General features: G+C 41.1%; 1 pseudogene; it reads right to left on the bottom strand.

The window, feature by feature from the left end:
* Window positions 1-23211: 23211 nt before the first annotated feature.
* Window positions 23212-31846, bottom strand: LOC143640412 (polyunsaturated fatty acid lipoxygenase ALOX15-like; annotated as a pseudogene).
* Between the last annotated feature and the right edge of the window lie 40243 nt (window positions 31847-72089).

Here is a 72089-nt window from a genome sequence, read left to right as displayed (position 1 = left end):
TGTCTCCAGTCTTTCACAAACATACTCACATACTTCAAAACATCTCCTTATAATCTGAACCCTTGTATTCAAAGGCAATATAACGATCTCTCTGATCATCCTAACACTCTACAGTTTCCATAGTGCAGTCACGCACCCTGTTGCTTGTGGTTCTCAAACCCATAAGAAAGCATAATGGGTGCAAATAGGCAGCTCAGAGAGATTGTGTAACCCCTCAAAATCACCCCAGAGGCAGAGAATGCACTGTGGGTGAGGCATCCTGGATCCTTGGCCACCTGCCCACTAACTTGGAGTCTCCTGGAGGAAATGGAGAGATTGGCTTTGAAGGCAGAGATATGTGACAGATTGGTTATTTGCAAGCACATCAGGTGCAGCATGGATGACGTGCACCTTGAATGTCTTGCTTACATTTTCATAGTGACACGCAGGGCAGGTATCATCAGCAACACACAAGGGCAAGCTGCATGTTTTCCTATTGTGTGTATGTGTGTGTGTGTGTGTGTGTGTGTGTGTGTGTAAGAGTAATCTGGAGTTTTAACATAACAGTTATTGTGACCACCTTTCCATACACACAAGTGAAAAAATTTACATAATCATTTATGATAGTTCCAGAGTGTTCCGTTGACTTATTCGATTATGTAATGCTAAAACAGTCCTATACAAACATAAGTAATAACATAAAATTTACTGATATAAGGCTATGAGTCAAAGGTCTTAACATATAATTTTTGCAACTATCATTCAGAATCTCTTTTTTGAGAATTTTCATCATTCCCAAAAGAAACTCTCCTCCCACAGCAATCACTCCCCTCCCCTCCCCCCAGCTGCTGGCAGACATTAGTTTCTGACTCTATGAATTGGACTTTCATAATCTTTTTAACCAGATCAATTATGTTAAATGTTTATGCTATTTCTACATATTCACTATTATTCACAAGGCTCTAATAATCATCAAATACATACATGTCTTACATATTATGATAAATGTCTGGAACTAGAATATGCTTGATCAAAAACATGTCCCTTTTCTGTTTATTTACAAAGTCACAGAATGACATTGCTGAGCATACATTTTTCTCATTTGTATGTGTGGAAAAATACTCAACAATTGATACTGGAAAAAATATTTTTCAAGGATAACTGTGTGTTTGTGTGTGTGTGTGTCTGCGCGTGCACATGTTTCTAAGTGAATTTTTAGCATACTTCTTTTCTTTTTTTTTTGATTAGGGATTGAACTCAGGGGCACTCGACCACTGAGCTTCATCCCCAGCCCTGTTTTGTATTTATTTAGAGACAAGGTCTCACTGAGTTGCTTAGCACCTCACTTTTGCTGAAGCTGATTTTGAATTTGTGATTCTCCTGCCTCAGCGAGACCCTGAGACGGGGATGGGAAGATTTGAGTGAATGTACTTGAAAAGTTTCAACCTCATGATTCCTATAACCCTCTGGCTAGCATAAGTAGCCCCTTTCAGCTAGCTAGAGGGCAGAGCCTCCTGTGATCTGGAGAGCATGCAATGACCTCTACCTGTCCCCTTTGTTTTTAGACATCTTTAGGGTTTATTCTTAGTATGCTGCAGTGAGGAAACTTACCTATTCACCAAAAGAACAGCAAGCTATGGGAAGTACATATTAAAGAATGAAGAAAATATACTTCATGAGTGTATAGTGTGGGTCATGAGGGTGCAGTGGTGCAGGCCTGCCATACCAGCTATTAGGAAGGCTAAGGCAGAAGGATTGCAAGTTCAAAGCCAGCCTGGGCAACTTAGCAAAATATCATTTCAAAATAAAAAGGGTTGGGGGTGTGGCTCAATGTTAGAGTGCTTACCTAGCATGGATGAGGCTCTGGGTTCAATTCCCAGTACTGAAGAAAATAAATAACATTGCCAGAATTTCTTCTTGGAATTTAGAAAAACAGTGGTCTCCACTAAATGAAATGAAAGATCTCTGGGAAGAGAACTAAGGAAGAGAATAAGTTCAGAGAAGTGGGCATGTTGTAATTAATTTATTATGTTAAATTAGAGAAGCCCTCAGCTGACTCTGTTTCCTGGGGAAGCCTAGAAGATACTTCCTTCACGGTGTGGAATATTTGAGAGGCACCAGCACCTTTAACAAGCTCAAGAGCAGCTGTCCTTTGTAGGCCAGGAATGGCATTGGAAGATGCTATGAAAGTAGGCCTGATTGGTTGCCACACTGATTTGTTTTCCCCTAAATGTTTGCAAGCCATATTATGCTTCATTCAGCAAAAATACGCAAAGAACCAGGTATTTCTTTTCCCTTAGAGTTTATAGGTACCAATTAATAATAATCTGGCTTTGCTTATTTTTCTATCATTCTTGTATTTTCATTTTTTAAATTTTGTACAAGCCTCCTTACCTAAGATTTTTCATTACTAAGAGTACTTATTTCCAAAACAGAATATGAACCTGTATAGCCAATATTTTTTAGTGTTTAGTTTTATGGACAAAAGAGAAGAATCAAGGAAAGTTTTAAGATTTTTCAGCCCAAACTATGGGAAGGATGGAGTTGCCGTTAGCCTTGACCGGGAGATTGAGGGAAGAAAAGTTTTCAGCAGAAAGATCAGAAGCACAGCTCCGTTTTGCTTAAGCCACTTAAGGTGTTGCAAATGAATAATCTAAAAGTGGCAGAATTTGTGCCAGTAATTAGGGTACTTCAAATAAGGATGGTAAACTGTGAGAACTCTGCTTTTCTGCATTAAACTTTACAAACTAAGAACCTATGCCTGAAGATGCTCTCACATTATAGAATTTGGTAGGAAAAAAAAATCATGGTGTCAGAGTATGTTGGTTACCTCACACAATCTTTGATAAAGGCCTAAAAGAAAGAGACTAGCCTAGGATGAAGGCCTTGATTTCAAATGAGAGGAGGAAAGAATAGGAATGGAAGTACCATATGTTTTAGTCAGCTTTTTCACTATGGTGACTAAATGACCTGACCAGCACAACTGTAGAGGAGGAAGAATTTATTTGAGGACTCACGGTTTCAGAGGTCTCAATCCATTGAAGGCTAGCTCCATTCTTCAGGGCTTGAATGAAGGAGAACATCATGGCGGAAGAGTGTGGCAGAGGGAAACAGCTCACCTGATGACCTGGAAGCAGAGAAAGAGAGAGACCCCTCTCCAAATTCAATGTATACCCCATAGCCATGGCCCCAATTAACCACTTCCTCCACCACACCCCACCTGCCTCCAATTACCACTCAGTTAATCCCAGCAGGGATTAATTCACTGATTAGGTTTCCCCTCTGAACCTTCTTGCATTGTCTCACACGTGAGCTTTTGGGGGACACCTCACATCCAAACCATAACACCATATGACCCAGCTATCCCACTCCTTTGTATTTATCCAAAAGATATAAAATCAGCATACTATAATGATACAGGCAAATCAATCTTCATGTTCATGGAAGCGTAATTCAAAATAATCTAGTTTATGAAACCAGCCCAGATGCCCATCAACAGATGAATGAATAAAGAAAACATGATACATATACACAATGGAGTGTATATGCATATACACTCAGCCATCAAGAAGAAATGGCATTTGCCCATAAATGCATGGAACTGGATAGCAGCATGCTAAGAGAAATAAGCCAAACTCAAAAAGTCAGGAGTCAAATATTTTCTCTCACATGCAGAAACTAGAGCCAAGTAAGCATGGGGGATGGGGAGCAGATCTCACCAAAATAAAGAGGTGATCAATATTGTAGAGGAGAGAGATTGAGGGGCAGGAAGGAGGGATAAGGGAGGAAATGTGAAATAAATTTGACAAAATTATACTATGCATATATAGAAACATACCAAAAATGAACTCTACTTTTATTTATATCAATAAAGCACCAATTTAAAAATAAATGATCAGTAAAGAAGGTAAAACATGGATAAGAAGGAAGAGAAGGAGGGAGGAAGCATTGGGGACTGAGTAAATTCAATTCTGTGTATGTATGATTATGTCAAAATGAACTCCGGTATTTTGTATAATTATAATGCACTAATGAAAGCACTTAACATAAAATTAGAGGGGGCATGGTTTTGTTAAGAGCAGCTCTTTTCAGCGATAGGCTGCCACCTAAAAACAACAACGACCGGTCCCCACTAGCAAAGGCAGGAAAGTCAGGACTCAACAGGAAGACAGACTGGGACACAGCAAGGTTTCTCAAGTCTCTCCCATAGAGCATTCTGCAGGACAGAAGAGCCCCAGACTCACTGTGAAGATGCTACTGGAATTGGCAACACTGGCTACAGGGCCTTTGTGAGGCTTGGAAATAGGTGTCCAGGCCCGGGTAACCCCACAGTTGCCCCCCTGACAAGTGATCAGTGTTGATTTGCATATCACTAAATGTGCATGACAGCAGTGCTTGCTGTGGACCCCTGTTAGGCCTCTTGAATGAGCATGTAGTGATCGCTGAGGATCTAAAGAAACATCCTCATTGAAAAACTCTGTCCTGGTTTTCCCAGATCCTTCTTTTCCCTTCCTGGCCTTTCTAGCCCACAGGCCTATCAGGTCTTATGTGCGGTGCCTCAGCACCCTCTGCTGGCTCAAGACTTCTCGCCAACAATAGCCTTTGTACCACAAACTTTCTCACTTTTCCTTCCAATTTAGACACTTAAAGTTTAGTTGCTGGAAGTACTCCCTCTTTTTCTATTTCCTGAAGTAGACCCTCATCATTATACAAAATACATGTATGAAGATGTGAATTTGGTATCAACATGCCTTATATACAAATAGAGATATGATAAATTGTGGTATAAAGGTGTATTAGGAATTGTAATGCAGCAGAGTCCACCCATCACTTTCAAAATGCCAGCTGTGTGCACTGCAGGGTGCAGCCACAGGCCTGCCTGGGAAGTGAGCCTCCCTCCAGGCAGCAGGGAAGGACCTGGAGAGGGTCTTCACACCTCTAGTGAAACAACTGCCAAAGATAGCCACCTCACCCTGCCACGCTGCAGGACCCGGGGCGGGCCGTTTGGGTCATCTGTTGATGAAAATGGGTAGCTGGGGCCTGGTGTTGGGCCCAGGTATCTGCATCTCTGGGTAGATATGATCCAAGTACCACCTGAACGACTGATAGCCCAGCCTCTTCCTCAGCTCAACCCGCTCACTGATATTTCCATAGCTTTTGGTCTTCAAAAACAGGCCTTAAGGAGAAATACTGCTCCTGAATTAGAAAAAGAGAAAAAGAATGGAAATTTTTTTGTTAAAATAAGTATCAGACAATTATATTTGAGGTTTGAAGAATGACTAAAAACAATGGTATTTTTCATTCCACTGTTTCCTTCATGTTGCCAAAATGTTACCAATGGAAATTTTCACACCATTTGAAAAATAGGACATACCTTAAACTGTAAGATATGCTGTCCCAATTTCAGAAATGGCAAAACGTGTAAATGGTACATTTCTGCATCAATGAAACAGGCTATGCATGAGAGGAGTAGTTCTCAAGTTCTATAGTCTTAGGACTCAATATTTTTAAAAGGTACTGAAGACCCTCAAGGAAGTTGTTTGCATGGGCTATACTATTGATATTTACTATATTAAAGATTAAAGCAAATATAAAAATATTTATTCATTAAAATAAACCATTTTCAAATAAAAAAAAGAATTGTAATGCAAAAAAATACATATAAGAGAGCTCATGTATAATGGCATAATTTGGCATGAACATATTTTATATACAGAGTTATGAAAAAATTGTGCTGTGAATGGATAATTATGATTGTAATGCATTCCACTATTGTCATGTATGTAAGAAATAAAAATAAATAAATAAATAAGTTTACTTGCTGAACATTCACCTGTGAAGGGTAGAGTTCCAAGATCCTATTGATGTGTCACATTTCAGAAGACATTAGCTCTCTCACACTAGGGAGAATTATCAGACCAATTAGACATCTGAATATTATTGCTCTTCCCTTAGTGGTCGTTAACTCTTTGTTTAATAGCCTAATTCTCATACTAGTCTGGGTGACTATATATTCATTGTGTGTGGTATAGAGGAGGGGGAATTGCCTGGAACTTGTCACCCTCCTGCCTTAGCTTCCCAAGTAGCTGGGATTAATGTGTCCAGTTTATATTGACAAATGCTCGCGGTAAATTCAATCTGTAGAAGGATCAAACATAGCTACAAAATAAATCAAATAAGACTTACTTATCTCAAGGATGCTCATCAGAGACCACTACAGATAATAAAAACAGAGTGAGTGATATTACTCTTTCTGAAAACCCACTTGTCCACCTCCACCTCCAGAGTGACACATGTATTCATTGTTTTGGTTCAGATATGGAATGTCCCCCAAAGGCTCATGTGTCGAAGGCATGGTCCCCGATGCGGCAACATTCAGAACTGGAGTTTTGGGGACGTGATGGGATCATGAAGGCACTAACCTTATCAAAGGATTATGCCATAATGGCTGAATGGACTATGGAGAGGGGGTGGAAATCACAGGAGGTGGGGCCTTGTTGGAAAACACAGGTCTCAAGGAGCATGGCCTAGAAATAAATATGTATATATTTTGTTGTTGTTGTTGTTTGTTTGTTCTTCTTAGTTATACATGACAGTAGAGTGTATTTTGACATATCATACACACATGGAGCATAACTTCCCATTTTTGTGTTTGTACATGATATGGAGTTACCCAGTTGTATATTCATGTATAAACATAGGAAGTTATTTCGATTCATTCTACTATCTTTCCCATTCCCATCCCTCTTCCCTTCCCCCCATTTTCCCCTGTCTAATCCAATGAACCTCCACTCCTACCTCCCCCTCCCCTCTTATTGTAAGTCATCATCCACATATCAAAGAGAACATTTGGCCTTTGGTTTTGGGGGGATTGGTTTATTTCACTTAGCATGAGAGTATTCAGTTCTATCCGTTTACTGGAAACTGCCATAATTTCCTCCTCCTCCTCCTCCTCCTCCTCCTCCTCTTCCTCCTCCTCCTGTGTGTGTTTATGGTGCTGAGGATTGAACCCAGGACCTTGTGCATGTGAGGCAAGTACTCTACCATCTGAGCTATATCCCCAGCCCTCATTCTTCTCTATGGCTGAGTAATTTTCCATTGTGTACATGTACCATATTTTTTTTATCCATTCATCTGTGAAAGAGCACTTAGGTTGGTTCCATAGCTTAGCTATTGTGAGTTGAGCTGCTATAAACATTGATGTGGCTGCATCACTATAGTACGCTGATTTTAAGTTCTTTGGGTATAAACCGAGGAGTGGGGTAACTGGGTCAAATGATGGTGAAACTGTGAGCCTAAAGAAATCCCTCTTCCTTTAAGTTGTTTATGTCAAGTATTTTGCTCATACAGAAAAAAAAAAAAGTTGACTAATGCATTTATCTAAGGCCAGGTTTGGTCAGGTTCTCACCTTGCCTGGATACGTAACAGAAGCTCCTCACCCTGGCCAGAGGCACCTCATTGAGCTCCAGATCATACCATGGACAACATGATCACAAGAAGATGGTATGCAGGACACTTTGGCCTCTACCATCATTACTCCCTCTAGGGCCAACAGAGTTTGGGCTGAGTCCCTGTCAGAACTGAGAGCTGTGTGGACCAAATATTGGTTAAGTCAGCAATGCCAGGGATCATGATAACTAGACCAGCTATAGGGCCTGCCTATGAAGTCTTAAACACGTCTCAGTGGGAGACCCAGCGCTGTGTCCTGGTCACCATATGGCTAAAGCTAAAGCTCTAAGTCACAGTCAGTGCAGGCTATGGCATTCTCACACCTCACCAGATCCTCCTTTGGCTTCATTTTTGAACTTTAAATTTCTCCTTTTTTTTTGTTGCTAAATAAACAGTGCATTTAAGTTTTAACTATTTAATACAGCCATGTTGGCTGCTTTGCATTGCATGGGTTTTCTAGGGCATCTAGTCCACAATAACTGCTGGAAACCCCTGAAGTCAATTATTTATTGTGTCAGCATAGAGATCTGTTTTGTCCTTTGTTGTTGTTTTGTTTTGATTTGCATTTTGTGTTTTGTTTTGTTTTTTGTTATACTGGGGATTGAACTCAGGAGGAGCTCTACCATGAGCCATATTCCCAGTCTTTTTTTACTTTTTATTTTGAGACAGGGTCTCACTAAATTGTGATCCTGCTATGTCAGCCCCCCAAATAGCTGGGATTATAGGTGTGAATAACCATGCCTGGCCCAGATAGAAATCTTAATGATATGAGTGCGTGTACATATATGAGAGACAGAGACTCTTGAGAGGGAAGTGGTGTTGTAAAAAGGGACATTATCAGTATTTCCTGGCAGTCAAAGTGGTATCTTTCTTCACTGAAGAATTTTCTCAAAAAGAATTCCTCTCCAGGTTTGTAATGAAAGGAAACTGAAAATTAGGTTTCATATATATAAATTCTTGCTAGCAATCAAGCCTTTCCAGGAACATGTCCACTCAAGTGAAGTTACCCTTATTCCAAATAGTATGTAGTGGTGGGAGGATTAGGAGTTAAATAAGGAGCAGAAAGAAATTAATGTGACCAGCGTAAACTTTCAGGGTTGGAGAAGGGTGGTTATTCTGTTTTAGTCTTGTGGTTTTTTGTTTTTGTTTTTGTTTTTTGTTTTTTGGCGGGGGTGTTTGTTTTGGTACAAGGGATCAATGATGGGGGGGGGCTTTATCCCTGAACCACATACCCAATTTGTTTGTTTTTTTCTTTTGATATAGGCTCTCAGTAAGTTGCTGAGGCTGGCCTCACAGTTGTAATCCTCCTGCCTCAGCCTTCCAAGTTGCTGGGATTGTAGGCATGTGCCACCACACCTGGCACCAAGGGGAACATTTTGGCTTTGAGCTGGCTCTGCAAGCAGAGCAGGGCAAAGATTTGGGAAGATTTGCAGAGAAAGCGTTTCAGGTGGACAAAGTTTTCAGGAACTCTAAACATCTGTTCTGGGTTTAACACTGTTCAGTGTCCCCAAGTACATGTTTATGAGCATGCTCACTCAGTGTCCTTGAATCAAGAGATAATTGATTGCACCCAAATTTTATGAAGATTTGTGACTTGGGCAACCACCAGCATCAGAGACAAGATATTGAGATAATGTTTGGGGAGACCTTGAGCAACAGACAAACTAGAGGGAGAGAAAAGACAAATTAACTCGTTCAACCCTCCCTTTTATCATAGCACAGATGAGCACAGTTGTGACAGATCTTTACGCAGAGAAGTGTCTTCTCCGAATAGTGTCAAGTATCCACTTTCTTGGTTCTCTTTATGTTCCAGTTCATGGTTCAGAAGCATATGTGAATTAGTCCAATACTCATAAAAGGTGCACATGGCAACCAAGAACCATGTTTTAATATTAAATAACTTGCATTACCTTTAAAATTGTAACACAAATAGAACTTCTATGATACTTTAGAGATGTCAAACCAGTCACTGTGGCACGTGCCTATAATTCCAACTAATTGGGAGGCTGAAGTAGGAGGATCACAAGTTTGAGGGCAGCCTCAACAAAAGAAGTTGAAAAAAGGATGGGACCAAGGGGTGTAGGTCAGAGGCAGAATGCTCCTGTGTTCAATTCCCAGTACCACAAAAAATAAAGAATAAAATTAAAATCAATTAAAAGAGATTAGGAAAATATCACAATTTTATTGAAACGAGGATTTGTAAGTTTTTCTGTAGTAATCATTGCTATTTGTAATATATACATATTAAGCTCATAGTTTATTTTCTAAACTTATCCCTTTAAGAATTGGCAATTTCAACAAGGATGTCCACTCTCACCACTACTATTTAATGTAGTACTAGAAATTCTAGGCAGAGCAATTAAGCAAGAAATGAAATAAAGGGGTTAAAAATAGGAAAGGAAGAAGTCAAATTAGCACTGTTTGAAGATAATATGATCCTATCTTAGAAAGTCCAAAGATAGGATCATATTATCTTAACAACAACAAAAATATTATCTTAACAACATTATCTTAACATATTATCTTAACAACAAAAAAACCAAAAAACCGTTAGAGCTAATAAACAAATTTAGCAAAGTAGCAGGTTACAAAATCAACACACAAAAATCCATAGCTGTCCTATATACCAACAAAGAATCTGCTGAGAAAGAAATCAAGAAAACAATCCCATTCATAATACCCTCAAAAAAATTAAATACCTAGGAATAAACATAACCAAGGAGATGAAAGGCCTCTATAATGAAACTATAGAATATTTTTTAAATTTGTTTTAATTAGTTATATATGACAGTAGAATACACTTATGCACTTTGATGTATCATACATAGATGGGATATAATTTCTCATTTTTCTGAGTGTACATGTTGCAGAATCGTATTGGTCATATAGTCACATATATACATACAGGAATAATGTCTGTTTCACTCTACTATCTTTCCTATCCCCACATCCCCTCCCCTCTCCTCCCATCACTTCCCTCTACATAATCTATGGTAATGCTATTCTTCCCTAGGGCCTCCCACCTTATCAAGAATTAACATCCATATATTGAAACTATAGATTATTGAAGAAAGAAATTGAAGAAGACACAAGATGGAAAGACCTCCCATGTTCGTGGGCAGGCAGAATTTATATTGTTTAAATAGCTTTACTACCAAAAGTAATATGCAGATTAAATGCCATCCCCATCAAAATACCAATGGCATTCTTCACAGAACTAGATAAAATAGTCCTAAAATTCATTAGGAAGAATAAACGACCCAAAATAGTCAAAGCATTCCTAAGCCAAAAGTAATACTGGAGCCATCACAATATCTGGCTTCAAATTAGACTACAGAGCTATAGTGACAAAAGCTGCATGGTACTGGCATAAAAACAGACACACAGAACAATGGTACAGAATAGAAGACACAGAGACAAACCCACACATCTATAGTCATCTGATCCTTGATAAAAACATACATTGGAGAAAAGACAGTCTTTTGAACAAATGGTGCAAAGAAAAGTGGTTATCCACAGGTAAAAGAATAAGACTAGACCGTTATCTCTCAGTCTGCACGAAAATTAATTCAAAATGGATTAAAGACATAGGAATTAGACCAGAAACAATGTGACTGCTAGAAGAAAACTTGGAGTCAGCACTCCAGCATATAAGACAGGCAACAACTTTCTCAATAGGATTTCCAAAGCTCATGAAGTAATGCCAAGAGTTAATATGTGGGATGACATCAAATTAAATAGCTTTTGCAAAGGAAACGAGTTGGAATGTGAAGAGAGAGCCTACAAAACGGGAGAAAATCTTTGCTAGCTACTCTTCTGACAGAGGATTAATATCTAGAATATATTTTTAAAAACTTCAAAAACTTAACAACAAAAAATCAAACTACCCAATTAATAAATGGGAAGATGAACTAAACAGAAAATTCTCAAAAGAAGAAATTATAATGGGCAACCAATATATGAAAACTTTTCAAAATCATTAGCAATGAGAGAAATGCAAATCAAAACCACACTTTGATTTCACCTCATACCAGTCAAAATGGCAGTCATCAAGAATACAAATAATAATGAATGCTGCAGAGAGGGTGAGAAAAAAGGAACACACTTTTACACTGTTGGTGGGATTATAAATTAGTACAACCTCATGAAAGTCAGTATGGAGGTTTCTCAAAAGATCAGACATGGAACCACTATATAATCACATGGAACCACTATATAATCTAGCTATACCACTCCTCAGTAGTGTATAAAAAAATTTCAGTCATCATATTACAGTGACACATACAGACCCATGTTTATAATAATACAATTCACAATAGTCAAACTGAAACCAAACTAGGTATCCACCAAAAAATGAAGGGATAAAGAAAATGTGGTATATATACACAATAGATTCTCATTTGGCCATAAAGAAAAGTAAAAATGATGGAACTTGAAGACAGTATGTTAAGCAAAAGAAGCCAAACTCAGAAGGTCAAGGGTCATGTTTTCTCTCATTTGTGGAAGATAGGAAAAGGGAAAAGAAAGTGGGGTGAATCTCATGAAAAAGGAGATCAGTAGAAGAGTAGAAAGAAAGGAACAGGACACTTATCCAAACCATAACCCTGCTGTCTGCTGTCTGTTCTTTCTTTCTTTCTTTCTTTCTTTCTTTCTTTCTTTCTTTCTTTCTTTCTTTCTGTCATATTATTTCTTGATTTTTCTCAATTATTTTACATAGCTTCTTAAGTAACATAGGGATTTCATTCCTTTACACTATATACACACACAAACACCAACTTCCCCCATTCTTTCTCGCCTACGTTCTTCTTTAAGGATCACAAGTTCAAGGCCAGCCTTAGCAACTTGGTAAGACTCTGTCTCAAAATAAAAAATAAGGGGTTGAAAATATAGCTCAGTTGGTACAGTGGTTGCCTCACATTCACAAGGCCCTGGGTTCAATCCCCAGCACCACAAAAATAAATAAATAAATAACCAAAGGGCTGGGGGTGCCACTCATTGGTTAAGCACCCTGGGTTAACCCTGGTACCCCCGCCCCCAAAAAATGTATAGATTTGCTTAAGTTGGCAAGTTAGTATCTTTGTTTAAAAACACAGAATGCTACTAGTATAGATATTAATAACAAAGAGCTTGTTGTAAATAACAGACTCTCGGGGAAATCCAGAATATCTAGAGTTGAGATCTAATTCTGGCGTGCAACACTAGAAGTTCTTGGTATCTAGTGACAAAATGACTCAGTCACCTGGAAGCAAGCATTGTGGAGGCCGGGACTCTATTGAGCAAGGGATTTCTTTTCTAAAACAACGTAAGATGTATTAGGAATTCCAGGACTCTGATGCACATGCTAGTTCTTCTCATAATAAACTTAAAAACAAAAAAATAAAGGAGGGCTGGGGTTGTGGCTCAGCGGTAGAGTACTAGCCTAGCATGTGCGAGGCCCTGGGTTCAATCCTCAGCACCACATAGATACATAGATAGATAGATAGATAGATAGAATAAAGGTATTGTGTCCAAGTACAACTAAAAAATAAATATAAAAAAAATAAAGGAAGTCATTTCAAACTCCTCATTTACTGTTTCAAGTATCAAAGCTCAAGAGAATTTCTTTGGCCACATGAAAGAATCTCTTATCCATTATGGACACCTGAAAAGTGTTGCAAAAGAAAGAAGGAAGGAGGGAAAAAAAGGAAGGAAGAAAAGAAACTGAACTTGATTCTGTGAATTGAAGAAAGCCATAAATGAGGACAGACTTGAATGCCGATCACTGTAATGGGATTTCAGGGAATATTGGGCAAGTGGTTTTCCCTTCTGAAATGTTCCATATTGCGCTTTCTGATGGTAGATACAATAAGGGGCATATATTCTGCTTGGATATGTAAGCACTGAGACAAAAGATCAAGTGATCATTTCCCGAGTCACAGAAACAAACATATATACATTTGACAACAAGGTAACCAATGAAATATTAGCAAAGACATTCACCAGTAAACTTATTCAGTGGATCTTAATAACAGCAGCTTGCACAAAAATGGAAGTATTAGTCAACTTTTCACCTCTGTGACCAAAATACTTGATGAGAACAACTTAGAGGAAGAAAATTTATTTTGGCTCATAGTTTCAGAGATTTAGCCCACGGTCAGCCAACTCCGTTGCTCTGGGATCTGGGTGAGGCAGAATAATATAATAGAAGGGGGAGGCAGAGGAGTGCAGCTCCATTCATAGCAATCAGAAAACAGAAAGAGGGACAGAAGAATGAGCCCAGGAAAGAAGAATTCTTCAAGGGCATATTCCCAGTGACCCACCTCGTCCAGTTCTGCTCCATCTGCCTATAGTTATGATCTTCATCTTGTTACTCCATTCAAACTAGGATGAACTAAGGAGGTTAAAGCTCTCATAATCCAATCATTCACCTTCAAGCATTCCTGAATTAATACAGGAGATTTAGGGGGATACCTCACACCCAAGCCATCACAATGGGTCTGGACCGCCAAGTGTGAGAAGCCATTATTGTCATTCTATGGCACTTTTAGAGTTGACCTCTGCCTAAACCACGCTGCAGTCCAGGCTTCAAATGTTTTGCCTTTCTCAGTCACTAAAAACAGTTATATATCATGGCTTATTTAGACAGTTGGGATGTTGCCTGAAAAGAAAATTCAGAGAAACTTCTGATTAATCACATTAAGTGAAATTCCACAGTTGTGTGGACATCCAAGAGTAGGAGTCATGTTCTCACCATTCCATTAGGAATGAGCCCCTCACACCCTCTTCCCGAAGAGGCTGTGTTGACAAGCTGTTACTGCCTGCCTAGAGGGAGACTAACCCTGTGCAAGAAAAAAAAATTAAAAGCAGTTAACTCCACTTCAGCCCTGCTCCTCAGATTCTGGAAAACAAAATTTATATGAGGAGAGAATTTCAGAATTTGCTCATCTATTTGTCATTAAAAATCCGAGGACTTTTTTTTTGGCAATGGAATTTTGAGGTACGTAATCAAGATGAAAGAAACATTGTTTTACATTAGGTTAAATTTTTTTATGTGTATGGTCTGACAGAGAGTGTGTGTTCTGAGAGTCACTCTGTTCATTAGAGAGTTTTGGCCTGTGCACACCTTGGGGGGTAGAATCTCACACCTGGCTGGGATGGCCAATAAGAAGTCAGAAGCAGCTCTGGATGATGCAAAAGAAGCTTAGATGTTATAACAACCCCTGACATATTGAAGAAGGAGAGACTTCAGGACATAAGAATATTAAATGTGTTCCATCACATCTGTGCTACTCATCCTGCTGCATGCAATGTGCTCTGAGGAGTCCCAGAAGATTCTTCCTCACCAGAACAGAAGCAGCAATATTTTAAGTGAACTAGAAATTTGAGTTCACCAGTTTTCTTCTTATAGACTTTGCAATCTCAAAACAGGAAGATCTGCTTGTCTCAACTCTGATAAAATTCTAATCTGATCAATGTTGAAAGCTGGAAATACTCATTCCAAGGTCAGCACCTCCCCTGAACCAAATGCTGATAAATCACAGATGAGACTTACCTGTGACCCTGAATACATACTCAATGCCACTTGGCAAAAAGTTTCTAGATAAAAATGACAGAAACAATCATAAATTTTCTTCTTTTCCAATGTATGACAGAGACTGCTTCAAAATCCAATTTCTCCTTCTTTGACATTACTGTAATTATAGCATGTCACATTGCAGCCCAGTTACCCCACACTTCCCAGACTCCATTGGTATTAGATTTTATCATGACTTAGTTTTCTGAAGGATATAAGCAATACTCTCCTATTCCTGCTGACCACTGCTCAGCTTCAACTGTGAATTTAAAAACAACCTCCTCTTTATCAGCATAAAAAAGTGGAAGAAACATTGGCACTTGAATTGTGCAGTAGAGCTTCCAAATCTGCGTAAATACCTTCCCTGAAGCATTATTTAGAAAGAAATAAATTTTATGTTCCCCTTTTTTGAAATTGCTATACTTGGGTTCTCTTTGTTAAGCAGTGTACCCTGCACTAGCTAAAACATAATACAACTTTTCTCAGCAAATCAACTCTCCATCAGCATTGTTCCCAGTGGGTTAGAAGCAGCTATTAAAGGCTGACAGGCTCCTGCCTTTACCCAACATTTCTTTTATTTTCCTTTAGTTGTCCTATATTTTGCAACAGCGTGGTATCTCTGTTCTCGGTGCACCATTTTCTGCTCAATGCAGACAACCCATATCACAACCCAATCTATTCAGTAACTGAGGCACACACTTTGCTTAAAGAGAAAATTTAGATTTATCTTTTTTTCCTCGTTACTTCATACATGGAGGTCAAAAAGGATGCGCCAAAGATCTCCTCTGGAACTAACAAAGGAAATTCACAAGAAATCATAATTTCTGGAAATCAAAAATACGATTTAAATGTGAACACCAAATCAACACATTATTAAGATAACCAATCATAATTATAGACTTTTAGAGGTTCAAGGTTATTTTCACAGGATATGGCAAAAAGACATGTCATAGGACACTTTCACAGGATTTTCATGTGACAGCACGAGACAGCTTACAAGATGAAACACTTCTGGAGGAAGAGAACAGCACTCCAGCTTTTCCGAAACAAATTACACAGAATGTCCCAAATTTGTTCAAAAATTACTAAAAATGCTAAGAGACATATGACCAAAATTCCAAAGAGAAAAAAAAACACAGATCTACAAAATGAACTAGAGATCAGAGTTATCAAATAATTATTTAAAATAACAATGGTTGTGTGCTTAAAGTAACAGACTTGAAAAAACAATAAAATATGAAGAAAACAAATGAAAAATAGAGGATTTAGCAGCAGATTTGAACATATAAAAGAAAATTTTAATTATAAACTACAATTACTGAAATCAGGAATTTAAATGTGGGTTGACTTACATATTAATATAGCAAAAAAATTATTACTTGATTGGAAGACAAACCAATAACATGTATACAAGATGAAACACATTCACAAAAAGGAAACACAAAAAGGGAAAGAATATAATTCTTATGAATAAATATACATATGGAATACAGTTAAAACTCCATTTTATTTTTAATTGGATTTCCAATTACAATGAGAGGAGATGGAAATTGAACACATCAATTTTGAATAGACAATGGCTGAGAATTTTTTTTAATATACTGGGGATTGAACTCGGAGGAATTTTACCACTGAACCCCATCCCCCCTTTTTTTTATTTGTTATTCTGAGACAGGATCTCACTAAGTTGCTTAGTGCCTCACTAAGTTGCTGAAGCTGGCCTTGAACTTTTGATTCTCCTGCCTCAGCCTCCCCAGTTCCTGGTATTGTAGGCATGATTCACCACACCCAGCTGCCATTTTTTAAGCCAATGAAAAGCATAAATCCAAATACTCAAAATTCTCTGATAATTCAATCAGGATAAATATAAAGAAAAACACTGGGGCTGGGGTTGTGGCTCAGCAGAATGGCACTTGCCTAGCACATGAGAGGCAATGGGTCCAATCCTAAGCACCACATAAAAATAAATAAATAAAGTAAAAAAAAAAAGAAAGAAAGATAAAGAAAAGCATTAATGAATTGAAGGACAAAAAGAAAACCATAAAAGCAGTAAGGGAGGGTGGAAGAAATTTCTTTAAAAGGAAAAAAATAACAGTAAGACATACCTTGATTTTTCAACAGTATCTAGGAAACCAGAAGATGACTGAATGGCAACTATTAAGTGCTGAAAGAATATATAACTGGCAAACTTAAATTCTTATGCCCAGTGAAAAATACATTTAAAATAAAAGAAATAGGGATAGAAAGAAGCTACTTCAACATCATAAAGGCGATATACAACAAACCCAAAGCTAACCTCATAGTAAATAGGGAAAAGCTAAAAGTATTTCCTTTAAAATCTAGAACAAGAGGGGCTGGGGTTGCAGCTCAGTGGTAGAGTGCTCACCTAGCATGTGTGAGACCCTGGGTTCGATCCTCTGCACCACATAAAAATAAATAAAATAATGGTATTGTGTCCAACTACAACTAAAAAATAAAATATTTTTTTAAAAATAAAAATAAAATAAAATCTAGAACAAGATAAGGATGTCCAGTCCCACCATTTCTGTTTAATATAGTACTAGAAATTCTAGGCAGAGCAACTAGGCAAGAGAAGGAACTAGAAGGAATAAAAATAGGAGAGGAAGAAGTCATATCAGCACTGTTTGCAGATAATATGATCCTATACTTAGAAAATCCAAAATATTGTGGGAGAGAAATGAAGAAAAGGATGAAGAGCATACAAATCCTTCAATAAATTTATTGGCTTGACCCAAAACCAGGAAGAATAAACTTGATAAAGCCTGTGGACCTCAAGAGTTTCATACTATTTTAATTTGGTTCTTTGTTACAAAAGGAACTGGGGGGAAAAAAAGGTGTCTGATTTCATTCCACTGTCAGGTAAGTTTGAAATAGTCCTCTTTAATAAAAATATGTTTTCAGAGTTGACACCATTCTTTTGCCAACAAATACTGTTATTGTATATTAAAAAACAACACTAACTCAAATTTATATATATATTTTTATCTCTTCAAATCATGTATTCAAATAAATTGTCTCCACATGCCCAGAAAGAAAAAATCAACTTTCTTTTATAGAATTTACTAGAGTGGTCAAAATGATGATTTCATTATCCTATGTCTACATGTATATATGGTTTAATAGCTTCATTTATTAATAAATACTTCATTGTTTTTCTAAAATGCGTTCCCCAATATTGAAGGAGGTGTATTTCAATAGCATCAATGCTTCCTTTTCATAAGGCATAATGCATTAGCTTGAATGTACCTTCATTTCTCTTCATTTTATTATGCAGTCTCCAGCTAAATTGTCATTTTAAAAATTTTATCGTTGTCCATGAGGTAGACTCAAATTTATATTTTTAAATGGAGAAACTTAATGATGATCAACTTTCTTCCTTTTAATTTTCCTTTCATCAGGCAAAAATTTGGTTAATTTTCAAATATTTAAGTCTAATACTTTCCTGGTTATAAATAAAACAACTCATTTATATAATAAACATTTTGATTAAAATCTAATTCATTAAACCTAATGCTATATCTTTTTATGGAAAAGAATATAACTTGGGCTGTATAATAGAAGAAAAAACAGATTAATTTAAATAAATGATAAAAATTATTTTAACTTGTTTCCCCAAGGATTATCATTTTTGCTGAATATATAAGTACATGTGTACATATATGTATGTATAGGTAAATATATATACATATATTTCTAACCTATATTAAATATTGAAGTTAAAATTTTTAACACATACTTTTGTGTGTGTATGTGGTGCTGAGGATTGAACTCAGGGCCTTATGTATGCGAGGCAAGCACTCTCCCAATTGGGCTATATCCCTAGCTCTTAACATTTACTTTTAAGGAATAATCTGTATATATCGAAGCAGATTAAACTGAATTTCCCCATCCAAACTTTCATGATATCTCCCCAAAGAAACAAACAGTGGCCACAGATTCACATATGAAATTTTCATTTCACTGAAAATGCTCAGCTGTGGTGCTGAAATTTTTTTAACTCTATTAATTTAGGGATTTAAGCACAATTTACGAGCTATGAACAATATAAGGACATGTATTTTCAATAACTCCTACCAAGTCATTAGTTCATCACAGGATCAAATCAATATTCTTTTTTTAATATTTATTTTTTGGTTGTAACTGGACACAATATCTTTATTTTATTTATTTATTATTTATTTATTTTTAATGTGGTGCTGAGGATCAAACCCAGGGCCTTCCACGTGCTAGGAGAGCACTCTACCACTGAGCTACAATCCCAGCCCCCAAATCAATATTCTTAACAAAGGAAAATACTTATAGAACATAAAAGAATGAAAGTGCCATTATTATCAGAATATAAAATTATTGGTCTCATTGCTGCCTAGAATACAGAAAGCCTGGCTATGCAGTGCTCCATCCTACCAAAATAAACCATTACAAACACAATCATAATTTTTCCTGAAAGCATCAGTCAACCATGGTTGAAAGGCAACCAAGTAGCCTGAAGTCTGAATAAAGAGTAGCCCCTCTGGGCTGGGGCTATAGCTCAGTGGTAGAGCACCTGTCTTGCATGTGTGAGGCACTGGGTTTGATCCCTCAGTACCACATAAAAATAAATAAATAAAGGTATTGTGTCCATCTACAACTAAAAAAAAAAAAAAAAAAAGAGTTGCTCTTCCAAGTTCTGAAAGGCAGGCCCCTGTATCAGATCAGAAGCTCTGGCAGGACTACCATACCAGCAAATGATAATAGCTAAATTTTTTAACTTACTGCTAAAGGCAAGTGTGAGTGTGTGAAAGCATAGAATTCCTGGGAGCTACAGACTAAGGGAAACAATTCATGCCCGTGGGCTCTTCTCTGCCGACTTTCCTCCAGGTGCTCAGGAGAAAGACTGGGGACATGACCAAAGATGAGAGAGAGGCTCCCTCCCTGGTGTAGACCTGCATGAGGATCAACCACCACTGCAGGAAATTCTGAAGGTCCTGCCTGGAACATTCTTCCTTACAGAACACAATACCCAAGCTGCCAGAGGGGGGGAATGCAAACCCAGTCACCCCAGAGCATGGGAGAAGACCAATGGAAGAGGAGCACAAACAGCACTCTAGATCCCTGGAAGAAGGACCGGCAACCTCCCTCAGCTGACAGTTCCATATCAACATCAATAGGGGTCTCCTGAGAGAGAGCCAGGAACTCTCTCCCACACAAGACCCCAAACTTTGGCTGCCACACATAGGAGTTGCAGATTCAGAGAGAACCCCAGACACAGGCATACTGAGGGCTTCCTGAAACTGAGGTTGGACCACAGCCAAAGAGAAAGTCCCTTGCCCTTGTCCCACCCCACCACCAAGCAGCCACTGTAAGAAAATGGAGAGAGACTCCCTCCACTGTTCAGAAACAGAAAAGTCTAGAAGCTGATGATAGCATAGGAACCCTCTGGTGCCCTGGCCCCACCCTAAGCACAAAGATAACACCAGAGGAACTTGAAGGTGGTATTGTGCTGAAGCAAACAAACCCAACAACAAAACCCAACCCAGCTTCTCTCTTGACAAGATTGACTCAATACCCCACCATCATTGCCTCATAAAGGAAGAGCAAGCCCATTTATAAGCATGAGTGCTATTTATTTCAGTTTATGCTGCTCTAGACACAACATCTTCTATACTATTAAAAATTATGGAGGGCTGGGGTTGTGGTTCAGTGGTAGAGCGCTTGCCTAACAAGTACAAGGCCCTGGGTTTGATCCTCAGCACCACATAAATAAAATAAATACAATAAAGGTATGGTGTCCAATGACAACTAAAAAATAAATATTATTTTTTTAAATTGTGGACTGCAAGGATAAGCAACAGAAAACAAACCTTTGTCAAGAGACAGCTAATCATGGTGTCGCACACCTGGAATGATTTGTTGCCTGGAATCCCATATACTCTGCAGGCTGAGGCAGGAGGATCTCAAGTTCCAGCCAGCCTCAGCAACTTGGTAAGAACGTTGCCTTAAAATAAAAATCTGAAAAAGGGTCAGAGATGTAGCTTGATGACAGAGCACTTGCCTAACATGTGGGATGCCCTGCATTCAATCTCCGGTACTGGGAAAAAATGAGTTTTTTTCAATCAAAAGTAATACTGGTAGGTGGTTGGGTCCTTCTGGGATGCTGGGAAAGTTTTCTTTCTTGCTCCAGGCTGTGGCTACATGATTGTCCTCTTGGTGATGACCCATCAAGCAGGACTTTACATTTCATGCACTTTTTTTTGCATGGGTATTATATAGCAATCGTAAAAATTTAAGATTGCTATAAAATTTAAGATAAAAATTATTTTGCCCCCCCAACCAGCCTTAAGTCCTTGGATTCAACCTCTCCCCTTTCTCCATACCTAGTCTTATGGCTGTGTAAAACATCATCACCTCCCGTCAATTGTCTTTGCAGTACTTCCCATATTTTTTTCTCTAGCTTCTCACAGACATCACACCGTCATGTCCCACACTTGATCACCCATGAAAGAGATTGGCATGGAAAGGAGCAAGATAGAGAAGGAGGAGAGCTCCATGGCATGGTCTGGTTAGGGTTAAGGAAGGTTCCCGGAAAGTCAGATTTTCTCTGGATCTTATGGCCGCTGCTACTGAGCATTGAACCCAGGGGCATCCTTTTTATTTTTTATTTTGTGACCAGGTCTAAGTTGCCCAGGTTGACCTAGAACTTTCAATCCTCCTGCCTCAGCCTCCCAACTAGCTGGGACAACAGGTATGTGCCACTGTGCATGGCCGATCTCAAGACTGTTCCAGCTATGCCCTCTCCAGGGCAGTTCCCTTCTGCCCAGTTGCTGGGTTACATCTTTCTGTTCCGATGAATATATTATATAAGAACAACCTGCAGTATGACCTAAACTGTATTTGCCAATATTCTGCTCTCCTGCCTTTTGCAGATTTTCCCTATACTCTAGCATTATATTCTCCACCCCCGACATCTCAACTAATTTTTTTCTAATTCTGCCTTAAGAATCAGGCCAAACTGGGCATGGTGGTACCCACTTGTAATCCCAGCAGCTCAGGAGGCTGAGGCAGGAAGATCTCAAGTTCAAAGCCAGCCTTGGCATCTTAACAAGACCTTGTCTCAGAATACAAAATAAAAAGGGCCGGAGATGTAGCTCAGTGGTAAAATGCCCCTGGATTCAATCCCAGAACCTCCCCCCCAAAAAATCAGACCAACTATCATCCATTACTTCTATAAAATCAAATAGAATCAGGGCAAGAAGCAACTTTGTTCATATTGTAAAGGAAATGTTTTTGGTTTGTGTATACTATTAGTTTATGCTTTTAAATGGATGGTTACAGATTATTATTATATGAAGAAACAAAACTCCCAAGTTTGTTTTTCTTAATTTTACCCACATACAGAGTTGAATTTCACTGAATCCTTTTGGTGGGGGCAGCCGCATGGTGCAGGGTGCACTAGGGATCCAAGAGAACCAATCCAACTAAATAGGAGCAGGAATCTAGAATCAAGGCCTGCTAAGCATGAAAACCCTTTGGCTCGATAAGACAATCAATAGATTTTTAGTATTCTTCCCGTGAAGTATGTTAATTTTGAACTTTCCAACCGATAAACTGCAATAGGTTAGAGAGATGAATCCCTCAGGCTGAAACCTGAGGCTAAATCTCTCCAGAACATCTTCTTAAATTTGACCAACTTACCTGCACTTATTATTTTCTAAGTGAACCATAAAATGAAAATCCTGAGTGTCGACATTTTTTTTTTTTTTTTTTTTAGAATCTCTGTGTTACTGGTTTGCATTATAGTATGTGTCTGACTTCAGGACACATGCTAAATCCTATCCAGTTAAAAAAAGAAAAAAAAACATTTTTGATGCTTCATATTCTTTTGGCAATGCTTTATTTAAAATAGCTGGGTGTAAGCTCTTTTCTATCACTATTTTAAAATGTAGGTTCAAAATCAAATTCAATTCATAAAAGGTGTGATGCAATATATACTATCACTCTATCATGTTCTTGAAGTAGTTTGTATAAGGTGGCTATTATTGGCCCTAGAGAAGATCTGAATGCTAAGCAAAGAAGAGAGGGAGGGAGGAAAAGAGGAAAGGATAGAGGCACCTAGATGATGCATCTAAAATGAAATGTGTTCCAAGGGGCAGAGAAAAGGGAAAGGTCACATTTGGGAAGGGTGGCTGTGGTTTGGGCGGAGGAGAGCTAAAACAACCAAAAGCTTGGGACACTCATATGGCCACACTATATTCCACCAGGGTGGGTCGCAGGTACTCATAGGGTATGTCTAGGTTTTCATTCCGGACTTCGATTTCCTTGTCCAGGACAGCCAGCTCCTCCCTGAACCTCTTCAGCACAGCCTTGGGCCCAGGGCTTGAAAAATACTCCTCCTCATGCTGGCCCAGAGGCACCTGGGATGGAGAGGAAAACACAGCTTAGAACCTATGAGCCCCATTCAAGGCACCACACCTCCCCCTTTGCCTCCTTCCCCAGGCCCTCGGGGCATCTGGTTCTCACCATAATGGGCTGGCGTCTGCCAAGCTGCCAAATGATGGACATCTGGAGAGTAGCCTGATTAACAGTGGGCCGTGTGGCCATCACTGTCTCCATAGTGGCATCCTTGGTAGTTGGTGGGGGCAGCCACATGGTGCAGGGTGCATTAGGGATCCAAGAGAACCAATCCAACTAAATAGGAGCAGGAATCTAGAATCAAGGCCTGCTAAGCACGAAAACCCTTTGGCTCACCTGTATTCAGCTCCCTCCCCCCAGTGAAGTCCACAAATTCCCAGTTGCCCAGGTTAACAGTCAAGGTTAAGTACCTGGCCCAGGTGGATGGAAGAATGCTGCCCAGTGCAGGTGAAGATGCACATGGTGACAAAGTGGCAAGCCTGGGCCCGAGACTGGAGAGAGGTGGGAAACCCTACAAGAAGTGGGGAGAGTTAAAGTTGTGGGGTCAGGCATAGGAGCAGATCTGAGAGAGATAAGGCAAAGAGAGGAGAAAAAGGGTGGTAAAGAGGGATGCCAGCAACTCTCAGTGACCTGTGGAAATTGACCTGAGAGCCGGTGGGGGCAGGGGATGGAGGACCTCTGCTGGGAGGATCCCAATCAGTCAGGTGCTGGGGCTGGCTCACAAAGATGTCAACTTCTCAACTGTTCAGCATGCTGGTAGCCACAGTGGGGATATTTATGTCACAGAAATGGGCAAATGCTACCAGGCAGGGCTCTTTTTTCTGGGGAGCCAGTTGTTAAACATTTTTTAGCACTACTCCTACTGTGTCTAGGAGGCTTTTGGATTTTATATGGGTTGGATATGCTTTTGGAAGATTCTATATAAGAAGAGAGGATTCTGGAGAGGTCTCTTATAACTTTTGTCTTAGTTCTGAGGACAGGAACTCTGATTACCTCGATCCTGGGCCCCTAGCAGCCCAATTTCAGTGATCTCTCGACACCAGTTCTGCAGCTCAGGGTCATCTCTCACAGCCACATCTGTCTTATAGTACAGATCCATAATTCCTTCCGCATACCTGCCAGACAAGAGGTCAGGACAAGAAGAGCTGAAGCTCTCGGCTCCTTGTTCACGTGGCCCATTCAGGGCATCCAGCTCCCCAACCAAGACACAGCCCTCCTGTTCTCCTAGCCTTCTTCTCCACCCTCACCGTCACCCCACCTGCCCTGCCTCCCTGCTTGCCTTACCGACGGATGATTTCCCAGAGCCGCAGTGCATCTTGAGCATAGTAGGAAGACTTGACTTCCAGGAGCCCCCGGTCAGCTAAGTCGTCAGGGGGACATAATGAGCTATAGGTCAGAAGGCCTCCAGCACGCCTCAGCAGATCCAGATGGCCTCCCCCACCTACGCTCACCACCTGAGGATTGAGGAGAGACAGTCAGGCAAGTCAAGCTGTCTGAGGCTAGAGCCAGCAAGGACAGTGAACCCAGAATCTGGATCCCCCCCTTCTTTCCCCATACCTGGTCAAAAACTCCACAGTCTGAGACCAGCCCATTCCTGGCCCGAAGGTTAATTTCATGGTGTATCGCAAGTGAGGAACTATAAGCTAAAAGAAGAAAAGCAGGCAAGGGCAAAGTCAAAAGAGATCTGTAGCAGGACCCTGCAGAAACCAGCGTGGAAAGGGGAGGAAAGAACAGGTCTTCAGGAAAAGCACAGACCTGGGGCTCAGTGGCCCCTCAACACCAAGAGTTTGCTACTAATCTGCACTGCCTAATGCCCTCCACAAATCACTGCCTTAGTGCTTTATAACTGAAAGAAATCACTCTCCTTTTCTTTCCATATTCTTTTCATAAGTCTAGGTGAATATTCTTCAAATAATTTTTTTATCAAAAGTCCCATAAGAATCTTTTTGAGACTTTTTTTCCTAATCTCACATTCATCCAAGAAATGTTAATGCTACAAACATTGTACCTGTTTCTGTGCTATAATATCTATGCTTTATACATGAAGATAATATTTTCACACACACACACACACACACACACACACACAGTGATTGTCACACACACACCCTTGAGGGGAATAACAGTCCCCTTCGAGAAGGTCTGGTGAGACCTACACCTGCCTCCAGAACCTTCTGATTCCCTCTCCCCTTGTCCACCACACTCCCCTTCTTTCTGTTCTTCAGACAAGTCAAGATCATTCTATGTCAGGGTCCCTGCACAGGCTGTCCCACTAGCCTGGAACACCGAGGGCCCTTGACCAGTTCATTGGCTGGCTTCTTGTTTTCTCACCCTTTATGTCACCTCCTTGAGGGAACCTTTCCTGACACCCAATCTAAACTCACCATCACACCACCCTGCTCTGATTCCCTATATCATACTGGTCACAGCCCCTATATTGCAACACAGTCTTTATAGTCTGCCCTTATTGGAGATGAAAATCCCAAAAGATCAGGACATTGTCTGATCCAGATGTTACCACTGGCATCTAGAATGATTCTTGCACCCAATAACCATTTTGAATGAGTGAATGTGTTGCCCTAATTGCTGGCTTGAGCCCCTTTAACTGGCCTATGTTACTACTTTAGAACTTTTCAAATCTTTTATGTGAAAGTCTTTTATGTTATTTGCATGGTCCCCTATGGATGGAATCTTTAGTCATTAGCCTGTTCGTATGAATATCTGTGCTTTATAGATTAAAAAAAATAATATTTTTTGCTCCTCTCCCCAAGAAACATGTTCGCCCCCTTGGGGAGGTGACAAAAGCAATTGAAAATGCAGGACAGGCCCTCTCCCACTCCCTAGCTCTCTTGTTTTCCGTTGCTGGTTCTCACAAAGCACTGAGATGTCACACAGGGACCCCTCCAGAGGTGGGAATATGCAGTGAAAGAGAAGCAGGCAAGAGAGTCGAGTTGGGAATAAGGTATTACCTTGAAGACAGGATGTACTGATGGAAGGCACCTCATGGTGGCCACAGCAAAGACCTCAGCCATCAAGTGTCCTCTCAGAAGATGAGACTGCAGCTCATGAAGCTGGAATTCAGAGCTACGGACCCAGCATTTGGCCAAGAGCCAGACCACTGGGGGATCTGTGGGCAGGAAAAGGGGTGGCGGAATAGATCCGATCTTTGGCAGTTGGAGCTGGAGCAAAGACAAGAGTGGGAAGGAAAAGTTGGAAGAGGGGCTGAGTGTCAGGTGCCCAACCATTTCCCCTCTCTTGCATGTTACCTGTCCCTTCTTCCTCCACATTTGCCTGTCTTTCTCCATCTTCCCACTCCAGCTACCATTTCTCCCCCCACCACCCTTCTCTTATCCATTCAGAGCAGTGCATTGATGTTGGACAAGCCTCAATGCGCTCAGCCTTCAGCAGAAACCGAGCCTTCTCCAGCCTCCACTTCCCCTTTCAGTTCCCACAGTGTGGACAGGAATCAAACCCTTCATCCCACAGTCTTGTTCAGAAACCTCAGCCTCTCTCTGATCTTCCTACACCACCTCTGCACAGAGGACTGAGTCTTCAGTTCTCAGCTGCCTGCTAGACAATTTGAATGTTTCCCCATTGCCTCAAAATTGACAAGTCAAAACCCTACCCAGGCATTTTTTTCTTCTTTACTGGTATGGACTGACACCCCCTTTTCCCCTCTTTTGGAATCCAGTTGAATCTCCCTCTGCACTCCTATCCATCTTTCCTCTCCGTCTCTATCCCCAGGGGAGTCCTTCACCTCCCAGAGCTATAGCATGAAACCCCAAACCTGGCACTAAACACAACTTCCCCTCTAGTGTGCCCACAACATCTTTCACAACAGCCATCCCCAGCTTCCCTTATCCCTACTCCTTAGCTTGCCTTAGGTTTTATCCTCTCACCTCATATTATTCGCCCACTCCAATCACAGAGAATCTCCTGACTTCTCTACCTCCGCTTCTCTGCCCAACACATCTTGCCCCTGGGGATAGGTCCTTCCTCTCCTCCCGTTTGTCTAAGTCCTGGCCCTCTTGCAGGGATTCCTTTCAGACTGTCTCTGACTTTAGTATTGTCTACATTTCCAATGAGGCTGAAAAACCCTTAAAATCAAAGACTTCACCCATTTCTTCCTTTAATGACTCCTCCAGTGTCTCAGAGAGTGAGTTCTCAGTGAACCTGAATGAGGGGCTGATTTGAGACGGCCAACCAACAAGGAACAGAAATCCCAAGTCCTCTCACCTGAATGGCCATGGGTAAGAGTTGCCCCTCAGGCTGCAGTTTCAGCATGACCAGAGGGGCAGCCAGGTGCTGTTGGTGATTACAGATGACATTGGCCTTGATCCCATCCAGTAGGTAAAAATCAGCTTCAAACAAGGTGCCTCCCTGGGTGGGGGCGAGGGCAAGGGCTTCTCTCAGCATAAGGTGTCTTCTTCCCACCCTGATTCCCCAAATGGAGAAGAAAGAGAAGGAAACTGACTTGTCTTCATCACCTACTTTGTACCAGTAGTGGATTATGTGCATATTATCTCATGAAATTTGTATACATTCTACTTGAATCATTCCCAGTTTTACAGAAAATGAAATAGATAATCAGAGAAGTTGGGTATTTTGTCTGAGTTCACACAGCTTACAAATAGAAGAGCCAGGATTCAAATCTAAGTTTGCCTGACCCTGTAATCCTCTGAATTTTCTCTATCGATTGTCCCACATTGTCCCAGATTAACAATCCTCTGGCCCTGATTGTTCTGCACACTCCCTGAATCCATAGCACCAAGGCTCAGTCCCATTTCCTCATTTTGACTCAGTTTATCAACCATCCCACCTCATACACCCCACCCTTCACAATTGCACCATTCTCATGTGGGAAGAAAAGCCATGGAGCTGTACTTTTCAGGATTGCTCAGGATTTCTGTAGGAGTCCTTCTTGCCAATCAGCCATAAGCCAGGCCCATGGTGAACCCTACTGCAGCACAGTTGATGCTAACACCACTCCCATTTCACTGTTCGATCTCCTTAGGGTTCATACCTTGAGCTCCTTCTGCAACTGAGCCTGCAGTTCCTCCATCCCTGGAGGAAACACTAGGCGTTCAGGAAGCTGAATGGAGCGCCTCAGCAGCATGGGGTTGGCGCCATTGAGAAACTGATACCCAAAGAAGGCATCCTCCTTCCAGGACTGCCGCACTCGCTCTGGGGAGTGGCAGTAGAGCATGCTATGAGACCTGAGATCCTGGTCCTCCTGACCCCCACCAAACCATCCTCATTTGACCCCAGCTTATCAGGGGATCTAAACCTCTGGTCTCCCAACCCTGGTTCTTTCATTAACCCAGACTGGGTGGGATCTAGGTGATAAAAGGTCCAGGGAGAAGTACTGGGGTAGGTGGGACTAACCAGCCAGCTTGCTGTAGCCACACCAAAAAATCCGGTTATAGTCATCCACATCATTCCAGTTACTCAGAATATTCACAGATCTTTTGACAGCCAGGTCAGCCAGCCTTCAGGGAAGAATAGGGCAAACAGACACTGAGTCGTAGATGCAAACACTACAGCCACGGGCACCTATCTTGGACTGGTCAGTCCAGTGCAGTACATAGGCCTATTGGCCTCCACTAGATCAAGATTCTCACCAGGGCCTCCTTGGTCTCACCCTACAGCCAGTGAAGCTTCAAAGTCAACTCTCTTGTTTTCCAGAAATCGCTCATCTTCAGGGAGGTCAGATAAACTAGTCCCAGCCACATTCAGAACTAAGCCAGCCTTCCAGTTACCCCACCTGCAGGGGCAGAAATAAAATCAGGCATTGGTATTCCAGAGAATTAACCACTCATCATGAGTCAGGGGATGGGCGACTGTTGGGGTTTTTAGCCCTCATTCCCTCCCAACCTACGACCTGCGGGAGAGGTGGGGAGAGCTCGCCCCACTGGACGAGCCAAGAAAGGAGAGGGTCCCTCGCCGGAGGACAATCAGATGCATCAGGGAGACCAGTCAAAGCAGGAGCTGGTTTATTGAGAAAACACACACAGCTAATATAATGTACAGGAGCCAATCAGGATAAAGGTCAGCAGGGTGGGGAGAGTTCATGTGTATACCCATCCTACAGGGTATATGACAATGGGTGACACGAGCTGTCCACCAGGGCAGAAGGGTTCTGAGCCTATCCTACAGGTGGTCCGATTTTTTGTCACAACCCACGGTAATGCCTTCTGGCTGATTGCCAGGCACCATCCCAGCCATGTACGGCCCCAGGACCAGGAAGCGGGTAGCAGCCAGCAAGTTAGGTTTCCTCTTTTCTGATGCAACATGCCCCACATGTTACATCATGCCCTACAGGGGACTAACTTGTACAACTTTCTTCTCTCTTCCAGTTCCTCTTCCCTGTGCTTCTTGAAAAGGCCTTGAGAGTCTTCAACCACTGTGCAGCCTGAAAGTAAAGAGGGCATGGTATGACTTCACTGAGGGCCTGACCCTATCCCTATCTTCTTGGTCCTTCTAGCTGGCCCCTACAGCTTCATGTCCCTCTCCTGTCTCCTTGACACCTGTGCCAGTAACCTTCTGTTTTGACAATTCCCAAACAACTCCTGCCCTCCAGGTTCTAGCTTCCACATCTGCGCACGCGCACACACACACACACACACACACACACACACACGCAGACCTTCAGCCTCTCTTGTGTCTTCTCACACACTTGTCCCTGGTGCTTACCAGTGCCCTCAGCAAGGCTCAAGATGTGGTTGCCCTGCACCCAACGATAACAAGGGAACCTGTACTCAGGCCCTCCACCTCCAGGGCCCTGCACAGAGATCCAGTTGCAGAACCAGTGAGGTGCCTTTTGCGCACTTTCACAAACAGCAGGGACCCCAAGTACTCTGAGACTTCCACCTTGAACTCCTGTTCTGTAGGCGACAATTCAGCATCCATGCTGAGAGGTTCAGAATCAGTGGGACCCACAGGATTGTGTACTTGGGCTGGGTCTTGCTTCCCCTGGACTGCTTTCCCTGGACTTCAGGGAAAGGGGAGCGAGATAAAGGGAGTCCACATTGAGCAGGGGTCCCCAAACCCACAGTGAGAAGGTAAAGGACAAGAGATGGAAAGGTGCTCTCTTTCCTTCCTAATTTCCTCCCTATTTCATTGATTGGGTCAAGCGCTGGCAAGGATCAGGCACTGGGAACCCTGCGCTGCAGGCTGGAGAGCACACTGTCAACGCTGGCAGAGGAGCTGGATCCCGCAGTTACAGCGGTGAGACCCCAGCCAAGGCTGAGGGCGGCCAGGCACCCCGCCCCTCCTGGAGGCAGGTTTCCCAGAAGACTTTATATCCAAGCGGAAGCCTGGAGGTGGAGAGGGCTTAGGCAGCTAGGAGTGAGAGCGAGACAAAAGCAAGGAAAAGGCGTTCCAGCTAGAGTCCACGGAGACAGCAGGCGGAAAAAGGCACCAGCTCCGTGGAACTGGAGCACAGAGCGCCAGACGCGCAAGATCCGATGGTGAGTCTTAAAAGTTAAGCCAATGTTTTGGATTTGGTCCTGAAAACAAGCGGGAGCCATTCAAATGTTTTCAGCAGGGGAATTTTGTTTTAAGGTCGGGAATATACTGGGGGAGAAATTGACTGGCTTCAGAAGGGTTAGAAACAGAGGCGGGGAAGCCAGCTAAGAAGGTGAAGGTAACACAAGGTCAAGGGGACACTGGTGATCAGGGTGAGGCAGTTATCAGAACAGTGATGGGGGAGATGCCCAAGAGAGAAAAGACAGGGGAGGGTTAATAGTGGGAAAGAGGGGCATCTCCTTTCTACACATTCCTCTGAAACATCCTTGGGACCATCATCCGGATCTGGAAGGCTGGGAGACAGCTGGACTGATGATGGGAATTTGGGAGTCATCAGGTGAAAAAAAGTAACAGAAACGGCAAGAACACCGAGTAAAGGTCGGGAAATTGAGAGTTCACAGGTCTTGCCTCCTTTCCCCCACCCTTCCCCCATCCCAAGTCCCCAAGATCAGAGATCTAGCACCAGTAGAGAAAATTTGAGAGAGCAGCTTTTAAAAATAGGAAAACCGGAAAGACGGCTGCTCCGGTGACCGCAGTGTTTGGTGACAATAGAACTCTGTGGAATGAGGGGTGCGGGGGAGCCAAGTCAATTCCAAGGAAGCCAGGAGCGAGGACAGTTACTGAAGCCCTCTAAGAAACCCTCTAGGGCGCTGCACGTGGCAGACCCCCTGGAGCCGTAGGCTCGCACGCTCAGTTGGGATAAAGAGCAGGTGGGCTGGGACTCGCCAGGTCACCGAGACTTGACGCATCTCAGGCCGAGGGCGCAGCCCACCCACCCGACTCCCTGCAGCGCACCTGGTCTCTGGCTGGCCTTAGCAGCATGCGGAGCGCCGCCTCCCCGTGCTGGCCGACCAACCACAGTTGCACCTGGTTAGCGGAGCCCGCGTAGAGAGAGGTACCAGTGGATACGCGGACGCGATAGACACCCATCTTGCTCAAAGCCGCTTAATGGGTTCTGAGAACGAAGAAGGGTGGAAGCATTAAATAACAGAGCCCGAGACCCCGCCCTCTCGGAAGTCGGGTCGTCAGTGGCACGTCTCCAGCCGACCTCGCCAGATTATGATCAGAGGCCCCCAGTTCTATCAGTCTAGAGCTCAGCCCCAGTCCCCAAAAGGCGGGGCCCTATTGGGAGGGCGTACAAACCATTATCTTGATGGGAGGAGGAAGCAGAAGAGGATTTGAGCAGAAAGTCTACAAGAAGGAATCAACAACACCTAATCCGGGAAAACCCAGTGAGAAGAGTGAGCCTTGGGCGGACTTTGGGGCAAATCCGGACGACTGGGAAGTCCTCCTCCACCTAAACAAACATGAGCTCCTTGCAAATTGCTTCTCCCAGGCCATAGGGCGCGCTTAAGGTTGCAGTGGAGAGGTAGTGGGCGAGGAGACATGGTCTTCCGCAGCGTTTGAAGGATTTGATCAATTTTTGTACACTTTACTTTCTTTGTGCTCATTACTTTGGAGCTTAAAAACGACTGCCTTCCTTGTTATCTGCAGATATGAACCTTCTTGATATTCAACACCTATGTTATCCCCATCTGCCCTCCTTCTCCTCATCCCACAGCATTCCTTCCTCATTGCCTGGTCCTCCACATTGGACTGAAGCCATGTGTTCCCCAGAATGCCCCATGCTCTTCTCTCCAAGAACCTACTCCTAGAACATTCTGTGTATCCCTCCAAACTCTGATAAACTCCAGTTTTTCAGCAAAGTCTTCCCTGGCAATTCTACCCCTCTCACTGAGCCAGAGCAAATCAACTTTCCCCTCTATGACTTTCCCTCTTGTACATATTCCTATTATTGCACACTTCATAATGCATAGTGGTAATTTATATGTCTATAACTCCCACTAATGTGAGCTCCTCTTAGGCAGGAACCACATTCTCCACACAATTCAATTTTGTCTCCCCTGGCATTAGCACACTGTCTGGGCTTGAGGATGTCAATGAGCATTTTCTGAAACACACTGAGCTGAAAAAATCAATTATAAATAAATTCTTCCTTTTGGGGAGATAAGGTAAACAAATAACTATTAGGCAATGTAAATAATACACAAATATTAAAATAAACTGGTGCCACCATGCCATGGAATACTGCACACCTAGTAACACTAAAGAAGTTGATGGAAATATGTTAGTAACGCATATTTTCTGATTCATTTACTTTTTGGCAAAAGTACATTTGCATGATTCAAAATTCAGAATGTACAAAGTGATATTCACTAGGTTCTTCCTCTCTCCTAGTTCCAATCCACCCTGTTCACACTGTTGCTAGTGTCTTCTGTGCACATTCCCAAGCAAATGTATACCTATAATTTTTGTTCTTTTCCTGCATATGGTAGCACATTTTATACACTGTTCTGCACCTTGTTTTTTCCATAGTGCAACGTAAATCAGGAAATCATTTCATATTAGCATTAAAACATTAAAAACTTCCTTGTATTTGTGAAGGTAGCTACAGTTTTGCTGTATATACTCTGCCAATCCCTTATTGGTAGACTTTAAGTTATCAACAATCTTTTATAACTTTTGTTGTTGTTGAAAGGAATAAATCTGGTGCATACATCATTTCTTTTGTGTAACCATATCTGTAACACAAAAATCCTAGAAATAGAATTTATAAGCCAAAAGCAAGTGTAATTTTGGCAGAAATTGATAAATTTCCTGCCATAGAAAGTTGTACAAATTTACACTTCCACCAGTAGCCAAGATATGAGAATGCCTATGTCAATGGTGTAATAATAACCACTTCTATTGATAGGTAAAAATTGCACCCCCATTTTAATTTAATTTGCATTTTTATGATGGCTACAGTTGAGCATCTTTTCATATTATAGGAGCTATTTATGTTTCCTTTTTTGTGAACTGGCTATTTCATTTTTCTATTGGTTTTTGGTCTTTTTCTTATTTACTTGTAGCAACTATTTATATAAGGAAAATTAACCTTTCCAACTCTATCACTACTAACAGGGTCCAAAAAGACATGATGGTCATTTTTTTACCTACATCAGCTTCTCTTTTTTTTTTTTTTAATATTTTTAGACATTGATGAACCTTTATTTTATTCATTTATTTATATATGGTGCTGAGAATCGAACCCAGTGCCTCACACATGCTAGGCAAATGCTCTACCACTGAGCCACCACCCCAGCCCACCTACATCAGCTTCTTAAAGCCCTGATTTTGTTCTACAATATTATTCTCCACTAAAAGAAACTTGGACCCTTGGAGGATAGCTGATTCCATATCTTTGGGCAGGTATAAACAACATAGAATAAGCCCGGAACATACTGCTGTGGTTAAAAGGTAAGGGTTCTCTCAAAAAAGTCACAGACAGTATTAAGAGGTCTTAATGTTCAATTATAAGGGCTCCCACTAGGCACATTGTTATATTTTGAGTAGCAAAAACAAAACAATAAATAGGGTTCATTAAAATAGATATGTGGGGCTGTGGTTGTGGCTCAGCGATACAGCACTAGCCTAGCGTGTGTGAGGCCCTGGGTTCAATCCTCAGCACCACATAAAAATAAATTTTAAAAAAAAGGTACAGGGGCTGGGGTTGTAGCTCAGTGGGAGAGCACACGCCTAGCATGTTCAAGGCCCTGGGTTCGATCCTCAGCACCACATAAAAATAAATAAATAAAGGTATTGTGTCCAACTACAACTAAAAAATAAATATTAAAAAAAATTTTTAAAAGATACAAATATTTTTTAAATATCTTTAAAAAATAGATATGTGTGTCAGAATACTTCTGATTGCAACTAACATAAAAATTCAAAATAATTCAAACAATTGGGAAAAATTAGGAAATAAGAAGTTCATAAGGTAGGTTGGCTGTAGGGTTGTTTGGGTCACTGGTTCAACAATATCACCAAGCAACCCAAGGTATTTTAGGGGGCTTTCTTTTGGGTTTACCCTGATCTTTCCATACTGTCATTCTTCATCGGTTAGTTCCTCAATAGGTTACCTCTTTAATTATGTTATGGTGGCACCATGTAATAACTGCTATTGTTCCAATAATCCCATATAGACACAATATCTAGTGGGAAAAGAAGAACCATTTTGTGCTTTCGTTTTAAGAACCGAGAAAGTTTTCTCAGAAACCATCCAGCTTTTTTCCATCAATCCAAAATGAGCCACAACAAACAAACAAACAAACAAAAAACAGCTCTCTAAAACACAGTGTTGATTCAGGAACAGCAGGGGACTGTTCCTGAATCCTGGATATGCAAGTCATAACAATTCATAGACATAGCCAGGTGGGCATAGAAAGACAAAGACTGTAATCCCAGAGACTTGGGAGGCTGAGGGAGGAGGACCACAATTTGGAGGCCAGACTGGGCAATTTAGCAAGACCCTGTCTCAAAAAATAAATATAAAGTGCTGACACTATAGCTCAATGGCAGAGTGCCCCTGTGTTCAGTTACCACAAAGAAAGAAAGAGAAGGAGGGTGGGAGACAAAGTTTTTTAAAGGCAAATGAGGATGATTACATAAAGCTTTTTGAAACAATAATCCTTGGCTACAAAAATTAATTTTAAAAAAAGTAGTATCAGTCCAAGACTGAATAGGCTACTACTGGACAGACATTTTTTTTAATGGCTTCAGCAAGAAAGTTGCAGTTCCAGAGTCTCTTGAGATATTCCCTGTTATTAGGCAAATGTGCTCATGGCTTCCTGACTCTCTTTGGTTAGGATCTGACATAAATGACTCCATTTTGAATCTGAAAACATCACATTCCCCTTATCTCTTTTCCCAAAACTGAGTGTCAAGCCTGAAACCATTAAATGGGCAAAGGAGATGGAACCACTGTGATTCTCTTGACTTAGTTAGAACTTAGCCCTGACTTAATTGAGCAATTATGGACACCCAAACATATTTGGGGCTCCTCCAATAAGCGAGAAGTTTGGATTAATGATTGGGAGGTAGGTGCCAAAGAGTGTCTGCTATAGTTTATAAAAGGCTTGAATTCATAATATTCAAAAGAAAAAAGTTGTTATAAACTGTTACCAAAAAATAGCATAATGCAAAAGAGTGAATAATTAGGACTTTTGACATTTTACAGGTTTTTTTTTTAAAGAAATTGCCAAGGTTCCTTTTTTTTTTTTTTAAAGAGAGAGTGAGAGAGAATTTTTTAATATTTATTTTTTAGTTTTTGGCAGACACAACATCTTTGTATGTGGTGCTGAGGATCGAACCCAGGCTGCACGCATGCCAGGCGAGCACGCTACCACTTGAGCCACATCCCCAGCCCATTTTACAGGTTTTAATGAAAAAAAAAAAAAAAGAATGGTGTGTTTCTTCAAAGTTCCTCCATTGTAATTAAGAGATGTATGTTTATTTCCATTAGTAAATAGAAAAATATAAAAACAGATAATTGTATGTGAGCCAAATAGATCTGGAAAAAATTGGAACTGTTCCCCAAAGAGGAAAGACTGATCAGCACATGTGGTTACTCATGATAACCAGATGGGAAGGAGGTTCAAACAGTTAACGAGTGCTGGTGCCTATACTTCATGACCAAGGAGAAGGGGGTCCTGAGTTGACAGGTAGTCAAATTTCCTAAAGAGAAAGTTATGAGTAAATGCAATCCATCTCTCCCAGGAGAAGAATCTATTAGATAGATGCCCCATTAGTCATGAGAATACATTAGCAATGCATGCATATGTTTATTGTTGTTGTTGTTGTTGTTGTTTCTGGTACTGGGGATGAACTCAAGGGTGCTCTACCACTGAGCCACATCCTCAGCCCTTTTTATTTTTTATTTTGAGACAGGATCTCACTAAGTTGCTTAGAGCCTCACTAAGTTGCTTAGAGCCTCAGTAAGTTGCTGAGGCAGGTCTTGAACTTACGATCCTCCTACCTCAACCTGGATCACTGGGATAACAGATGTGTGCCACTGTACCTGGCTAGATATGCTTTTAATACTAATAACAAAACAGGACAATGTGGGCTGGGGTTGTGGCTCAGGGGTAGAGCACTCGAGATCCTGGGTTCAATCCTTAGCACTACATAAAAATAAATAAAATAAAGGTATTGTGTCCAACTACAACTAAAAAATAAATACTTAAAAAAGAGCACATAGATATTTTAAAAAAACAGTACAATGAGAATGAGGGGTTCCACAACTCTGGCCAAGTGAATAAAAGAGTGCATCATTTCAAGGTAAAAGGCAGATTGCAGAAACAAAGACTTCTGTGAAAGATACAAACACTGAAAGGTTTATTGAGGTAGCTGGAAAAGACAGTTCCTTGGGAGAAACAAGCTTCAGTACCCCAACCATGAATTAATCTGTTAGGAAGTGTGATTTTACAGCTTTAGCAGATCTGAGGATTGAGGATATTAGAGGTCTAACAAGTAACGAGATTTAAGTATCAAGAAGAAAACAATAAAAGAAATATTTTAGCAACCTAAAGGAAGTATCTAAGCCATGTGTAAAGGCATACCCCTGGAGTCTCCAGCTATTCAGGAGACTGAGGCAAGAGGATCATTTGAGCCTAGAAGTTCAGGGCCAACCTGGGAAACATACCAAGAAACCATCAGGAAAGGAAAGGGAAGGGAAGAAGGAAACCTTATTCCTAGGGAAAAATAAAAACAAGTAAAAACCAATAAAGTCATGAGTTAAATCCATAGGGTTGATGTTTTAAAATAGATTTAAAAACAGTTGTAGTAAGTCTTATAATCATTGTATTGGTGTTTATTTTGTGTACCATTTAAAGTGTACTCAAAAGAATCATCAAATTAAATTTGCAATTGCAGTTTAAACTGTTTAACACAATGCAATGAATGCAACGTTTAAATATTTTTTTGAAGTTTAGGTTTCCAACTTCTATTTAGAGATGTTTAATAAACTGAGCATTAAATAAGATGAATATTGTAGGATGGACAAAATATTCTCAAACATTAAAAACTTTATCAATGTTGAACATAAACTGTCATCAATAAGCACAAATAAATACCTGAAAGGGTGTTCATCAAAAACTAGCAATGGTTAGCTTTAGAGAATGGGGATAAGGTGGGGAAAGGACTCTCATTTCTTACATAATTTGGAATGAATTTGTAAAGCTTTAAAGAAGCATGAAAGGTTTTTCCCAAAAATTTAATCTTGGGCAAAATGTAAGACTATAAAAACTATCATAGAGGCATTAACTATAATCAAACATGGCTGTCAGGAAAGCCCCAAAAGCAAAGTTCAAATTTTCTCTTTCAAATTAAATTCAGAAAAATCAAAATGTCACAAAATTTATCATCCATAGTTATGACACAAACCCAGTAATTTTCTTACAGATTAAAAGTGTAATTGAAGAGTTGGGAAAACATCCAAAAGCCACTCAGTGACTTGTGGGTAACCTCAGTGAGTTTCAATAATGATGCAGTTGTGACCCAGAGAGGTAAAACCTGAGCCAATTCTCCCTTTTTGGCCAGGAATATCTATCAAAGTCATCCTATGTCTGTTCCACCATTGCATGTTAGGGAGAGGAGGGCAGATGACTCCCCTTTAATTTACAGGTCTTTAGGAGGAGAGGAATTATACTTGAGATGCTGCACTTAATGAAACACACTGGGAAATCTTAGCCATACCTGAAGCTGACGTGAATGGTGAAATGCTGGGCTTCTGTAATGATTCTATAATGGGATCAGACTTTGGTGCATCTTGAAAGGGATTGAGCCTGTTTTGCACAAGGGAGGAACATAAGTCGAGAGTCAGAGGGCATTCAGTCTTCAAAATGGCCCCCAGGGATCTCTACCACATAACATCCATAGTATTAGAGATATTATTTTTCTTGTTTTATAGATAGTCTCCTCTAAAATTCTATCAGGGTTGGTCTGAATATGGCAAAAGTGATGGAAGTCACTTCCAAGGCTAGGTCTTTAAAACATTGTTTTCCTTCTCCCTACCTCCCCTCTCATGAGGAAGAACTCAGTTGCCATGTCATGAGGACACTCCAGAAATTCTGTGGAGCCAGGCACAGTGGCACACACATGAAATCTCAACAACTTGGGAGGCTGAGGCAGGAGGATTGCAAGTAAAAAGAGCTGGGGATGTAGCTGAGTGGCAGAATGCCCTTGGGTTAAATCCCCAGTACCCAAAGAAGGAAAGGAAGGAAAAAAGGAAAGAAGGAAGAAAATAAGGAATAGGAAGAGAGGCAGAGAAAGAAAGAAAGGAAAAGAAACTCTGTGGAGACGTCTATATGGTAAGCAAATGAACATTTCTGCCACGAGACAGCCAAGAACTGAGGCCTCCACCAACAACCTTGTGAGCATGTTATCTTGGAAGAAGATCCTCCAGCCTTTTTCAGACCTCCAGATAACTGCAGTTCCAGCCAGCATCTTAACTGAAACCTCACCAGAGACCTGATCTACAACCACTTGACTCTTCAAACTGTGGGAGGTGATGTTTGTTGTCTAATGCCTCTGAGTTTTTAGGTAATGGTAATTCAGCAACAGATAATTAATAGGGACCATGTACTTATTTTCTGAATTCCCAAACTCACAAGCTTCTGTAAAGCCAAAAATATTCACAATGAACTGACCACTTTCAAAATTAATCCTCATATAGATATTCCTCCCCAATTAATAGCAGCTACCAACTACATGATCATTTACTTGACTGTAAAGTAAAATTTCAAGTTTTGAAAAAGATGATTTCTTGGAGCTGGAAATGTGGCTTCGCTTGCCTAGCATGCACAAAGCCCTGTGTATAATCCCCAGTTAGTGCTAACTAACTTCTTAAGTATCTCACTTCTTATGAGACTAGAATCTTCCAGGAAACATATAGGATGTGGTTAAAATTAATCAGTCTTTAATCTTTCTTCTACTGAGACAGGATTCCCGGGAGGCTGACTCCAGTACATGAGGTAAACATCGGAACCTCTGGTTAAATATACTTGCAATATCCAGGCACGGTGGTGCACACCTATAATCCCAGTGGCTCGGGAGACTGAGAAGGAGGATCACAAGTTCAAAGCCAGCCCAAGCAATGGGGAAACACTAAGAAACTCAGTGAGACTCTGTCTCTAAATAAAATACAAAATAGGGCTGACGTGGCTCAATGGTCATGTGCCCCTGAGTTCAATCTCCAGGACCCCCACACACCAAAAAAAAAGAACACTTGCAACCAAAAACTCAATATGTTTTCAAGGAATACAGAACTGAGATGAATAAGAGGGTTTGGGATTGTGGCCAGAGTATGCCACAGAAATGTAGGCCTGAGGGAAAGAAGAAAAAGATTAATAAAAAGTTACAAGAGCCAGTGTCAGAAATTGTAAATGACCTTGGAGTTGTGAATGCCTCTGACTCTGTAATTGCCCAAAAGTTCTTAGAGGCTATTCAGTGATGACTTTTCAGAAATTGGACATCAGATTTCAAATAAACACATTCTCACATGTCAGAATAAAGACCACTCTGCTCATGTGCACTAGGCTGGAGGAGCTTCAGAATGAACAAAACACCCGCATGCTATGGAATACAGTTTGGAAAAATAGGAATTGTTAGAGTGAGAAACTTACAGAGAAAGCTCAAATTGGAAAACTCAGGCTTCAAAATGACCTTAAGGCCTTCCTGAATTCACATAAGAGAAGGAGAGAACATTCGTTCTCTCAGAAAATAGGACAAAACACTAGGGTTGGCCTTAAAGGAACCTCATCAAATTCAGGAAATGAAATTGATATGTATCTGATTCCACTCCTAAAGACAAATTCTCAACAATTGAGATCTCAGGAAGGGGAATAGAGATGAGTGGGTTTCCCACTTCTTGTAGAAGTTTTCTGAAAACAAGCTGATTGGGGTCTGCAGTGTAGGGAAGCTATGTTATTGATTTGGGGAGAATATTTGGCTTTCTGTGGTTGGTCTTAAGTGGAAGCAGGGACAAAAATTCTAGTGTTATTGACCTAGTCTTAACCATTTTGAGCCAATTGCTGCAGAAGTTGTGGTTTGGTTTCTGCCACAGTGTGATTTGACTTCCCTGGATGGTTGCTAGAAAGGTTGTAGGACAGAGTTCTATATTTATATATAATCTGGCCATTGTTCTTTTATGTTTAGTCTCTCACTTGAAATGCATGAGAGTGCCAGTTACTCTGCACTCCTGTCGGTACTTGGTATCATCATCTTGTAAGTGAAAGGTGGTTTCTGGGCAGGGGTTGGAGATGTGCAGTTCACCATGCAAATAGATGTGTAATGATATGCCATTGTCATTTTAACTTACATTTTGCTAATGACTAATTATACTGAGAGTCTGTGTTAGTCAGACTTCCATTCCTGTGACAAAATACCTGAGAAAAACAACTAAGAGTGCCGCAGTCTGGCTGGGCACAATTCAGGAGCCACTTGTCAAAAGAAACTAACTTTATTTTTAGAACCACACACTCCAAACAAAACAGCTCCTCAGGAAAAAACCCTCAGAGCCCAACTGCCACCACCGGCTTCCCACAAGCCACACACCCCAACCCAGTCTCTTCCTCCCACAATCCTCCTGCTCTTGAGGTCGATTGGCTGGGTCGCATGGGCGGAGCCAAAAAAGTCCCCCAATGAGCAGCTCCGTGGTCTGAAAGGGCAGGCAAACAGCCCAATGAACATCACTGCAGAGGAGCCAATCAGCTAGATGTTGCTAGATGTTGCTGGGGCTGCTGTGAGCCAATCATCAGCTGGTAGTCTGAAAGGGCAGGGAAACAGCTCAATGAGCATCTCCACAGAGGAGCCAATCAGCTAGGTGTTGCTGGGGCCGCTGTGAGCCAATCATCAGCTGGCAGTCTGAAAGTTTGCTGGAGCCCCTTCGGCTATGGCTCTCAACATCTCCCCCTCTCTGTTTAAACAACAAGCATGTGGCTTAGGGACCGTGCCTGCCTTAGGTTGTCCAATAGTACATATGGTCCTTACCCGTTCTTAGGTTGGTACCATTGTAATTGGATCTTACCCGTCACTGACTACCGGTCCAGTATACAGCCACACCTGTGTAGAGGTCATTGTACCAGCGGGGGGGGGTGAGGTTCTTTGCCTCACCTCTGTTGGCCCCCAAATTTTAGCTGAACGATCATGACAAGCAGAAGGGAGGAAGATACACCAAGCCAATTGATGGCTCCTTTTGGAAAAATTGTACCACTGATGACATCATCAGCAAAAATACCCCAACACTACCACAAGTCGCTGCACTAACAGATAGTTCACAATGCATATAGGTGAGTTCACAATGCATACAAGTGATACATAGTCCAGGTAAGTTCTGTAAGCAGTTCAGTGATGGCTATTGCAGAAGCTGTAGATTGGTTTTATCTTTGTCTTCATGCATTGGGATGAAGATAGGAATTCTGGCAATAATGACTAAAGAAAAAATTATGTAACATTCCAGAAGGCACTAAAAGAAAACCATTTTCTTAACAATTTACATTGTCTTCACTGGCACTGGGATGAAGATAGGAATTCTGGCAATAATGGCTAAAGAAAAAATTATGTAACATTCCAGAAGGCATTAAAAGAAAACAATTTTCTTAATAATTTACATTATCTTTAAGAGAATTATTAAATATAATGAAAAGGAAAGGTGAAAGTAAACAAACAGATCTGTTAACCTCCTTTTTTGTTCACATATTAAAACAATCCTCAATTGTTGTTTACCTAATTTAAATTAAACCATTTAAATCACGTGAATAAATAAAAAAAAATTATTTGGATCCATTTTTTCATGAGCTCTCATCATATATGACGTATGGACATACGTACATTCAAACATATAACACAAAACACAAGTGTGCACACATAATACATACGACACCTAACATAATAGTAAAGGCCTTATAACTTTTACAGGTGAACTCTCCATTGCAATGTTTAAAAACTCTATAGTCAAAAAATAGAACTGATCAGCAAAACATTAACCTAGGTCTGTATGAACTCAAAAAACAAAATAGAACTTCATGATATGGGAAAGGGCAATAATAAAATAGATATTGAAAAAAGCATTCTGGTTCTGTCGCAGATGTAAGAATAACTAAACTGGAGTTCTGGATATCAGCTGTTATGGATTTGAGCCAAATCATCTTCTTTTTGGTCTGTAGAAATCGCTTTAGTTAATCTCTCTGGAATCCAGATCAGCTGCTGTTCTCCCTGTGGAAACACATAAACAGACCCCCGACTCCAGGCAATCACTGGGTCAGGACCTTAGTTAATCTCTCTGGAATCCAGATCAGCTGCTGTTCTCCCTGTGGAAACACATAAACAGACCCCCGACTCCAGGCAATCACTGGGTCAGGACCTTAGTTAATCTCTCTGGAATCCAAATCGGCTGCTGTTCTCCCTGTGGAAACACACAAACAGACCCCCGACTCCACACAATTACTGGGTCAGGACCTTTCCATTGTCCTGTTAGAATATCCTTCCAAAGTACCTTGGGCTTATGTACATTTTTTGGACACATATGCCTTTATGCAGCACTAAGCCCTGATGAATCCAAATTTAAAAAGTTTAGAGTAAAAAGGGTTATTTTAAGTTTATCTTTGGGGAATATATACCCCTTCCCAATTCCTTCTTTTTGCTTTAACAAGTACATTTTAATAGTTTGATGAGCTCTTTCAACTATGCCTTGTCCCTGTGGATTGTATGGGATTCCTGTTATATGAGTAATGCCAAATGATGAGCAAAACTGTTTAAAAGAGGTTGAAGTATAACCAGGGGCATTATCTGTTTTTAACTGTTTTGGAACGCCCACAGTGGCAAAATTTTGTAAGCAATGAGCTATAACATCTTTAGTTTTTTCTCTGGCATGAAGGGAGCCAATCAAAAATCCAGAAGAAGTATCAACTGTAACATGCAAATATTTCAGTTTTCCAAATTCTGGCAAGTGTGTGACGTCCATCTGCCAAATATGGTTAGGTATCAGTCCTCTAGGATTGACTCCAAGATTAACTTGTGGTTAAAAAGGTCACACAATTTTGACATTATTTTATTATTTGTATAGCTTGTTCCTTAGTTATTTTAAAATGCTTTTGTAAAGTATTAGCATTGACATGGAACTTTCTATGAAAATTTGTAGCTTCTTCTAGTGTAGAGAAAATATGTATGTCATGTGTAGTTTTATCTGTTAAATCATTGCCCAAACTAAGGGCTCCAGGAAATCCTGTATGTGCCCTGATATGCCCTATAAAGAATGGATCTTTTCTGTCCCAGATGAGACTTTGTATAGTGGAAAGAAAAGAGAAAACAGTAGAGGAAGAGGAAATCCTACCAGCATCTTCAAGGGATACTATAGCATTAACTATATACTGACTATCGGAAAATAAATTAAATACAGAATCTTTAAACATCACAAAAGCCTGTAATACTGCATTAAGCTCTACCTTTTGAGCTGATTGTTTGGGTACTAAAAATGTAAAAGTTTGATCAGGTGTAACTATTGCTGCTGTACCATTATTTGATCCATCAGTGAATATATTTGGAGCATTCCCGATAGGTGTTTTTCTTGTCATTTTTGGAAAAATTACAGGATGCGATGACCAAAAAGACAATAAAGGTTTAGATGGTAAGTGGTTATCAAATGAAACATGAGATTTGCACATGATTATTGCCCAAGTATTTAACTCATTAGCTAACTCATCAATTTGATTCATAGTATATGGAGTAATAATTTTATTGGGAGAAATTCCAAACACTCCCTTTGCTGCTTTTATTCCTTTGAGTATTAATTGTCCTACAGCCTCAGGATACCTAGTAAGAATAGTGTTAGGAGAATAAGATAAATGTATCCATAATAATGGACCTTCTTGCCAAAATACTCCTGTAGGAATATTTTTTGTTGGTAGTACAATAAATAATAAAGGCAAACTTATATCAATTCTATCCAAATGCATATTTTCCATATATGTTTCAATGATTTTTAATGCTTTTCTTGCTTCAGGCATTAACATTTGGGGTGAATTTGGATCTGATGGACCTTTTAGGATATCAAATAAAGGTCCCAACTCTCCTGTTGGTATACCTAGATAAGGTCTTATCCAATTTATGTTCTGAAAGTCATTAAGTGATTTGAGTTGATCTACTCGTATTTGAATTTTTGGTGGACGGACCATGGTTGAGGATAACAGAACTCCTAGATAATTAATTGGAAGATTTAATTGTACTTTATCTATTGCTATCTCTAGATTATAACCTTTTAATAAATTTGTAAGTGTGGCATAACGTTCTAGCAATGTGTTTTTATCTTTATGTGCCAATAACATATCATCCATATAGTGAAATATTTGTAGTTCAGGATTTTGATTTCTAAGTGGTTGGATTGCTTTGTTAACATAAATTTGACACATAGTTGGATTATTAGCCATCCCCTGAGGGAGTACTTTCCATTTATATCTCTGATCAGGACCTTCATGATTTAGTGCAGGGATAGTAAATGCAAAATGTGGACTATCCTCAGGATGAATTGGAATTGAAAAAAAAATCTTTAATATCTATAGCTAAAACATACCAGGTTTTTGGTGAAGCAGACAATTGGGGAATCCCTGATTGAGCAGGTCCCATAATAACCATCTCATTATTAATGGCTCTTAAATCTTGTAATAATCTCCATTTACCAGATTTCTTTTTAATGACAAAAATGGGAGTATTATGGGGAGATACAGAAGGTTGTATATGTCCCTCTGCTACTTGTTGTTTGACCAGGTCATGGGCTACTTGTATCTTTTCTTTAGTCAAGGGCCACTGAGGAACCCACACTGGTCTGTCTGATTTCCAAGTAATTTTGATTGTCTCAGTGGCCCTTTTTGAAAACCCAATCCATGTCTATTTATTTCTTGATCTATTTGAATTGGTGCTGTCATACCTTGTTCTTGTTCTCTTAATCTTTTTTCTTTCCTAAAGCCTTGTCTAGCCCTAGTAGTGGGCACGTTAGGACTGATGTTATTTGTTAATGTCAAACCTAATTGATCTAGGACATCTCGTCCCCATAAATTTATAGGAAGATGATCCAATACATAGGGCTGTATAGTTCCTTCACATCCTTCAGGATCCTTCCAATCTAATACCATTGCACTTCTATGGGGATTAGTCGCCACTCCTAGGTCTCGAAGTGTTTGAGGGGCTTGTTGTAATGGCCAATGTTTTGGCCATTCTTGACGAGATATGATGCTGAGGTCAGCACCTGTGTCCAGCAGCCCATTAAAGTCATGTCCTTGAATATTTAGTTTTAGCATGGGGCGAGAATCTAAATTTAAAGACAGCATAGCCCAATCTACACCTGTGGAGCCCAATCCCCTGGTACCTCTTTCTACAGTACGACTGGAAAATTTATCATGTAGGCTGGGTACTATTAATAATTGTGCTATTCTATCTCCTGGTGAAATTACTGATATACCTCTTGGAGAACTAGCTATAACTTCATAATCAGGATCAATTACCCCGGGACTTATCATAAGTCCTTTTAGTGTAGAAGAACTGCGTCCCAATAATAAGCCTACTGTTCCTTGGGGAAGAGGTCCTTTTACTCCTGTGGGAATGATTTGAACTCCCATCTCTGGAGTTAGTACTGCTCTTGCAGAGGTGCAGATGTCCAACCCTGTGCTCCCACTAGTTTGTCTGATGAGGAATCTAATGGATAATGTGTCCTGGGCACTACCTTGATGGTGCTGCTGGGTTCCTCCATTGCCCCTTATATTTGTGGTTTGGGGCCCCGGAGCATTGGGCCCTACAGTCCGTTTTTTGGCAATGGAGCCTGATGCCTTTCTTCACGATATCGTGGGTAAACACTTGGTCCTTGTCCGTTTTTTGATAACGGAGTGCCCTCTATGGTGGTTTGAGAATGGCATTCATTAGCCCAATGTCTCCCTCTATGGCATCGTGGGCAAATACCTGGTATTCTATTCCTTTGATACCTAGCTTTGTTAAACCCTCCTCCTATGGGGCAACTCCTTTTAAAATGTCCTGTTTGATCACAATTGTAGCATGTTTTTGGCCTGGCATCTAAAGCCTGTTGTATTGCTGCTAAGACTTGCCCTTGTTCATTAATGTCTCTACATAATTTAATATATGTGTTTAAATCTTCATGTTTCCATGGTCTAATGACCTCTCTGCAGCAACGATTTGCTTGGTCATAAGCCAGTTGTTTTATAAATGGCATTGCCTGTTCTGTATCTCCAAATATTCTAGAAGCTGTCTGAATAAGCCTATCTACAAATTCAGCGTAAGGTTCATTAGTTCCTTGTATTACCTTAGATAACTGTCCTTGTAAATCTCCATGCCCCTGTAAAGTTTTCCATGCCCTAACCGCATCTACAGCAATTTGTGCATATACACCAGGATCATATTCAATTTGTTGCCGTTGACCCTCATAAGGTCCCTTTCCTAACAACATTTCTAGATTTCTTTGAGGGTAACCGGCTGCTGCATTTCGCCTAGCTGTCTCCGTGCAAAATTCCTCATTGGCAAACTTCCATAACAAATATTGTCCTCCATTTAGCACAGATCGACACATGTTAGCCCAATCTGCTGGTGTCATGTCCAAGTTGGTAACAGATTCGACCTTACTTATGGTGAAGGGTGCTTGCGGGCCATAGGTTGTTACAGCCTCCTTTAATTGCTTCACTGTTTTGAAATCTAAAGCACGGTGAATTCGTTGCCCTCCTGCCTGCTCAAGTACAGGGCATGCTAATTTTTGGGGTCCTGCCTCAGGATTTTGTCCATCAACTACGGGGGTTGAGGGCCGCTCAGCTGTAGGTGGAGCTGTTGGTTGAATTACGCCCTCTGGTGATAGAACGGAGTTAGTAGCAGCCTCCTGTTGTAATTCCCCGCCTGATGGTTGTTTTTCCTCTAAGCTTTCTTTCTTCAAATTTTCCTCTGTTTGACTAACTCGAGAGACTTTCTCTTTTGCTTGACCTGACATGTTTTCTACCACAGTCTGGACCTCTAATAATTTACTTAACAGTCTTTCGGTTTGTTTTTTACTAGTTTCTAATCTACTATAAAGGTAACACAACCCAATAAGATAACATAAAACAAAACCGAAACAGAATGAAACAAAAACGGAGCAAAGAATAGTTGTATCAATTTTCTCTTTCTCAGGGCTGAAGAACTTCAAACCTTGAGCCAATCATTTTTCCCAGTTTGCCTGAGAAAATTCTAGGGATAGGCAGCTTGAAACAAAAACAAAATAAATCAAAAGAAGAACACATTGTTTTTTGAAATGGTCACCCATTCTGTCGCCTTCCCTCAGGGGCGAGCAATTTTACTCACCTCCAAGCTTCAGGCATCCCCCGCTCGGGCCACCAATTGCCACAGTCTGGCTGGGCACAAGATCATGAGCCACTCAAACACGAACAAACTTTATTTTTGAAATAGCCGACAATACCATGTAAGCGCCCGGGAAGATTCCCGATCCACACACGCGGCGTTCCCGGAACCCCAGAGCAAGTTCCTCCCCCGGAATTTCCTCCTACTGCACTTTCCCAACCAATGGGAACTCTCCAGGAGACCTGTAGCAGGCCAAGGTAAACAGCAGGAGTCCGGTATCCATATGAATGTAATTTTTAACATAATCATATCATCTCAATGGCTAGCTGGCATCACCTTTCAATCAAAAATGCATGCATCATATTAATTGGCTGTGGCTCTTAGCACACACCAGTGGGGAAAACCCTGCTTTGTGGTTTAATGGGATCCCAGTAGAAACCAGAGCAAGGCACCTTCAGCAGTGTTTTAAAGGAGAGGTAAAGACTCAGGGAGAGAAAGAAAGAAAACCTTGTAGCCAACAACAACAAAACCCAACACAGGAGACACAGGCCAAGATGATGATGGCAAAACATTTAAAACCCTCAAGGATAGGAAAAACAATCCTGGGGGACTGAGAAGTGACATTGAGATCAGCAGCTAACAGTGTCAGAGGGTGATCCCAAAAGTCTGGAAAAAGTAATTTGGAGTTGATAGACAGTAAGGAATGACTCAATGTTCTAGAAGGAGGGTTTGATTGTTAGTTATCTCAGTAAATATTTTTGAATGACTACTAAGCCTGTTCTGTGTCCTGAGATTCAAAATAGGCAGAGTCCTCATGGAACTTCCATATTAACTGAATAAGGAATACATAAAACAGGTCATTTCAGACTGCAATAAGTACAAGTACTATGAATGAAATAAACAATAATGTAGCAGTGGACAACAAAGGGGTCCAATTAGATGGAATAGTCAGGAAGAGTCATCTCTGAAATAGTGACACTGAAACAGGAACCTGGAAGATGAGAAGCCAGACATAGAAAACATGTGCAAAGAGCCTGGGTCTGGAGATAACTTGGAGGGTTTGATGAATATCAGGAAGAGCACTATCAATGGAATGTAAACTGAGCAGAGAGGATGCTGGCCCTGGAGCCAAAGATACTGGTACTCTTAGATTCTAAGAGTAATGGTCCTTAATTGGGGTTACTTATCAGAATTACCTAGGGGATTTTCTCCCCAAATGCATGGAACCCATCACAAACTACTAAAGCAGTGCTTCTCAAACTCAGGCCATGTAAGAACCAGCTGAGGAGACTTTCAAAAGTCCAGGTTCCCGGGTCCCAACCCCAGAGGTTCTGATTTAATTTACAAGGTGGACACAAGGAAATAAATGACTTCACCAGGTGATTTCACAGGACTCAGGTCTGGGGAGCACTCTACTATCCGGGAACCTCTGCAGATGCGACCAACCAATGAGCGTGGAAGTTCCTTCAGTGATTCTGCGCATATCTCTGCCTGAAAAGCACTTGTTCAGAGCAGCATTCTCAACCAGGCCACCCTGTAAAAATCACCTGGGACTTACAGAAAGGAAGGAAGGAAGGAAAAGAAAGGAAGGGAGGGAAAGAAAAGAGAAGAGTGAACTATAAAAATGAGAAGCATGAAGGACTGGAGGAAGTGGATGATAACATAGATGTTTTTATTACATAGTTATAGGGTATAGACTGTATGCTATGTATATGTCAGAATTCACAACTGCACACAAAAATTAATGAATTTTACTCTATATAAATTTTTCAAATAAAATCTTAGTAAAAATGTATTTGTTAAAAATAAAGCCACTTTTTAATTCTGATTTGCTATATCTGAGATGGGGCCAGCCCCTCTACCCATGTAAATATATGGTAAAATCTCAAGTGATTCTCAATTAAGGCTAGTATTGAGAAAATCACTGAGATGCAGTACTTTATGTATTTCAGTATTCTACACATAAACCTCTGAGAATTTGTTAACATGAAGATGTTGATTTAAAAAGTCTGCAAAGGGGAACAAAATTCTGCTTTTCTAACAAACTCTTGCATGATGTTGATGCTGCTGGAAAATATTAGAAATGCAGAATCACAGGTCCTCACCCCTGACCATTAGCATCAAAATCTGCATTTTAGCAAAATCCCCAGATGATTTGTAAGCACAGCCAAGTTGGAGAAGAACTGTTCTAGACTTCCTATGATCTGACAACATTGGTGCTTGAAGGATGGAAGGGCCAAATCCCTGGGGCAGGACGTGTCAGATAACACAGTTGTTAACATAATGTGGGGACACACCTCAGTACATCCACCTCGTCTTAGACTTGTCCCAAAACCACTCACCAATCCTCATCAGAATAAAGTCTCCCTGTGTGCAAATACAATGTGACTCATTTTTATGTCCCCAATAGTAGAATGTCTTGCACACAGAAGGCTCTGAAAAAATATTTCCTAAATTTTGCTATACAGAATTTCACTTCAGATGGCATTAAGTGGAATATGCGCTTAGGTGGATATGAAATTTATTTTTCCTTTTAATATTATAAACCTCTTTGGCCACATTCAAGGCAAACTTGGTGTCAGAGCAAACTCTAATTACACATGTTAACTGTAAGAATTAACAGGGAAACTCTTAAAACTGCTGCCCAAGACAGTTACATGGTTCCAGTGGAGTCAGGTCTCTTGCATGCCTCTCAGGACACCCTTCAAGTATCACTTTTTAAAGAACAGAAAGGTATTTGTTAATTATCTGGAGTTGGACACAAGAATTTTGTAATTTATTATTTTAACTGTCTTCCGAGAGGATCAAGACTGGAAACCATTGCCCCCTGGGGACCCCATGTTTATGACGCTTGACAGAAAGACTATCCTGTTGGGCGGAGACTGTACCATGTACCCTGTATTTGTGAATGAGGCTTCTTATTGTGAAAAGAAAGAAGGTTTCGCAAAGACAACAAAAGTCACTCTCAATGCAAAAAGTATTCGCTCCTCTTTCCACTAGAAATCAGTGCTAGTTCACTTTTTGTGGGGCATCTTGAAAACAGACCAGTCTATACGGTCCTCAAGAACAGAGTTGTGCCTTATATAAGTTCAAGTTCACAGCACCTGACCCAGTCCCCCACGCAGGAGGCACCCACACCAGTCTCTAAAGAAAGGAATAAATTAATGAATGTCTTTTAAAGTTATATTTTATGTATATAGTTTCTTCAAATAAGTGTCCTTCCTATTTCTGCATAGATTTTTATACATTCACATTTTGATAGTTTAACATTCCTAAAAACAGCCTTCACTTTCAAAGTATAAAAGATATAGATACTATATGCAAAGTTATTAACTTGAATGTGGCATGAAATGTATGTTTCAAGTAATGTTTAAGTGCTACTAGAAACTAATGGGGCAGACTATTTTTAAAATTTTTCATAATTGAGTTAATGACACTATATTAAGTATTCAGTTCATAAACTAGCAATAATTGTGATATCCATAGTAGATTTTTAGCTGCTCTTCTTTAGATAACATGTTAAAAGAGAAATGAGGGCTGATTATAAAGGTGACAAATACATCTAGAAAACAGATGTCTTGCGCTTGCCTTGAAATGCTTCCTGTCCTTCTCAATATGGACAATTGGAAACAGGTGCATTCCTCGCATCTTCCACTTCTCATTTTGGCTGAACACTCACTCTTGTTCCTAGCTAAAGTGTGAGGAGATCTTTGGACTCCAGAAGTTGCCAGCCTAGGTGGTAAAGACCCATAACAGAGGGCAGTGGACACGGTGGAAATGTGACCCTAACCCATGGAAAAGTGTCTGTGGTTTGCAAACATATTCTTTCAAGAAATTATTGAAAGCATAAAAGAGAAAAGAAAGAAATTCTCCCATGTTTTAACGCTGAAATCCCTCACCTCCCATGATTCTTGTCCTGGAAGGACCTCTGGCAAAAGACTGCCTCCCTCCCTTCCCACCCCAGCCTCAGGGTCCTCCCCTCTCCTCTTTTAGGCCACAGCAGCCAAGTAAGGAACATTTTTATCCTATGATTTGAACTCCAAATAAACATGTTTATGGCTTCAAATGTTTTACCAAAAATACTAACATTATCTGGAACTTATATAGATACATAAACATTTTCATTCTTCCAGAGCTAACTCCACTAAGCCAATTTCATTCCATATTTATTGTTTTATAGAGAACAACTAAATGATTTCTAAATTTTTCACTAGAAAAATCATTGTGTACAAAACTTCCTTCTGAATGTTATAGTAAAAATGTGTCAGTTGACTTTATGTATTTGGGGGGGGGGAGTAAGTGGGGACTAATCAGGGGCACTCAACCACTTGCCCACATCCCCAGCCCTATTTATTTTATTTAGAGATAGGGTCTTGCTGAATTACTTAGCGCCTCACTGTTGCTGAGGTTGGCTTTGAAACTACGATTCTTCTGCCTCACCATCCTCAGCTGCTGGGATCACAGGCATGTGCCACTGCACCACGCTCAATCGACTTTAGCATGTACGTTTTACCAAGTGTCCTTCTCCCACTGTAAATGTTCTGTTATGTTTTATTTGAGTCCAAATCCTCAGGGTCACTTTTTCCAGTCGTAAATTTTGGCAAGAAAACTTTATCCTTTCATTGAGTTTTAGTTATTTATAAAATTTCTCATGTGCCATTTAGGTCATTGTGGTTTCAGTTTTGGAGATTCATTATTTCCATTGAGCCTAATATTTCCTGACTCAATTGTTATCATCTTCCGTGTTTCTAATTAGATGTGATTTTTTTCTTAATCTAGAACACATGGCTATGTAGTGTTAGTCATTTTTCAGTTTTATTTTTATTATTTCTGATAATCTGCCAACTCTGTTTTCTCATGTATAAAGTAGGAGTGCTCATAATAATAATGCTTCTTCCAGGGGTTACTGTGAGAATTAAGCAAGTTAATGCATGCCAGCACTTAGCTCAGTGCCCAGCATTTAGTTCAAACATAGCACAAAAGTCCCTTTGTGAGCTGCTCCCTCCCCCGCCACCTCTCTAGACTCCATTCCCATTCTCTCTGTTCCAAGGCCTTTGTGTTGTTACACCTCCATCCAAACTGATTCTTCCCCCTAAAATTTTCTCCCAACTTCATGCATATCCCTCCCACACACATACACACCCACCCCAGGCCTTGCTCTAGCTAATTCCTGTGTTTCCTTCCAAATGCAACTCAACTCTCATTTTAGGTATGAAACCTTTTTCTCTATATAACTTAGTTGACCCATTTGCCCATCCTTCCATCTATGCCATGTCAAGGACATTAACAGTGTCTTTTTCAGGGTCTGCAATCTATTAAATGCCTAATAAACGTTAGTTGAATAAATGAGTGTGCCCAAATGCCCTTCTCTACCTTAACATCTCCACATTCCACCAATCTCCCTCCTTCTTTTTTCCTTCTTTCTCAGTCACTTCCTGGGTCTTCTCACCACCTCTCTTGAGTGAAACTCACTCCATTCTACACTCTTCAGACTGTTACTATATCTCAAAGAACAGCAGGAGAAAAATAGTAGTAATAAAACACACTTTTAAGCCTGCAACCCCATCAGATTAAACAGGGAAAAGTTCCCACTCAGTAATTCCCCTGTGAGAGACATTTTGGTGGCTTCTCCTTACCCTTGAAATGAAATGTCAAAGCCTCACCTTAATGGGACAAGCCCTACATGCTCTGGGCATGGCCACCCCTCCAGCATCATCTCATGTCACTTGGCTCCTTGCTCCAGCAGTTGGGCTACATAGGGTTGATTCTCCAGACCTCAGATGCATCAAGCTCTCTACTACCTTGGGGTCCTTGCCTATGTGTTTTCACTTCTTGAAAGTCTGTCCCACCTTCTCATCCCTTGACTCAGATAACACTTGTCCTCAGTGTGATCCAGCCTAGGTTAGGCCCCTCTGTTATACAAACACACTAACTTTTATATCAGACTAACACATACCACAACTGCGAAAGTACTAATTTATGAAACTGGAGTAGAGGACAGTTTAATATTTGTTTACTTAAACTAAAAAAAGCTCTAAGGGAGCAGAGAGAGTGTCTTGTTCTTTGAAGTATCCGTAACTTTGAATACATTGCTTACCACCTAGAAGTCGATCAGTCTTGTTGGATACATGAGATTGATCTGATGAGTGTGAAGCCATCCCAGAGGGCTTCCTCCGAAGAGCAGATTGACTCGGAGACCAAAGAAGATGTGCCTGGAGACCACAGAGATGCCACTGGGACAGGAATGGTGACCTACATACAGTTACACTCCAATAGGAAAAGCAAGTTGGAAGGGGCAGTGGGGAAACTCTGAGGACCGAGGTGACCAAGACCATCGCACTGAGAGAGGAGCCTACAAGTCTTGGGTGCACCAGAGGAACTGGACCAGGGCACATTTGCAAGGCCTGCATTTGCATACCCCATGCAGACACAGTCTGAAGGGAAGTGTCTGCTTAGGGACTCCCCAAAGCTTTTACTATCTCTGTATTTTCACATATATTGCCATCAAGAGACATATAACTTACCCACAGAGACCTTCTTTATAACCCCCACCCCAACACAGACACACAAAGTCCAGTGCTGGGCAGATAGTAGTTCCTTAACACATCAGACCAATGACTTGGAGGCTCTCTATGGAGTATTTCACCCAGGGATGCCACATGAGGCTTCCTGGGTCACACAGTACACAATTCCAGGGAAGCAGGGCTGAACTCACATATAACATAAAGTGAATGGTCAGCCCAGGGTTTTACACCCTATCAAACTGAAAAACAGAATTGGTATTTCCTCTCTTGGCTGAGAAAAAGAACAGGGACTTGATCAAGTTATTTCAACCGCCCTCAAAAAACCTGGGGTCTATAGAAGAATGCTATGATTAACATATAATTATACGAAGTGAAAATTTTGAAAGAAAAATATTAGAGCCAAATTAGCTAAATATCATAAAACATTTTATGATATTTATTGTGACACAGGTTAGGTAAGGTCCTAAATATCATTTGAGGCCTAACCTAAATTTTATCAATTTAGGTGAGGCCCTAAATACCTTTTTTGGCCCTTTCGGTTAGGCCCTAAGGTTAATTTTAGAAAAGGGATCTGTTAAGTGGAGAAATAAATTTCACAATCATGAAATAGCATAAGAAATCTCAAGGAAGTAGAGAGGGTCCCCTGACAGGATATTTTAATGCTGTGGGTATGAATACAGATAACTTTGTAGGTTTGGTGGTCAAAAGTTGAAGGTGTTTCCATCTGATGGCTTCTATTTTCACTACTAAGTAGGAGATTAAACTACCTATAGGTTTTTACAGAGAAATGGGGTCAAGAATGACAGCTTTGAGATAACTACTGGAAAATAGAACTGATGAAGGAACTAGAGTAACCACTGGGGTATTGTAAGGATTAAATAAGACTCTGTAGGTAAAATGCATGGCATGTTATAGGCACTCAATGTTCACGTCCTTCCCCCTCCTTCCACCATTTTTAAGGAAAGTAATTTCTCTTTTATATTTGTCTCCTCTATCATTGGGCATATTGGATGTCTAATTTTTATTGAATTAGTTCTAAGTCCTCACACACAGCAGGTTAGATACATTTTTATAGAATTGCATTGTATCCCTTCCTTTCTGCAAAATGTTGCTGCATTGTCAGAGAAACGGCCTGGGACAGTTAAAAAAAAGTGGTCTTTCTTGATACCAGCCTAATTAAACTTCATAGAACTTGGATCTTCAGGCCAGGAAAAATCATGACCTTTGCATCTCATGCCATTTACTCCAGGTCTCAATTTCCCCACCTATTAAACTGGGATATAATACTGAACCTATAAAACTATCTTATGAAGATAACACACAAATGAAAGAGCTATAGAGGATAGCCTATTATTTCAAAAGCTGAAAAAAAAACTGCTGTGACCATTTTGGCAGTTCATTTTTCACAGTATCATGTGCCATAAAAATGTTCATGACCATTGCCCCAGATGTCCCATTCCCAGAAATATATCCTCCAAGAAGGGTTTCCACCCTTTTTCTATCAGCCTACCCAGAATGTTCCCATGAATGGCCTATTCCTAGATCCTGAGCTAAAACCTATTTATTCTAAGATGTGATTGTGTTCAACAGCATTTTTTTTGGGGGGGGGAGGGGATACCAGGCATTGAAACCATGGGTGCTTTACCACTGATCCACATCCCTATGCCTTTTTTTATATTTTATTTAGAGACAGGGTCTCACTGAATTGCTTAGGGCCTTGCTAAATTGCTGAGGCTGGCTTTGAACTCCCAATGCTCCCACCTCAGCCTCCTAAGCCACTGAGATTTCAGGTATGCAGTGCTCGGAAAAATAGCCTTTTCTTGGCCCCTCAATAAGACTTGCCTCAGTGAAGGAAGACATTCTGGGAATCATTTAAATCCAGAAAATAATTCACCAAATGCAGTATTTCACTTAATAAATTGGTCACACTTTCCACAAGATAAAGCAGTATGGGAAGAATCAGGTTGAAAATAATCATCTTTATGAAATAACTAATGAGAAGTTGTATTCCATTTGTGTACAATGTCAAAATGCATTCTACTTTCATGCATAACTAATTAGAACAAATTTTAAAAAGAATAAAAATGCTCACACATATGAGTTGGGCTGATGGGCAATAAAGATAGTAACAGTAGCAGCTCTTTCATGCTCATTCTTCCATTGTCTCCTCATGAGAATCCTGTAAGTCAGATAAGAAGATTTGGTCCTTTGGTCTCCTGGTGGAGCCATGGGGTTGTAGCCATGCAAAATAAGCTGAGAGCCAGCAGGGCCAGATGGGTAGAGCACTGCATGGGCATCTTGTGGCCTGAACCACTAACACCATCTGACTGTGAATCCTTTACTCGAGCTGCTTCCACAGTTGCTGAGTGGTTCAGATAGAATCCTGGACATGCAGGCACATTGAAGTGTAGACAGTATGTGAAGGTCACATGTCTTACAGCATGCTGGCCCTGAACTGGGACCAATAATGTTTTTGGTCCAAAAACTGGCCTTCCTCATATCCATTTCTGTTAAGGAATACTCCAGGATTTCTAGTCAGTCTTCACATTCACATACCAAGAATAAAATGTGGCCATAACCTGCAAAATAAATATTTATTAGAAATCAAAAAGGCATTTCTTCAATGAGATTAAGATATGTTCACTCTTTCTATGATCCCTTTCTTGAACATAGCTTCACACACACATTAAAAAAAACAAACCATTAAGAATATAACTATAAATTACAACTTACAAGGGTCAGCACCACTGATGAGAATGGGGTGACAATTCTCTGTTGGGAACCAAGATCACAGGGAAAAAAACAATTGATACAGACATCAAGTATGGCTTACAGGCCTGGTGGCCTGGATGACAGCCCATCCCCCTGGCCTCCACCCAGAACAGAGGATACAGTTCACTCAGCCTTGAGGAAGGAAAGGAATGTCAACAATACTGCATTTTTTCATTCTTTCTTTTTTTTTTGGGGGGGGGGCGCAGGTGCCTTTAAGAGCTGAATGGCTTCACAGTACACCCTGGCACACCTTATCCCACATTTATTAATATGTGGTGCTAATAATTAAACTCAGTGCCTCAGGCATGCTAGGCAAGCGCTCCACCACTGAGCCACAACCCTAGCCTGTGAGAGTCTTTTAATCTGTCTCTCTATCTCCTCTATCTCACTATAAGTTATTTGTCTGCTTAGGTTTTCTTTTTCCTCTTGATTCAGTTTTGGCAGATCTTTCTTCGCACCTACACATTCTCAGTCCTCAGAGCAACTTATCTAGAAATGTATACACTTCTAGGTTTTTTCAGTGTATTGGAGTAAAAGTTTTCAAAATAGTCCTTAATGATTTTCTGGATTTCTGTGATATCTGTGGTGATTTCTCCTCTTTCATCCCTAATTTTATGAACATGGCTTTTCTATATTTTCCTCTTTCTTATATTTGCATAGTGGCTTATCGATCTTGTTATCTTCCAAGAAAGAATTCTGTTTTATTGATCCTTTATACTATTACTTTCTTAGGCTCAAGTTCATTATTTTGGCTCTGATCTTCTTTAAAAATTTTTAAATTTGTTTTAATTAGTTACACATGACAGTACAATGACCTTGACATTATCATACATTTGAATCAGATGGGATATAATTTCTCCTTTTTCTGAGTGTACAGGTTGCAGAATCACATTGGTCATGTAGTTATGTATATACATACAGCAATAATAACGCCTATTTTATTCTGCTGTCCTTTATTACCCCTTCCCCCCCCCATTCCTATCACTTCTCTCTACCCAATCTAATGTGAAACACTTCTCTCTTTTTTTCTCACATCGTCATGTATGTATTCTGTATAACGATGAGGGTCTCCTTCCATCTTCCATGCAATTCCCCTTCTCCCTCCCTTTCCCTCCCACCTCTCTTCCCTATCTCCAGGTAGTCTTCTTCTCATGCTCTTCCTCCCTACCCCATTTTGAGTCACCCCCCTTATATCAGAGAAGACATTCGGCATTTTTGCGGAGGGGATTGGCTAACTTCATTTAGCATAATCTGCTCTAATGCCATCCATTTCTCTGCAAATGCCATGATCTTGTTATTTTTTAGTGCTGAGTAATATTCCTTTGTGTATAAATACCACATTTTTTTGTTTCCATTCATCTATTGAAGGGCATCTAGGTTGGTTCCACAGTTTAGCTATTGTGAATTGTGCTGCTATTGATGTGGCTGTGTCCCTGTAGTATGCTGGTTTTAGGTCTTTTGGGTATAGTCCAAGAAGAAGAATAGCTGGGTCAAATGGTGGTTTCATTCCCAGCTTTCCAAGGAATCTTCATACAGCTTTCCAAATTGGCTACACCAATTTGTAGTCCCACCAGCAATGTAAGAGTGTGCCTCCACCACCCCCCCCCCACATCCTCAACAGCACTTGTTGTTTGACTTTATAATGGCTGCCATTCTTACTGGAATGAGATGGTATCTTAGAGTAGTTTTAATTTGCATTTCTCTGATTGCTAGAGATGGTGAGCATTTTTTTGTGTATTTGTTGATTGATAGTATATCCTCTTCTGAGAAGTGTCTGTTCAGGTCCTTGGCCCATTTGTTGATTGGGTTATTTGGTTTTTTTGTTTGTTTGTTTGTTTAACTTTTTGAGTTCTTTGTATACCCTAGAAATTAGAGCTCTATCTGATGTGTGAGGGGTAAAAATTTGTTCCCAGAATGTAGGCTCCCTATTCACCTCAGATATTATTTCTCTTGCTGAGAAAAAAATTTTTAGTTTGATTTCATCCAATTTGTTGATGCTTGGTTTTAATTATTGTGCTATAGGTGTCTTATTAAGGAAATTGGGGCCTAGCCCCATGTGATGGAAATTAGGGCCAACTTTTTCTTCTATTAGACGCAGAGTCTCTGGTTTGATTCCTAGATCCTTGATCCATTTTGAGTTAACTTTTGTGTATGGTGAGAGATAGGGATTCAATTTCATTTTGTTGCATATGGATTTCCAGTTCTCCCAGCACCATTTGTTGAAGATGCTATCCTTTCTCCATTGCATGCTTTTAGCACCTTTGTCTAATATAAGGTAGTTGTAATTTTGTGGGTTGGTCTCTGTGTCCTTTATTCTGTACCTTTGGTCTATAGCCTGTTTTGGTGCCAGTACCATGCTGTTTTTGTTACTATTGCTCTGCAGTATAGTTTAAGGTCTGGTATAGCAATACCGCCTGATCCACACTTCCTGCTTAGAATTGCTTTAGCTATTCTGGGTCTCTTATTTTTCCAGATGAATTTCATGATTGCTTTCTCTATTTCTATGAGGAATGCCATTGGGATTTTGATCCCACCACCAGACTCTGGAGCTCCTCGATGCTGCCACCAGACTCCATCATGGATGCAAGACAGCGATACTCAGCACTGGATACCAACTTCACCCTCTGCAGTCAGACTCCTGTCAGCACTTCAGGATGAAACTGATCATGGCAACATCCCTCTGTTGTCACCACTGCTGCTTCTGGACTCTTCCGCTGTCACCACCACTGTGAGTATGCAGCAAAGGATCTCCCAAACTGCAGCTGGATGCGAACACCTCCGCGGATGCCACCCCGCACGTCAATGCTCAAGTCCGGACCTCTGAGGCCTGATGCCCTACACCTGAAGCAATTATGTGTTGCTGCTGCTGCCACCAGATGCTGCCACTCCACGATGCCCCTTCAGCGACTCTGTCCCACAGTTTCTGCTGTGCTGCCCAAGACCACAGAAGTTGGGAAGTTGGGCATCCTCCTTCACAGTCACCTCACCAGCGTCCACCGCTTGCCACCTGCCTTTCCTCTTCCAGGAACAGCCACCACTCCTCCTGGGTGCTTGAGGAGTAGTTGTGCTAACTCAGGGAACTCATCCAAGGGAAACAAGTGAGTACTTTAAATAAAGGTTGCAGTCCTCACAGCAGGCAGTGGGCGAGGCTAGGTGGGTCCAGCCTGCTGGTGAGGGGGCCAGGCAAAGCCTGGGGGCTGCTGGCCTGGTCTGGACCTTGACCCTGCGGGGCAAGCTGGAGAAGGATCTCTGGCTGCTCTGGGAGCCCAGCCTGGAAGCAGCTTCCCACCCTCTCCCCTTCCCCCACCCTCACACTCCTCTCTGAAGGGGACTCTGGATTCCAGAGACAGAGCCATCTGGACTCTGGGCCTCTGGGTAGTGGTGTGAGGCCCTGGTACATTGCAGCAGTCTGGTGACAGCCAGACTGGTCAGATTCCAGCCGCCTGGATGTGGGGAAAAGCAGTCTCTTGGGAAAATACCCTCCTAGATCTACCAAACTTAGCCTGACATTGGCTTCTTCCAAGAGATTATCAAGAAAGGAAAAATATGTTACCAAGTTTTGTCTTGCAAAGGGTAGTGTGGGGAGAGGCAAAGACATCAGAGTTGGTACAGCTGGATTCAAATCCCTCTTAACTGGGTGACCTTGACCAGGGAACAGAACAAGTACAACCTTGGTTTTGCATCTGGTAAAAGAAAACAGGGAGGATGATAAGTCATGAGTTAAATCAAGTTGTTCTGCACTACCTCAACTTGGGAGCTAGGTAGACATTCAGCATTATTTCCATGCAGAAATATATTCTCAGACTAAAGGTGATACACTTAGAAATGCACCTTTGGAAGACAACTGACCTCTGAGGTAGGGAGTTGAAATTTACTTCATGCTTTTTATAATAATATATGGAAGATCATAAGCCAAAGCATGAAATGTTGGGTCAGGCTCATGAAATTATAAACTGTTTTCAAATTTGTTTAAAGTTACATTGTGATAAATCTGCATAATTCAACCCCCTGGGGTATCCCCCTCCTCTGCCACACACACAAGGAGCACTGTCCACAATTTTGTACTCCTCTGTGCAGTGTCACCAATTATATCATTATATGTATATACACACACATAGGTACAGATTATGTAATATTTTGTTCCTTTTGGTTTGTTTTGGGACCTTCTGAAAATAGATCTCATATACACTCTTTTGCACCCCTTCAGTTGACCATCAGGAAGAAGGAAATACCAGAGAAGCTTGAGGATCAGAAGGACACCAGCCCTGCTCTGGTCACCCTGGAAGCTGACTGGCCTGCACACACTGAAGCTTGAGGAAACAGCAGCCCTGCTTCAGCCACTTGGGGGCTGGCTGATCAACACAAGGTGGAAGATAAACTAACCAACAGACAAATGGACTGTTTCATCCTCTATTACACTGTGACAAATTGCCACCCTTACTTCTATCACATACATGGTCCTTTCCTTGGTCTTTACTTCAGGACTGATAACAATCAATCAATCATATAGCTAACCCATAATGGGGGGGGGGCAAGGGAAGATTGGAGGGACTTTGGATTGGGCAGAGAGGAGTGAGGGGAGGGAAGGGGGTATGGGAGTGGGAATGATGGTAGAATTAGATGCATTTTTTTTACCCTATGTGCATTTATGATTGCAGGAATAGTGTGACTCTGTGTTTAACAGTCAAAATGCATTCTGCTGTCATATATAACAAATTGAAAAAAAAAGAAAAATTCATAAAGGACTAAGGCTTAAAAGGAAGTCTGGGCACTTTTCTGGCCATGAAAATATGTACACTTTTCTTGTATAAAATTAAAATTTATTAATTAAATTGCTTTTTTTAAAAAAACTAGACCATGTACTAGTTTAAACCTGAAAGGGCATTAATTCTTGGGATCTAAGCTCACTATTTGGAGGACGGTTCTCTATTCTATTTCTTTTCTATTTGGTGTTTTCAAAAGTTTAATTGATATGGTATGGATTATGCTACTAACTTGTTTATTGCTTCCATGTTTGTATCCCCTTTACATTGAAACTATTAGGTCAACTATAGAAGCAGCTGTTAAAATGGGGGAGAGGGAGGGAGGGAGAGGGAGGGAGGGAGGAGGAGAGACACGGAGAGAGAAATTAAGATTATGACATTATATAAAACTTTAAGCCAAGAAGCTAATGACATTTTTTGATTTAAAGGATTAAATAATGAGCATCAAACGGGTAATGATGTAATCCCAAAGACTCCGAATGATGTAGTTCCCCAAAGATCCCACACCTTAATTGTAATATGTAAGCCTCTCTCCTAGTCAACAAGACACTTTTTTTTTTTTTAAGTCAGCAGGATTTCTAGAGATCTCATTGTGGTTTGAGCTCCTCTTTTTTGTTGTAAAGGTCAGGTTTCTCTTGTAGAAGTTAGGTCTGCAGGGCTGGGGTTGCAGCTCTGCGATAGAACACTTGCCTAGCAGGTATGAGGCACTGAGTTTGATTCTCTGCACCACATAAAAATAATATAAAATAAAATAAAGTAAAATAAAGGTATCGTGCCCATCTACAACTTAAAAAAAAGTTATGTCTGCAATCAAGCTTATTGGTGTGTAAAAGTTTTTGTTTCTCTTTTCTTAGTAAATTTAACTTGTGAAAACTCTGTCCATTCTAAGAGCATGGAAGATAAAGTAACTGTTATGTTAGCCATTGTGTTGTATAACCACCCACTGAGTAGAAATTTCAGAGAATTGCTATACCTGGGGCCCAGAGATTTTTTTGGAATTAGCTCTTCTGGATTGCACCAGTTTAAATAAATCTTCCTGCAAATTCCTCAGGTGCTCATCCTCATCTCTCCTGTATCAATACCTGCTTGAAATGCTAGAATGTCCCCATTCTTCAAGGGCACACAGAGACAGTCTCTCTGACTCTGCCACAGTATGAATTCTATGCAAAGTCATTAATCACAAAAAACTAAGGGGAGATTACACTATAGTGACCTCCTGGAAGTAAATTCAGTGTTTCATAATTAAACTTGTATACATATATAGAATTGCTATGATATAACCCACAAATATATAGAAATAATACATCTAAATAAGTGTGCTTTATGAGAAATCTGAATACCATGTTTGTATTTTGTGTTGTTTCTAATATTATGCTGTAACAATATTTAATGATGTGATTACATTTTTTAAATCTGAAAAAGACATCAGAGTTTTGTACTATAATGTTGTTAGTAAAGGGGATATTTTGGCAATTGGAATTTGTGCTTTCCTGTTTTCAAAGCTAACATGTTGAATTAAAGGTTGGCAGCAGACATCACCTCCATCAGAACCTCAGTCTGGTGAAGACACAGTGTGGTGCCTGACCAGGGAAGTCCCCGTTTGTGCCTGGCACTTTGCCACCCAGTAAATAGGAGCCATGACCCATGGGGGGTGGGACCTGTATTCCAGCCCCCTTACTTGTTCATGTTGGGGCACCGTGACTGCTGTGCTCTGCTTTAATTTCTCATCTGTGAGGACAACATTTGTGCAATCTTTCCATGGGGCTGTTGAAGATCAGTGATGAAATTTATCAAGTTTAATGAAGTCTGGCTGGTCTACAATTTGAGGAGGGGCCCCCTGCCAAAGGTGCCTCTGTGACTGCCCCCACCCCCTATCTGCTTTCCTGTGTGGTCCCTGTGGAAGGCGGGGGGGGGGGGGGGAACTTCTGTTCATCTGCAATGCAGCCTGCCAATTTCAAGGTAAAGGTATCCTCCTCTGACCTGTACCTGCCAAACCAAAGAAGGTCATTGTCAGTTCTCTCAGGGGGTGGGAGATGTTAGGTAGCAGTGAGTAGTGAGAAGTGAAATGCAAACCAATAACAGGGCAAGGTCATGCATGGGTTTTCTTTAAGTTACTTTTAAGGGTTTCTTTAAATTAATTTTAAGGCAAGTGGGTAATCAGATAATGCAGAAAACAACAAGTATACAAATAAAGAGAACAAAGGAGCCAATTAAGAAATACATAGAGAAGGTCTAATGAGGCTATTCCTAACTCTTTACAGGGTCAGTTGGGGTCATTTATGGACATAGATGTCTCAATATATTTAAGAAGAGAAATTTTCTTAGAGTGCCAGTGTACACGGGTAAATTATCTCTGGTCATTGATCCCAATTCTCCCATTAACATAGAATTGACTTGAAAATAACCTCCACCCAATAGGATGGACACCATGACAGTTCTGGAAAGGACCAGCCAGGGCCAAAAACTCTACCACCTGACCTGAAAGAGCTGAATACCTGATTGGCAAAGAGTGCTGAAGGTGGACCCCAGTTCTCAAGGCAGCCCTAAAACACCAATGCATTTGGAGACAGCACTGTTCCATTTGTCGTTCTCTGCTGGGAGATGACCCACTCTCTTGGGAGAGCTCTTTGTTTGAGCCTCATTTTACTTTTACTTATAATGAAGTTCCCCCGGTGCCTTTCAGTGTCTGCCTTTAATTTTTCTTTCTTTGGAACACAGGCACTGAGATTTAGAGCTTCAACTTCGCACTCTCCTGGAGTCCCTTGTCAACCCTAATGACCTGCATCTTGATGTACCATTTTAGTAAGATGATTCCTTATTTGAAGATGAAGTTTTATGGCAATAAACAAGGCATCATATAAATCCATGAATAGTGATGGTAGCAGAAGCTTTATGAATAGGGAAAAACATTTATATTTGGAATGCGTATTTATTCCTGTGAACCACCATGTTTCTACTGGTGTCTATGAGCAACTCTGCCACCTCCAGGACTCTGTTGTCAGCCTGTTATGAGCAGGAGGAAGGCGCATAAGTGGTGTAGTTAGGTCAATCCAGATAGGAAGCAGCCCATGTTCCATAGCTCAGGTATACACTCCCTTTAAGAAATGTGGGGTGATTACAAGATTCCAGAATATGGATCCCCAGCTACAGATCATAAGTTACCAATGGTAACTTAAAATCTCCCCACACAGAAAACATTAGGCTTAAGTGGTTTTGCCAGCAAGTTTTACCAAATGTCAAAGGAGCAAATAATTTCATTCTTACACAAAATACTCCAGGATACTGAAAAATGACATCCTTCATTTACATAATTCTCCCAAGGGGGAAATACATACACACATACATTAATCCTAGAATGCAAGGTTTAATACATAAAAATCAACATGCTCCTCCACCTCAATAGATTAAAGGAAGAACATGATACGGTTTTCTCAATAGAGGGAGAAAAGCACTTCATGCTAAGTGACATGCAGGGCATTAGAACTAAAGAGCAACTTCCTTTTTCAGTTCAAGAGCAGTTTCCAAAACTCCAACCACTCTTATATAAGGCTGGGGATAGTTTATGGGAGGCAGGTTGGGCAGGTCAAAGGGTTCATTCTTGCAAATCCACACTTAATGGGTATTGCTTTGACTGCTTTGTTCAACATCTGTTCACATAACTTGGAGGGAATCTGGAAACGTAATGAAATGTAGAGAAAAAGAAATGCTCCTGAAGGCTCAGGTGGGCCTCAGAGGAGAGTGAAAAGGAGAGTTGGAGCTGGTCCTGGGAAGGCATCGGCATCCACAGTATGAGCTGCTACACAGCCCATTGGTCCCCCTGACAACCTGCAGCCTGGCCTTTGGACAGGTCCAGCTCGGGAGCATGGGCAGATCAGGAGGGTAGTGAGGCCAGGAGAGTCTTCTCAAAGAACATGAATTTAGTCAAAGGTCTCCGTGGACAGGAGTGAGGTGGAGCAGAGAAGAACCAAGGCAGTTTCTTCTTGCAGTTTCTTCTTCTTCCCCAAACCCAAATCCCAGCCCCCTTCCCTTGTGCCATTTCAGGCCTCTCCTGACCAGATCTTAATTGAATCCTGTCTTTCCAGCGAAGCCACTGGAATCAACTCTCTTCATTGGGTGGGAGTGGGAGGGTTGCTGCAAGCTGGGCAGCAGCATGAATCCTGTGCTCCTGGAACCTCATCAACACCACTTCCTTCCAGGGACAGCAGTGTCCACATTGTCACCCAAGAAAAGACTGGTGTCCCTGCAGGGCCATGAGTCCCAGAGAGGAGCAGGGCCCCTGTGAAGCTCTTTACACATAATCCTTGGTCAATTTATCTTAACCCTATATTAATGAATTGATTTATTTCCTGAAAAAAAGAGAAAAATCTCTTGCTGTCATATTGGGTCCAGTGAGACTGTTGACTCAGTGTGGCCTACACTGCACAGAATCCTGCCCTGGATGTCACTAGAGGCACAGATGGACGTGAAGTCTTCTAAGGCCAGAACAAACTCTAACATATATTTCTTAAGTAACAAAGTGCCTAAGCTGCTTTTCCAGAATCCACTTAAAGAAGATTTAAAACCAGCTTTTCAAAAATGGACATATGCAGAAAAGCCAGCCAAATTGGTCAATGACACTTTTTTAAAAAATATACTTTTTACTTTATTTATTTATTTATATATGGTGCTGAGGATAGAACACAGAGTCTCACAGATGACAAGCAAGTGCTGTACTACTAAGCCACAGCCACAGCCCCTCAATAACTTTTTGACATTTAAAGCTTAACCTTTCTGCCACCCCACGGAACTTGATAACTACCTGGAAAAGAAATGCACGACCCAGAGGCAGATCTGAGCTTAGTCTTAATTAGCTTAGTCTGAATTCTTGCTGGCTGGCTTCACAATAAACCTCACTTTTTTTGCAAAAACCAATGCCATAGTATTGACTTCTATGTGCCTAGGTAGTGAACCTTTACCAGTATCATTAGAAGCACCCTCCAATGCCCCAGGGATAATATTATCTCTTTGCTCCCAAGATTTCAATGGTTGGGTGTGTTGGATTCAGGACAAAGAAGATTAAGTGCTCAGGAGATTGTCCCAGCTCTTTGGACTTCCTCAGAGTCCCAGCTTCTCCCTATCCACCAGGGTCTAGTCTAGTTCTAAATTTTTCCAGGCAGTGGGAGAATGGGAGAAGAGGAAAATGTCTTCCATTGTGTCTGTAGCTTCCAGAACTTTCCTTTCCAGCCCTGGAATCTGGATGTATTAGCTGTGTGTACAACGGTAGCTTCCACTGAAACTCCTGGCTGGGAGGGCCTGAGAAACAATTGGGGCAGAGAGGATTAGGAAGCTTGGCAAGGTATTTGGGGCAGATGTTTTACCTGCGTGGACCAGAACTGGCCAAAAAGGACCAGGATCCAGAGCTAGGCATTTTCAGGGGAATCTAAGACAGGAGATGTCCAAAATTCTGCTTGAGGCCAGGGGTTGTTCTGTCAGGACTTATGGCCTAAGTCCTCACAGGTTCCTTGTAGCTGTGGGCTCTTGGATTCCTGCAGGAGCATTGGACACTATGATATATATTCTAATTGTAGGAATCAGAGAAGACAACTGAACTCAACTTCTGGGGAAAGGAAATGGAGGAGTCCCCAGATATAGCCATATTCAAAGATACTCTGGAGTGGCAGGACAAGCAGGCCTCTTTGACCAGTCTCCTTCTGGGGAATTCCCACCCAAATGCCAGTACTGCACTGAGTTCTGAGGACCTTAAAAATATTCATCCTTTCTCCTAAGATCACCCACAGGCACAGCCTAATTTTTTTCCCAAACCTAATAGTACTCTCCCTTATTCAGAGGCATGAAGGCTTTCAGTGCATAAGACTGGCTGTGGACACGCTGCAAGGTCAGTGTGAGGACACAGAGTTGTCACTCTGAGTACAAGCAGAGCTGTGTTCCACATAATGATGCATACACCCTTGGCTTGGAACTTTAGACTGCCCTCAGCCTGGAACACACAGAAAGCACCCATGGCTAGCCCCCTCAGCCCTGTGTGCTCCAACATACCTGAACTAGACCTCCTGCAGTTTGGTCCCCCATTGGTTGACCCATGACTGTTTGAAAAGCAGTTCTTCTTTCTATTATAGGTGTGGGAAATTATTTCAGGTAATGCAGCAGCTGCTGGTCTGCAGACCCCACTGTGAGGAAAAAGGGTCTAGAGCAGCTCCTTTCCCCTAAAAATGGTTGGATCCCAAATCTACAGACTCAGAATCTGCATCGCAACAAGATCTCTCAGGGGACTGATACGCACTCTTCAGAAGGGCTAGATAGGTACGGCCTTTCCTGGATCCATGCTGATAACCTGGTGTATACCTGAGTGAGGGAAATATCAAAGTTGACAAAGTCAAAATGGCGTCACTTGTGTCAACTCTTACAACAAAAACAAAATGTAATGAAATGTAGAGAAAAAGAAATGCTCCTGAAGGCTCAGGTGGGCCTCAGAGGAGAGTGAAAAGGAGAGTTGGAGCTGGTCCTGGGAAGGCATCGGCATCCACGCTCTAGGCTGCTACAGCCCACTGGTCCCCTGACGACCTGCAGCCTGGCCTTTGGACAGGGCCAGCTCAGCAGCATGGGCAGATCAGGAGGGCTGGGAGATTTCAAAGGAAGCATTCTTATGCAGGTTTGCCTGGTAGTAACCATCACGAAAGACTCTGCCAGAACCTGAGACCTGCAAGAGGCCACCACAACCTCACACAAAAAGCACACCTGCCAGGACATCTGCTCAGCAACCATGTGTTCATCTTCAGGCTGGAGCTATTCTTGTTATTAATCATTGGTACTCAAGGATTCTTATTTTTAAATACTTGATGTAATCCTCGTTTTGTATTTAAAAACTTCCCCTTCCTCCTACTTCTTTGAATATGCCTATAGTTTGCCATGGCACTCATATCCCTATTACTATGCATTTCTATTCCAAAATAAATATCATTATTCTTTATCTATTTTTTTGAGGGAGGGGACCAGGGATTGAACCCAGGGATACTTGACCACTGAGCCACATCCCCAGCCCTATTTTGTATTTTCCTTAGACAAGGTTTCACTGAGTTTCTGAGTGTCTTGCTTTTGCTGAGGCTGGCATTGAACTTGTGATCCACTTGCCTCAGCCTCCCGAGCTACTGGGATTACAGGTGTACACCATTGTGCCAGGACTTTCCCCCCAAAATCATTATTCTTTGGAGAATCTTTCTGCCTCTAATTTTAAAAAGATTGATACCTGTTTTGAATGAAACTCTTCAATGTTCTCCATTAATTTAGGTGGTAGCTCCTTTCCCAGCAACCATCAGAGGCCCAGACAGAAGGGCACCATCTGGGGACCAACCTGCATGGGTCCTTTTAGAGCAGCCTCACCATCAGGGGTTGACTTGCAGGCACAGTTTCAATGACAAAATCACAAAAGAGTTTTTTCTTTGTTTGTTTGTTTTCTTTCTTTCTTTCTTTCTTTCTTTTTTTTTAACTTCCAGATCCTCAAGCTAGGCAGGGTGACCAGAGGGAGGTAAAGAGTAGTCCTCCCTCCAGGTCTCATGTAGCAACAGTGAGGATGCACACAGGAAAGGATTTCCCCTATTTTAGGATCTTTCAGATGGGGTTACTTTCTTTTGGGTACTCCAATCAACTCTGGTGGCAAAGAAAGCTGAGCAGTGTAGCATGAAGCTGGGATTAGAACAGGGCTCTGCAGAGGCACTTCCTATGGATCTTCGTCACCCTAGGCAGCAGTCAATTATGAACTTTCCATTACTCCTAAGACAATTGCCCCTTAGAAACCTAGGCCTAATCACTTGGACCAAGGAGGTAACAGAACCCACCAGGAAAGCCCAACCTACATGTGGTAGTATACATTTTAAGGTAACTAGGATAAAAATGCCAATGAGCATGCAGAGGAAATTTAGAATCTGGCTCTCACTAGCCTCCCCAGCCCAGCTAGTGCCCTCCTCACCAATACATACCTTAATTCTTCAGGAGTAGGTGCATTCTCTGGGATAGCTCAGGGATCGTGGTTAGTGGGTACTCTCAAAGCAAGTAGCACATAGTAGCCCCATTTCAGCATTCTCACTGAGTTTTTGGGTTCCTTCTTCTGAAATAATTCTTTTCAAATCCTAATGTGTAATGTGCACATGAATTGTATTGCAATCTTGCTAAAATTCTGATCCAGAAGGTCTGGGTTGTTGGGCTGGAGTTGTGGCTTAGTGGAAGAGAGCTTGCCTGGCATGTGTGAAGCCCTGGGTTTTATCCTCAGCACTGAATATAAATAAATAAATATTTAAACAAACAAATAAATAAAAGATCCATTGACAACTAAAAAAATAAAATAAAATAGAAGATCTGTGTTTGGCCTTGAAATTCTACAATTTAATCTATCTCCCAGTAATGAAGATGCTTCTGGTCCACAGGCCACATTTTGAGTAGTGAGACTCTACCAAGTGCCAAGGAAGTTAGGGCTTTCAAATATATTAACTATGTAGTCCAAGCCTGAGTCCAGGCCTCAGTTGGCCAAACCTCGAAGGATGTTAACACTCCCAAGACAACACACTGAATCCCAACTGAGCATCAGTGATTTTGGCCAGATCAAGCCGTGGTTTAATCCTCCTTCATTTAAGGTATTGTGTACACATTGCCATGCTTGTTCCCTGGGGTCTGTCAATGCACACTGATGATGTGTGCAACTCTTTAATGTATAGACTATCTCCTTGCAGAATGACTTTTGCTTCTGCATATGGGCTATGTTTTGGTCTGGTGGAGCTGCTGGTGGCCTGTCCTGGTCATGGTGGTGGTTCACAGCTCTAAAAATGTGTGAAAATAACACAACTGTGCACTTAAGTGGGTGAGGTCACCAGATCTAAACTATACATTTCTGCTGAGAGCCATAGCCAAGTAGGAATGACGCATGGCATTTTTGGTTGAAAGGTGACACCAGCAAGCCATTGAGATGATAATAATTATGTTAAGATGTGCATTCAATTGGAGATTAGCCCCCTGCTGTCTGCCTTGGCCTGCTACTTTGGAGCTCTAGTGAGACTCCTGGAGAATTCCTATTGGTTGGGGAAGTGCGGTAGGAGGGAATTCCGGAGGAGGGATTTCCTGTTGGAGTAGTGTGTCCCGGGAGGAACCGCGTGGCGTGTCGTTCGGCATTTTTTCCAGGGAGCATGTGTGGAGTGTGCTGGTGGAGTTCAGAAATAAAGTTTGTTCCTACTTCAGTGGCTCGTGATTTGTGCCCAGCCAGACTGCGGCACATTTCAACTGTTTTCTCTCCCTTCCTTCCGTCCTTCCTTCCTCCCTCCCTTCCTTCCTCCCTCCCTCCTTCCCTCCCTTCCTTCCTTCCTTCCTTCTTCTTTCCCAGAGCATCTGTGACAGAAATGTTGAATGTTGTCATAATCAAAATAGTATCACTTATGTCAAACCTAACCAAAAAAAAAAAAAGTAAACAAAGCCTGGAGGTTACAAGAAGAACTCCTATACATGATTCACATGATTGCCTGATAGTTACCATCATAAAACACTCTGCCAGAATCACTAGCTTGAATAGGGGCTGCCACAACCTTATATGAAAAGTACTGGTTTTAGGACATCTGCCCAGAAACTGTTCAACCTTGGACAGATAAAACGCTTATTGTTAATCACTGTGGCCAAGGATTATTTGCTTCAAAATATCAGACATAATTCTCATTAAAATCTTCCTCCTACACACTCAATTTGTGTGTAGGAGAGACAGACGATGGAACTCAAGGGCACTCTATCACTGAGCTACATTGTTGACCCTTTTTATTTTTCTTATTCTGAGACAGGGTCTTGCTAAGTTGCTTAGGGTGGTGTCAAATTTGTAATCCTCCTGCCTCAGCCTCCCACGTAGCTGGATTACAGAGGTGTACATCGGTGCCCACAGTTAAC

This window comes from Callospermophilus lateralis, unplaced genomic scaffold (genome assembly GCF_048772815.1).
Source record: "Callospermophilus lateralis isolate mCalLat2 unplaced genomic scaffold, mCalLat2.hap1 Scaffold_2319, whole genome shotgun sequence".
NCBI classification, from domain to species: Eukaryota; Metazoa; Chordata; class Mammalia; order Rodentia; family Sciuridae; genus Callospermophilus; species Callospermophilus lateralis.
The sequence above is the reverse complement of the archived record's forward strand: the minus strand, read 5'-3'. Positions and strand labels throughout refer to the sequence as shown.